General features: G+C 39.4%; 3 protein-coding genes across 5 annotated transcripts in view; 1 reads left to right on the top strand and 2 right to left on the bottom strand.

The window, feature by feature from the left end:
- Positions 1–3,994: 3,994 nt before the first annotated feature.
- On the top strand, positions 3,995–13,444 carry SFRP4 (secreted frizzled related protein 4). Its single transcript, XM_068973231.1, has 6 exons — positions 3,995–4,439; positions 5,720–5,800; positions 5,897–5,962; positions 7,980–8,178; positions 10,703–10,766; positions 13,259–13,444. Exons 1-6 carry the CDS (start codon positions 3,995–3,997, stop codon positions 13,442–13,444), a joined length of 1,041 nt encoding a protein of 346 aa, XP_068829332.1.
- Positions 13,445–23,925: 10,481 nt separating this feature from the next.
- NME8 (NME/NM23 family member 8) lies at positions 23,926–60,852 on the bottom strand. The gene is made up of 15 exons (XM_068972399.1): positions 60,820–60,852; positions 60,685–60,742; positions 60,389–60,495; positions 56,291–56,362; positions 53,237–53,353; positions 48,574–48,640; positions 47,488–47,561; positions 45,965–46,057; positions 44,665–44,849; positions 38,235–38,407; positions 30,563–30,707; positions 29,764–29,871; positions 25,617–25,768; positions 24,895–25,039; positions 23,926–24,163 (listed from the first exon to the last, which is right to left on the bottom strand). Exons 1-15 carry the CDS (start codon positions 60,850–60,852, stop codon positions 23,926–23,928), a joined length of 1,767 nt encoding a protein of 588 aa, XP_068828500.1.
- Positions 60,853–68,752: 7,900 nt separating this feature from the next.
- LOC138079947 (annexin A5-like) overlaps positions 68,753–69,132 on the bottom strand; it is a 1,541-nt gene continuing 1,161 nt past the window's right edge. For all 3 annotated transcript variants that reach the window (XM_068972749.1, XM_068972751.1, XM_068972750.1), the window contains one exon: positions 68,753–69,132. This exon is cut by the window's right edge. The gene's annotated coding sequence lies outside the window, so the exon portion shown is untranslated.

Genomic DNA, 69,132 nt, shown 5'->3' with positions numbered 1-69,132 from the left:
ATCCCCTGACAATAGCACAGACCTACACGTTGGTGTCTGGAAGTTTAGGGTCGTTAAGAACAACATTAACTGGGTTTATGGTTTATGTCTGTGCAAGGTTAGAATCTGTAGTATGGACTCAATATAAAAAGCAACTATTTAAAAAACAAAAGGTGAGGGTGGGATGATTTGAGAGAATAGCATTGAAACATGTATATTATCATATGTGAAATAGATGACCAGTCCAGGTTCGATGCATGTGACAGGATACTCAGGGCTGGTGCACGAGGATGACCCTGAAGGATGGGATGGGGAGGGAGGTGGGAGGGGCGTTCAGGATGGGGAACACATGTACACCCATGGCTGATTCATGTCAATGTATGGCAAAAAACCACTACAACATTGTAAAGTAATTAGCCTCCAATTAAAATAAGAAGTTAATTTTAAAAAAACAAAAACAAAAAAACACCTTGTTTTCAAAGTTTATATAGTCTTTTCACCTGATCTGCTTTTCAAGGATGAGGACGAGTGAGGCAGGTGAACGTGGGAGAGAGCATTCCTGGATGAGAGACAGATGCGGGGCAAGAGGAAATGAGTGTGATTTGGGGGTTCAAGTATGAGGCATCACTTGGGGCCTTGAAAATCCTTTTAAGGGTTTATTATTAATTCCAAAGTTTTGGAGCCAACCATAAATGCAAAGCTAGGGAGAGTGTCATCAGGTAGAAGTCTTAGGAAGCTCCCCCAGGTCACTGCGGAGAATGGCAGGGCAAGGCAGAGGGCAGGGGATGAGGAAGATGCCGTCACAATCTAGACAAGAGCTACTGTCTGAGTTAACACCTTGGTAGTAGCAATGCAGAGGATGGAAGAGTTGGGAACTAGAGAAAAGGACAGACTTGGAGGAAGACCCCTTCCTCTGAGTGGTTTGGATCACTGGAAGTTCAGTCCTGAGTGACAGAAGATGAATTCAGTTTAGGATTGGCTGATTTTGTGATGACTGTGGGATATACAGATAGAAATACCCAGGGGACAATTGGATAAACATTTCCAGAGACCAGCAGGCTTGCATGTGTGCCTGCTAAGTCACTTCAGGCATGTCCGACTCTATACAACCCTATGGACTATAGCCTGCCAGGCTCCTCTGTCCATGGGGTTCTCCAGGCAAGAATACTGCAGTGGGTTGCGATTTCCCACTCCAGAAGATCTTCCTGATCCAGGGATCAAACCCACGTCTCTTATGTCTCCTGCAGGCAGGCAGGTTCTTTATTACTAGGGCCATCTGGGAAGCCCAGCAGGCCTAGGGGTCTGGATTTGGAAGCCATTGGCATTTAGTTGGTCACTTAACCCAGAAAGCACAGTAGAAGAGTGGTTTTCCACTCATGGTGATTTTGTCTCCCAGGGGACAGTTGGCAATATCTAGAGACATTTTTGACTATTACAATGGGATAGAGGGCAAGCCACCCCTGGCATCTAGTGGGAGGAGACCAAAGACACTACTAAATTACCCACAATGTGCAGGACAACCCTCCCCACCCCAGCTCCCATGGCTCACTCAAAAAAGAATTATCCAGCGCTTTTAACACTAGTGCTCAGATTGAGACAACCTGGAGCAGTGGGGAGTGTAGAGAGTGAGAAGAGGGCTGAGGATGGAGCCCTAGAGAACTCCCAACATTGAAAGGATGGGCAGGGAAGCAGGCCCTGGAGGAGACTGAAGAGGAGCTACCAGAGAGAAGCCAATGACCAGGGGAACTTCCCAAGTTACTTGAGATTTTGGCAAATCAGTGTCAAGTATGGGGTAACGGATTGAGTGCTAAACGCCAGGCAAGAAGAGGGAGGCTGGTTGTCACACTCTCCAGATGAATTCCTTAATGCTGCCACCCTCTCCTAGGAACACTAAAGCCAAAGTACCAACAGACCTAATCGGGTAAGCAAGGAGCTTTATGGAGAAGGGTTCTCAGCTTTTCCCCTCCCTTTCTTAAAGGACATTCCATCTGAGAACATCAAGGAAATACCTGAAATGTCGTGACTTGGTACTTGCAGAGCTAAACTAATGCAGCAGGTCCAAACTAGCTATAGAAGTTTGAGTCCTCCCCAAGTTTGCCCTCCTCAGCTGATTCTTAGGAAAAGGGCAGGGAGCCCAGTTCATTCTCAAAACTGTATCTTCTTCCCTGGTAAGAACTTGGGCTGAAACTCATTTTCACTAAACCAGGGTTTAGACCTACTAGAATCTAACACTGAAAACAGCTTGAGATCTCATCTGGGCTATCCTGTTTGCTTGCTGTTTCACTAGCCTGCACTGGCATTTGAAGCTTGGTTTTCTACAGAAAAAAAGATACCTCTCTAGATGGGCCCTGCTGTATTTGGTTACTCTGGGCTTCCCATAAATAAAACTAGACTCCTTGAGTGAATCCTGAAATATGTTTGTCTCATTTACCTTTTCAACTAACCATGTTTGATTCATGTACCCAGAAAAAATAAATAAGGTTTATTTACACATCAAGTGCATTGTACATGCTCAGTAAACATCAGCTGTGCTTTTCCTTTATTGGGCTATTGTAATCCTCAGTCCCAATGAGAGTCAAAACTAAACTAATTCTGTTATCTAAGCTTTGGAGAGAAAATCAATGTCTGTCTTAAGTTCAGATTTCCAACTAAACCATGAAGATTACCATTCAGATAACATGCTTTCATATTCTAATGCCCTAAAAAAATATACCAAAAATCTTACTGTTTGCAAATCAGTGTATACTTGGAACAATAAAGCCTCCCTTTTCTGGGGATAGCTGAGCCAGCAGTGGATTCTACTACCTGTTCCGAATAAAAATAAGATAAAAGAGAGAACAAAACATACATCATTGATCTCCATGGTACACAGTTTCTTCATTTAAATAAGTTTCCAAGTAAATCAAGATGTTAGACAGCTGGATTGGAAATCACTTGGCATAAAGGAGGAAAAAATCTTTCAGACTGTGATATCAAAGTCTTCTTGGCTTTCTGCTTTTGTTCAAGTTGAAAAGGGGAACAAGGAGTAGGAGAAAGAGGGAGAAATATTAGACGGAAGACATTTCTCAAACTGGAAGATGCTGTGACACCGTCGGTCAGTTCTTTTCCTGGAGCAAAAACAGCTCAAAGGCCATTCTGGAAATAAAAACCTGAGCCCAAAGTAATGTCTACTGGCCACGACAGTAATCACAAAAACAAATTCTATACAACTCAGGGCCGGGAGGGGGCGGTTTTCTTATATAATGTGTCCAACCTGTTCCAACTGCACTCTCCGGGTCCCACACGTCTCACCGCTCGGCGCTTCTCATGCCCCCTACTGGAGAAAGCAAGTACGTTTAAGAGGTAAAGAGCAGCAGAAGTTCCCATTTCCCTCCAACTTCACAGTTGGGGAACCCAAAAGGCAGAGGGCGCAAAGTTCAGCTTTGATTCGAAAGACGGTCCTTCCCTCTCTTGAAATCGTATCTTGCACCTTCTTGAATCCGGTGTCCAAAACGACTGCCAGAGGCTCTTTTTCTTGGTTTGAAGAAAAAGGACTGGCCAGACTAAAAAGGAGGGACTTTGGGGGAATGCAGGATTCAAGCCCTGGGTTGCGGCCCGGAGGAGATGATGTCACCGCTTCTGCAAGAGAGGGCTGGGGGGTGGGGCGGCCGATGGGGAGCCCGCGCCGAGCCTGCAGCTGCCAAGGGAGCGTTCCGAGCCCACGTCAGGGGAAGTGTCGGGATAAATAGGTCCGGCAATGGCCGGGGTTGGCTGCGCGCGGAGCTGCCGGGCCGGGGACTGGAATTGTCAGGGCGGGTTTGCGCCGGGGAGGCTGAGGGCTGGCGCTACTCGTGCCGCGCGCGCCGGACTGCGGATACCCCCGGCCGGCCCCAGAGGCCGCGCACCGCTGCCCACGGGAGTTTGGGGAGAGCACATCCCCTGTGCCCTAAAGGACCTCTTCCTTCGGGAAGGGAGAGAGAAAGACTAGGGAGCGCCCATTCTGTCCACTGGGGTGGCGGCGCGGGAGGGCAGTACCATGCTCCTCTCCATCCTGACCGCGCTGTGCCTGTGGCTGCGCCTGGCGCTGGGCGTGCGCGGCGCGCCCTGCGAAGCGGTGCGCATCCCGATGTGCCGGCACATGCCCTGGAACATCACGCGGATGCCCAATCACCTGCACCACAGCACGCAGGAGAACGCCATCCTGGCCATCGAACAATACGAGGAGCTGGTGGACGTGAACTGCAGCGCGGTGCTGCGCTTCTTCCTCTGTGCCATGTACGCGCCCATCTGCACCCTAGAGTTCCTGCACGACCCCATTAAGCCGTGCAAGTCGGTGTGCCAGCGCGCGCGTGACGACTGCGAGCCCCTCATGAAGATGTACAACCACAGCTGGCCTGAGAGTCTGGCCTGCGATGAGCTGCCTGTCTACGACCGGGGTGTGTGCATCTCGCCTGAGGCCATCGTCACTGACCTCCCTGACGGTGAGACAGGGAAGGACCGAGGTGGAGGGTGGGGTTGAGGAGGCACTCTGGACTGTCACTGCCACGTGAGAACCCGACAGCTGCCAGTGGGTGGTCAGGCAGCCCCCCATTCTTCTTAGGCGAATTGGAGGAGGTGGGAAGGGCTGGTGACTTGACTTCTGGAAAAGTCTGCCTTCTCCATAGGAATTTCAGGAGCTAAAGAACACCATGTCCCCATAAAGAGGGATGGGCGATTTTGCTTAGACAGGTGATGCTAGATAAGTTTTTCTTTATAGTAATAAAATAGTAATAGCAGTGACAGTTGCGTCTGAACCAGCTTTCAGCACTTTTTATATATCATTTAATAAATAAAACACTCCTACCAGGATTCTCCACTTAACTTTAGCTCTTGAAAGCTCTTTCTGAAAAAGCAGTACTAGTTGTCACTTCCCACCAGGAGTACAGTTTATAAATTTAGTTGCCCTGGAAAACTGTGATGTCTGTTTCATGGTCTTTGACCCAATGCCAGCGTCTGTGGCATCTTAGTTAACTCGAACTCAACCACCACTTCCTTCTTTTCTCTTTAGTCTTTTTGCTGCTTTTCTAGGAAGAAGAGGCAGGTTTAAATCCACTTCTTGAAATAAAACCTAAGAATATTTTTGCCTCCTTTTATCCCTGACTCAAGTTGCTACACATTTAAAGAAATTATGGTGTTGCTTTAGTGTAGTTTCTGAAGTTATACCTCAGAGCCTTGCCCAAAACGTGGAGGTGGAGAAGTGAAGTGAAGGGGGAAATTTAAGCTCCTCTCTAATTCAGTTTTAGAAAAAAAACATTTATTGCTTTAATTATAGAAATGATACAGGGTTATGCTTCTTTGGAGGGTAGCTCTGGACTGTTTCTGCAAAATGTGAGATGGGAATTGGGACTATTTTGGTTATTTTGATTAGTGTAAACTGTCAACTTGGAAAATCAACATTTTAAAATAGATTTAAGAGGGAATGATGTAATTTATCCAGGTTGGATAAATGTTGGATAAATCCAGGTTGGCTGTATGTATGAACCAGTTTAAATGGATGTGCCTTCACTTCAGTTTGTTCTGGATAAGCAGTCTCAGCCATAAGTCTTCTTTCTTAAGCCCAAGGAGTCTATATGGAAGAAGTAGCTGACAATCACATATAATTTTTGCTGTTTAGGATTTGTGTGTGTTTGTGTGTGCTGCCATGTTAGTCAGTGTCTCCAGATGATTCCTTATTCCAGCTGGAATCATTGACCACACCCATGTGTCCCTGTGTGTTTTTCAGACGTTAAGTGGATAGACATCACTCCAGACATGATGGTACAGGAAAGGCCTCTTGACATTGACTGTAAACGCCTAAGCCCAGGTAAGTTCGTTAGCCTCAAGGCTCCATCTCTTTCTTCTTTCCAGAGTGACTTCTGAACCTTTTTTCAACATTCTGTCTGTTTTTTGTCTTCTTTAGACCGGTGCAAGTGCAAAAAGGTGAAGCCAACCCTGGCAACATATCTAAGCAAAAACTACAGTTACGGTAAATCATCTGCTGAATCCATTGGCTTGGGGACTTGGCACATGACACAGCCTGGTCTGCTAGTCATGAAGTGAAAAAACGGGTTGGTGATTTCTCTCAGTCATGTGGGTCCTAGATGGCACAATAACAACTGTGAATATATCTTGCTTTTCTGGGTAAATCAAGTAAAAACTAAGTAAATTATCTGGGTGAGGGCAGTGCTGTGAATCAGATTATAAGTGTGACATCCTGATCCTAACTGTCCTATTTGTCCAGAAGTTCTGTCAGCCAGGACATCACCTCACTTCTCTCATGGCTTCACCACAGGGCCTTAGGGCAGCGGTGGGAGGGGACGGAAAAAAAAGTTTCACTGCTGTGGAAAGGATGGGTAAGTGATCTGTGGATTTGACCTGAGGCCCAGAGACCAAAGAATTAAGATGTGCACACGTATCTTTTTACTTATAAAAACACTTTTTAAAAAACTGTGGGAATATGTTAATCACAAGGCCTATGGCTGTAAGTATTAGCACAGTTTAAATGCTCTCTTATTTGAAAGACCCAGTCGGCACTTTCTTCAGAGAATAAGTCAATCACACTGTCTTAAATGTTTTCAGTGAATTTAATTCTAGTATCATAATTTTAAAGTAAATTTAATTTAAAATGTGTTCCTTTAAAATATCTTTTTGGGCTATTTCATGGGTTTTTTGTGTGTTTCTTAAATTATTTCTGTTGAAATAGTGGAAACTATTTGGGTAAAAATGTTTGTTTTATTTGGTAACTTAGTTTTCCATATTTCAAACTGAAATTTTATATCATAAGAACCTTTGTATTATACAGCCCACATAAAAGCAGGAAGTTCATGGCACTATAAAAGTCTGAAAAAATAACCTCTTATTTAGGTTGTCGTATTTGAGAACCACACATAGCCAAAATGGGTAATTCAACCAAAAAAAAAAAAAAAAAGCAAAACACTGTCTTTTCTAGTAGCTTCTTGTTACTCGTTTTTAAACCTGTTATATGTAGATATCATCTTAATCTGATCCACTTAGCCGCTTGTCTGGCACCGTCCAGCCTTAGTTACTTAGTTGTCCAGTCTGAGTTTCATTGTCATACTGTTCTCTGAGGCATCATTGCTTCGTAACCACATTGATGATGAAACTATTTTCTATTTAAATTATTTAACTCCTTCATAAACCAGCTTCCTAGGATGGAACCAAGACAGATCCATCCTAGGTTGATTACACCACCATGGCAGGTGGTAATAGCAAGGGACCAAAGAGGTCAGCACTGCAAGCATGATCAGACGTAGTGACATTACCAGTCATCCATAGTAAGAGTTCCACCTCTGCCCACCACAGACCCTGCTTTGGCAGTTTGAGAAATTAAAGAATTGAGAACAGTCATCTTCCTTCTCATGTAGACTCCTTCCTACATGAGAATGTTAGGACTGTAATAACTTTCTCTGGAACAGTTCAAGCAGCAGATGGGTGATTGAACCACACAAACTTTCAGGTGCCTTCTGAATCTGAGAATATATGATTCTCACTTCAAATCATACAAGACAGAGTAGAAAGACAAAATAGTATTATTTCTACAAAATTTAGTCAAACTTCTATGTAACTAAATTTCCTGATGTTCCCTCCTGGCCCCCACCCCCACCCCCCAAAAAAAACCCTCATCATAGAATTATAGAATTTTAGGGCTGAGAAGGATCCATGGGATTCTGTATTGAAACTCTACCTGTAGCCCCATGTGGAGCAGTCACTGATCCAAAGACAGATCCCAGAGTAACCCTGCTTGTGAATTTCCTTTTCTATCTTGCAGCATGATTCAGAACTTTTAAGACACTGTTGACAATATGGGAGGCCTTACATTTAGCATATGATTGTGTGGGCTTTTTTGCCTGCATTCGGGCAGCTTGGACATGACCATAATTACAGGAGTGATTCTTTAAGAGAGGCTCAGAGTTGGCAGGAGTACACCATCCATATTTCTCTCCAAAGCTTCGGCAACACTTAAATCGATTTTTCAATTGCAGTCATTCATGCAAAAATAAAAGCCGTGCAGAGGAGTGGCTGTAATGAAGTAACGACAGTGGTGGATGTGAAAGAGATCTTCAAGTCCTCATCACCCATCCCTCGGACTCAAGTCCCTCTTATTACGAATTCTTCCTGCCAGTGTCCACACATCCTGCCTCATCAAGATGTTCTCATCATGTGTTACGAGTGGCGCTCACGGTAGGCACAGAGGGGCAGAAAAAAACTGCACACAGCTTAGGAAAACCATGAATCCCACTTAGAAGTCTTAGTTAGTTTGTTTGTTTAAAAAAAGCACTAGCTTTTTAAAAAAAATCAGTTTTAATAGATGGTTTGATTGAGATATCATATATCCTAAACATCAGTTAATTCTTCATAGAATTAAGGAAAAATAAAAATATGAGTATTTCAGTGCCTCTTTAAAAATCAATTTCAGAATTTATTACCTGATTTCGGAAACTTATAAGCAAATAAACTGAGTAAAACCAGTTCTTTTCAAATCAATCTTATTGTAGCAAATATTGAATTTTTAAGACCTTTTAAAAAAAATTATGAATCAAGAAACGATGGCCTTTTGAAACCCAGTTCCACACTTAGTTTACATTTGTTTACTAGAGTATTATATAAACACATATACACACCCACACACATGTATGCATCTCTCCAGCTGGGAGTGTGTCTCCTCACTTATCTTTCCATAACATCTTTTTATATATATCCTTACAACATAAGAAGTCCTAAAATATAAAAATCGAACCCTTCAGAACAGGTTCCAGAAAGAGCCCCATAACTTGCTTCACTTCGTTTCTCCAGCAAAACCACTCATTTTTATTTAAAAAGTCTTCCTTTTGATTCTCTGCCTTTAATAATCTTCCTATTCCTCCTGGATATACAGCTCACGATTCTATTTCTCCAAAAAACCACTTTTTGATACTGACTTCACTTGAATACTTTCTTATTCTTCAGTCTATCAGTACTTAGTACCATCTTCACACTTCTTTGTGCTCTTGGCTTTAAAGCTATTTTACTGCTTATATGTTGTCTTTCTAAAGACATTGAATGAATGAACTTTGAATGACTGTTTCTGGGCTCATCTCCTCTATGATGCTTATATATGCTCCAGTACTAGAAGCAGCTCTGAGGATGTGCCGGATTGCTGAACAGGTGAATAGGTAATACATGAGTTAAATAACAGCCTTTGTGTCATTTTCCCTGTTAGATTATAGATAGTGTAATTCTGATCAAAATCCTAGTAAACATCTTTTGGATGATTGAGATTTATGTCTTCACAAATAATGCCAATGATCATTTGGAAGAATAAAGTGGTAAGGACATCTAAAGGAGATTTTGAAAATCGAAGGATGAGAGAAAATGTGCCTTATGTCATGAGCAAAGTTAGTATAAAGCTACACTTGTTCAAGTCATGTGGTGCAACAGTAGACATGTAGGTAAATAAAGCAGAGAAGAAAATCTTGCAACAGATTATAATGCATCCAAGAACTGTTATGAAAGAGATGTGGAAAATCAATAGAAATTAAACTGCTGTTTAGTAAATGTTGCAAATAGCTTTACTTGGGAAAATAGTATGTATTTTCACTTGGTACTCAATAAATTTCAAATGGGGTAAAAAAGTAAATATTTTAAAATCTTAAAAAAGATAAAGTTCAGTAAATAAATGTGTACTACCTGAAAAATAAAGTAGTCTGTAAACATAAAAGTAATGTAAGAAATTTTGAGGAAAAATGTCAGTGCACATATCTGATGACAATATTGTCCATATTAAAATCAAAAATAAAAAGAGAAAGACATGGACTTCCCTAGAGGTCCAGTGGTTAAGACTCCAGACTTCCACTGCAGAGGCCATGGGTTCAATCCTTGGTCTGTAAATTAGGATCCTGTGTGCCAGGCAGCCAAAAACAATTTTCTTAGAAAGAGAAAGACAAAATTACTGCAATGGGTATAACAAAAGATAGTGATGTTACTCTATAAAAAGTAAGTATAAATTTACATCTAAATAAATATTTAAAACATTGACTACAATATAGAAATGCATGTACGAAGTCTATACAAAGTTCTGAAAGAAGTACAAATAGTAAATAAACATTAAAATATTTACCTCCTTAGTTTTCCAACCCAAATAAAAGCAAGATTCCAATCTTACCTAGTCTTAATGTTGGTGAATTAAATGACAGTTCAACCATTTTGAAAATAATTTAGCACTATGCATTGAAAACCTTAAGAAAAAAATACATATTCTTCAACCCCAGATTTTCACTTTCATAAATCTATCTTAAGGAAATAATTAGCCAGTGCACACTAGTGATATTCAGTGCAATGCTGATGATAATAGCTAAGCAAAAGGGAGGTTCAACTGTACAGAAATGGTTAAATATATTATGGATATCCATAGTTATAATTTATATAGTTAGGAAAGTTATATTTTTTTAATTTTTCAGGTATATAAGAAAATGCATACAATGCTGAAAGGAAATATACAGTATGATCTAAATGTATAGTGTGATCTAATAAAATATGAAATATTAGTAAAATAAATATACTGAAAGAAAGTATTAGTAAAATATAAATGGGGACTTGTGGGGCTAATGGTTATTGAAGAATTTTGGTTTTTACAATTTTTTGTATTTTATATTTTTGAACTTCTGTATTTTTGAAATTTTTACTTTCATAATTAGCATTGCTTATTAAGATAAATTACTTTTTTCAGGATGATGCTTCTCGAAAATTGTTTAGTTGAAAAATGGAGAGACCAACTCAGTAAAAGATCCGTAGTAAGTATAATTAGGAATTCATAAATATGGATTTAAATGCATGTATTTGGGAATTCTTCACATTCTTTCATCTCTAGGCTATCATGTGCTGTGCTTAGTCACTCAGTCATGTCCGACTCTTCGTGACCCTGTGGACTGTAGCCCTCCAGGCTCCTCTGTTCATGGGGATTCTCCAGGCAAGAATACTGGAGTGGGTTGCCATACCTAGCTCCAGCTAGGCTATGATAGGAGCCAGCAACAGTAATGGTATTTGTCTTTTGAATAGGTAATTAAGAGAATAACTTTTCTCATTTGGAGTTTTTATCATAAATTTCTCTTCAATTTCAAAGGTGATTTGGTTGCATTCAATACTGATCTACTGGTTTTTATCATTTCCAGATTAAATTTATTTATTGCTTTCTTTATTGTATTATATTTAATTTGTTTAGCAGACAGTCAGGTGCTTCAACAGAATTAATATCCAGTGGTATTAATACAGACATATATGGGTGTGAATATCTGCTTTTGAAATTCACACTGTCACTGTACAGAGAAGATTCTTTCCCTGTATTTAAGATAATTTCAAGACTTTTGTCAAAATAAATCATATACAAAAAGTAATACTTTCGTGGTCAAATCCATAATTTAACAGTAACATCATAGAAAAATTGGTCACTCAGTTAGAGGAGTTAGAATAATTTTCTGCCCAGAGATGTGAAATCATTCCAGAACTAAAGAAATCAGGTTATTGGTTTGGATTTTAAAAGCATCCCTTTTGCTTAAAATATGTTTAGATGTATGCAGGAGAGTTTGTGTTACCCAGTTCAGAAAAGATACTGCAACTGCCTATGTTCTCTTAGTTTGCAGGAATGAAAATTCTTGAGCAAGGGGAGAGTGTATATTAATACTGATTTATGGAGAAGGTGGGCTTTCCAGGTAGCTCAGTGGTAGAGAATCTGCCTATCAGTGCAGGAGCCACAGGAGACATGGGATCAATCCCTGGGTTGGGAAGATCCCCTGGAAGAGTAAATGGCAACCCACTCCAGTATTCTTGTCTGAAGAATCCCGTGGTCAGAGGAACCTGGTGGGCTACAGTCCATGGGGTCACAAAAGAGTTGGACGTGACTGAGCAACTGAGCGTGTTTGCATGCATGGAGAAGGTAGTTTCAACACAACCTCTTCTACTGAGTCCTTTTCTAAATAACAGGCCCAAACACTGCTGCTGCATCTAAGCTAAACACTCATGAGCTTCTCAGGAGCACACTTTGTCTTACTGAACAGAAAATTCTAGCAGAGTTGGTTGTCTGGTTTCCAAGACTACAGTAGATTAGAAGAATCAATCTAGAAGGTAAGTCCACCTTGAAAACTGAGATTGTTGAGAGGAAAGAAAGCTTTCAAGAATCATAACTCGGTCATTCACCTTGGCAGCAAATACTCCAATACAATATTAAGAATATGAAAATATCACCATGGTATAACAATACACAATAATAAGTTTATTGTTTTAGGACTAGAGTTGTGCCCTAGGAGGGTGGGGACTGTGTTTTTCATTTCATTGTATTTTTACTGCCTGACCTATGGTTGTGGTCTAATTTTTATACTCTAACATAAAGTAGGGACATGTGTGTTATAATGAAAAGCAATGTCTATTCAAGTAGACTCTTTTTCATTTTTTTCTTAGACATTTTCATATTTAAAGAGTAAATTCTTTTTCTATCATGGAATCTTGACTGTCTAGAATGGCATTTCTCATCAGCTCTGGGTAGCTAACACATGAGTGGATTACTAAATGTGGGTGGGGCTTCCATCTTCCTTCAGATGTAAGAGAGTTAGGTGAACCTATAAGTGGGGTAAGAAATCCCAGCTTCCTAGTGAGGCTGGATCCACTTCTGCTTTTAGCCTTGACAAAGCCTTTTAAGAGTGATTGGCTGTATAGGAAAGTTGCATTACAAGGGCCTATGGGAAAAATTGCATACATTAGGGCCTTCGCAGGAGGAGAAGGGGATGACAGAGGATGAGATGGTTGGATGGTAACACTAACTCAATGGGCATGAGTCTGAGAAAACTCCAGAAAACAGTGAAGGATAGAGAAACCTGGCATGCTGTAGTCCATGGAGTCACAGAGTTGGACATGAATGAGCAACTGAACAACAACAACAACAAAGGGCCTTAGGCTGTGGAGTCAGGCTGGTAAATTTCAATCCCAGCTCTGACTTTGTTGGCTCTGCAAATAACATCAGTATGCTTGTTTCCCGGTCATGACAATGGTGTCTACCTAAAAGGGCTGTTTCAATGAAGTAAATGCATGTCAAGACATGACCATATATATCAAGTGCTTTCCAAAGCACCTGTTACAGGATACGTGCTCAACATCACAGGGTAGAGTAGCTATGATAATCATGAATGTCATGATGAGTATACTACAGTGAAAACACACATTATTTTGGATATTAGTTTAATAGCATGAAGAGGTGAGACATATTTGATGGTCACATGTACACATTGCCTCCCAGCAGTGGGAAGAGAGGCTGCAGGAACAGCAGAGGACAACCCAGGACAAGAAGCGAACAGCAGGGCGCACCAGTCGCAGTAACGCCCCGAAGCCCAAGGGGAAGCCACCTGCTCCCAAACCAGCCAGCCCCAAGAAGAACATCAAAGCTAGGAGTGCTCCAAAGAGCACAAACCCCAAACGAGCGTGAGCTAACTGCTGTCTGAAATGGGGACTTCCTCTCAGAGTGAGGCCAGGCATCGCCCAGACAGCCTGTAGAAGGCCACACACCCCTCGCCTTAACAACCACAGTCCTCTTCATAGACACATCTTGCAGCATTTTTCTTAATGATATGCTTCAATTTTTCTTTTTAAGTCACTACAAACCATAGTGGTAGGTGTGCCCTTTGGTATGGAAGGTATAAGAAAGCTGGTCAAATAAGCTTATTGTATTGAGAGTAAACTGTGTGCAGACTCTGTGAGAGCTCCACTAGGGCAAAGATGCTTTTGTTCTTACAATTTGACCTGATATGTGCATTGAAAAATAAATGCCATATTACAAACAAAACATCCAATTTTTTTATTTTACAATATGTTTTATTTCATTTGGTGGTTAGGATGTGAGCAGTTTTTCAAAATGTGACTGAAAATATAATGCTTCTAAAGAGGAAAGCGAGAGGAATGAATGTTTCAAAGGTCTTTACTGTTTGCAGAAGAGTTTTTGTGATCAAAGGGGATTTTTGAACAATCTAGAAAAGTAGGATATGAAAATCAGAATCAGTCTGGTTTTATGGTTTTTGTTTTTACAAAGAAGATTTTCTGCTCTGTTTTCAGCTAGCAACCCTAAAAACTAAAACAATAGTATTGCTAAATGAATAAAAGGGAAAGGCAGACAGACAAAGTCTGGATCCTTGTTTTCTGGTTACCATGCCGTAGTGGAGATGCTCTGGTTTCATATGCACATGTTTCTTACTAGCCCCTTTAAGCAGCACTGGAAACACTTTGTTTCTTCTCTATGATTCAGGTACCAATTAGTTATCCTCAAGCATCTTATACCTGCGGGTGTGATGCTCATCTCACTTCCCAGGACATCCCAGGTATCTTGATGCCCAGCCTCTCTGCTGATTGCTGATGCCCCCAAGGGTGCCTTGGGCCTGAGGTAGGAGGGTCGGGATCCAAAACCCCTGGTCTTCAGCCTGCTGTGGCACCCTTGCCACACACCAGCTCTGTACTTGGAAAAGACAGTTGCTGTCACTTGTCCGTCCACCACTCAAGGATATAGAAGAACAAACTGCAAGCTTAAGAGTAAAATCTCCTTTAGATGTACCATTGTTGCTGCTTCTCAGAGTAGGGGTAAGTTACGTGTTGCATTCACACATGATGATTAAACATAATTTAATTTCATCTCTGTAGGCTTTGGGACACAGAGGTGAGGTGTGTGGGTAAGCCAGGGCAGAGTGAAGAAACAGTGTTAATGAGAGTGCTGGCACGGGCACCCATCTCCTCCTGAAAGTGTAACTTCATCTGCATCCTGTTACCCCATGGCAACAGAGCTGAAGGAATCCAATACAAACACCCACACAGAGGTATCAATAAAATACTCCATGTGTGTTTCTGTCTAAAAAACAAACCACTCTGGCCCTTAAGGAAAACCAGACAGGTATTTAGGATAGCATCTAAAGAAATCTAGGAAAGTCCATGAAAAGGCATTGATACCCTAGATTACCTCCTTAGCATAGCAGGAATTTGGAGGGTAGGGAGGGGAGTTAGAACTCTCAGTGGAAATGAAAAAACTCCCTGCAAAACTTTCTTAAAGTGCAAAATGATGTAACAAGAGTTTGGAAACGACTTGACAATTTTAAACACAGTTTCCTTTGAATATTTAACTGAAATCATATACTGCATATCACAACTTAATAAGGTACATTAATTACTTTGATTAATTGATAATCACTGTTTATTTGTTATAAAAAAAAAGTTGAAAATGAACATCAGCCCACACTGAGAGTAATATAACAAATGTGGAAGTGGGTTTTGTGTGAGAGCCACAAATTTTTCTCCCTTAAAATATTTTTTCCACCTAAACACTTATGAGAGGTAAATCGCTCACCTGGGGGGTTGGGGTTTGATTGTATAATGGTGCACCCTTCCTGCCATCTTGTTGAGTTTTTCTCTTTGGATGTAGAATATCATTTTGGGTAGGCTCCAGTCTTTGTTATTGACGATTATCTGGTAGGTAGTTGCAGTCTGGGTGTGCTCAGGAGAAGAGGCAAGCCCAGGGTCCCTCGATTCCACCACCTTGTCCCCTTGATGCAGCTACTTCCTTCAGAAAACTCCCAATTCCGTCAGCATCCATCAGTTTGGTTACCAAATCCTCTTCCCTAGCTTCTGCAGGTTGCCAGCAGTGCTGAGCATTCCTTGGCTTGAGGCAGGATAACTCCTATCTGTGCCTTGGTAGTCACCCAATGTTCCTATGGGTAGGTCTGTGTCCAAATTTCCACTTCCTGACAGTCACTCCCCTTGCAGTTTGCAGTCTCCCTCTGTGCATTTATATGATAAAAAACAAAACCTATAATAGGTTTTGTTATACTGTTATACGGGTTATACTGTTTCATAATCTACCTTCTTCACTCAGCCCTTTATTTGAATAGCTCTCACATCACTAAAAAACCCAGGCCAGCTTATTTATAATGGCCATGGGTATTCCATGGTGAGCATCACTTAGACCTTCATGTTATTAGAGATTTAAGTTGACTCTTAACTGTATGTACTGAATGACTCAAACAGCTTGATAGCTAATATCTGTGCTCATCCTTACTTAGTCCTGGGGGATAAGTTCATTTAAGGGACATTGCTGGGCCGAGGAGTATGCCCAGCCAGGAAAGTTCTTGATCCTATTGTCAGTCATCCTGCAGAATGTTTGGCCCATAGGTGTATTAAAGTGATTTTCCAGCTCCTCACTAAGATTGTCTTTGCCTTCTTATAAATTTGAGCTGCAAACTCGATGTCTCTTTTCATCTATGAGCCCTCAACTGACAACATTCTCCACACTCCAGGCGTCTGGGCAATGAATGACTAGTTTATTTTGTCAATAACTTGTGAGAATGGACTTCTGAATGTGGTTCCCCAGGCATGAAGGGAGGACAGATTTCCATGACGCAAATAATTTTCTACTGCTACTGAGTTCTCAGAACCAGAAAAAAAAATGTGGCACAGAAGAGTACAAGCCATAAATGCTTCCTTGTACTCTGTCTAATGAACATATGTTGCTTTTATAATTAGAAAATACTGTAAACATATTAGGCCTTCCCAGGTGGCACTAGTGATAAAGAACCTACCTGCCAGTGCAGGAGACGTACAAGATGCAGGTTTCATCCCTGGGTTGGGAAGATCCCCTGGAGGAGAGCATAGCAACCCACTCTAGTAGTCTTGCCTGGAAAATCTCATGGACAGAGGAGACTGGCAGGCTACAGTCCATAGGGTCACACAGAGTTGGACATGACTCAAGTGACTTAGCAGGCATGCACAATCATATTACCAGAGAGAGAAAGAGAAAGAGGGTGATGAAACATAGTATGGATTTAAGCCAGGTAGCAGAGAAGGCAATGGCAACCCACTCCACTACTCTTGCCTGGAAAATCCCATGGACGGAGGAGCCTAGTAGGCTGCAGTCCATGGGATCACGAAGAGTCGGACACGACTGAGCGACTTCCCTTTCACTTTTCACTTTCATGCATTGGAGAAGGAAATGGCAAGCCACTCCAGTGTTCTTGCCTGGAGAACCCCAGGGACGGGGGAGCCTGGTGGGCTGCCGTCTATGGAGTCTCACAGAGTCGGACACGACTGAAGCGACTTAGCAGCAGCAGCAGCAGCAGCAAGCCAGGTAGACATGAAAACTTTTATTGATTACAAGTGTGTTAGTCTGGGTACTCAGAGAAGCAGGCACCAAAATGGAATTCAGTCAAATATGGATCCTATTAGAGGAAACACCTGTGGAAAAGACTGAGGCGGGAGTTGAATAGGGCTGGGAGAGCTGAGACAGAAGGAAGATGGACAGAAAGCTGGGGAAGAAACTCTCCAGGCTGCTTCACTGTCTAAGGAAGGCTTGTCAAGACTACTGGGAACCTTGACCTAAGCCAGCCATCAGGGACTCCCTTGTCTCCCAGGGACAGTTCTGCCTTCATATCCTACATATCTTACATTATTTACTCTTCTATCTAAGAGAGGTCTATTTCTACTAGCGTGTAAGGAAACCTTTTTTGAAAGGAAGTCAATGACAGTAAGAATCTCTATGGTGTGTAACTTTGCCTTTACAACTTCAGGCAGTATAGGCATAAGTCTAATATATCTAGTTGCAATATTTGTATGAGAGTAGTTTTATAACTAGATAGTTCTAACATGCAGCTGTAATATCTAGATTAGAACCATTTTGTAATGGCAAATTTAAATCACATAAGTGATACATTTTAGACAAAAAAGGAGCATACTTGATCAGCAACTACATTTAGATAAGAGAGAAGACTCATAGCCAGAGGGCTGATCCCAAATCTCACAAAATTGTAATAACATGAATAACAGTATGAGGTTCAGAACACTGAGGTTAAGCAAAACACGGTATTATGAATAAAGTTTCATAATGGTATCAAGGGATCTCTCAAATGCTGTTGTTGAATCAAACAGATGGATTTTTAAAATTCATCAACCATTTAGTCATCTAATAATTTCAAGTATTTATTATGTCACTGAAATATTTTAGCAGCTGAAAATCACATAAACCATTGCTTAGTAAACTTTCTTCTTTCTTAAAAGCATTGAAAAAAGAACTGGCTTTGGAGGTCTCCCAGAGTAACTTCCAAGGGGTGAGCAAGTTCGAACACTGTACAGGCAAGCATCATTGGCAGCAGATCAACTCTTGGTGTCTCAGGGCCAAGAGACTCCAGGGAGAGGGCCACAGAATAGAGCAGAGCACATTTTAGAGAACTGGTCCATTTTCTGCAAAGCATCTGCTTACAAGAAACAGGATCCAGGGAGAGGATCCTGGAAGGTATTAGCCTCTAATCAGCCATGCTTCAGGTTGGAAGTGGGCTACAAGGGCTAAGTAGGGCAATGAAGGAAACTCTGGGTTCAGGGTCAAGGTGCATGACTGATCCAGTGCCAGAGGCTGGAGTTTATTCTGTACTGTATAGTTCATGAAGACGAGACTCTTCCCCAGCTCTGTCTGGCTGTTGGGTTAGAGGTGCTTCCTTCCCTCACAGACACACCATTGCCTGCCTTCTGAGCTAGTCCCTGTATTTGGACCCATGGCCCCACCATCATGCGCTTCTCATTTTGTTTACATATCTCAGCCAACTGCTTCAAGTTTATGCACCGATTACCTCAGCCACAATGGCCAATGACATGCATCTGCTGCCTAAAGTCCAGCTAAGATTCAAGATCCAGTGAGCTGGATCCCTGACAATGTTCTGGTCTTTTCTAACCTTTCTTTCTCTGGGGAAGAATATATTCCCAGATACCACCAACCCCAGCCCCCGGATGCCTGCCTCATGCTGCTGCATACCACTTTACTAAGTTCAAACCCCTCAAGACCAACACCAACATAAACTAAAGTTTAACTGAATATATCTCTTTGGACATTGATTATTAGACTTCTGACTACTTAAACCTAATTCTGCTGCTGCTGCTGCTGCTGCTGCTAAGTCGCTTCAGTCGTGTCCGACTCTGTGCAACCCCATAGACGGCAGCCCACTAGCCTACCCCGTCCCTGAGATTCTCCAGGCAAGAACACTGGAGTGGGTTGCCATTTCCTTCTCCAATGCGTGAAAGTGAAGTCACTCAGTCGTGTCTGACTCTTAGCGACCCCATGGACTGCAGCCCACCAGGCTCCTCCTGCATGGGATTTTCCAGGCAGGAGTACTGGAGTGGGGTGCCATTGCCTTCTCCTACAACCTGAAAAAAATAGCCTGTCCCTATGTCTTGCTTTTAAAATCTTTGAACAACTATGTACAACTGAGTGAAGCATGCCATCTGCTGGTTATTAAGAGTTTTGGCTTCAATGCTACTGAAGTCTTGGACCACTCCTGAGGCAGTAACAGTGTGTCATTTAGGTCTAATTGGACTATAGTATTGCTGAAGTCCTCCATTTTCTTGCTGATTTTCTGTCTTGTTCTATCCATTATTATTATGAAAGCATTCCATTGAAGTCTCCAACTATTATTGTGGAACTTATTTCTCTCTTCAATTCTGTCAAAGTTTGCTTCATATATTTTGGAATTCTTTTGTTATTGTGCATATGTTTATAATGGTAATTTATTGATAAATTGGATCTTTTTCAATATCTAATGTCCTTTACTGTATTTTGCATAAACTTCTTTGATGTCAAATATAATTTTCTGATTATAATATAGGCACCGTAGCTTTATTTTAGTTACTATTAGCATGGAATATTCTATTCCATCTTTTTAATTTCAAGCTTTTTGTGTTTTCGGATTGAAAGTGAATCTCTTGAAGATAACATATTAATGGATCACATGCTTTAATCCATTCTGTTATTCTCCACCTTCAAATTGGAGAACTTACTCCATGTGCATTTAAATTGGGAGAACTTACTCCATGCTTCCCTAGTGGCTCAGCTGGTAAAGAATCTGCCTGCACACTGTTTATAATAGCCAGGACATGAAAACAACCTAGATGTCCATCAGCAGATGAATGGATAAGAAAGCTGTGGTACATATACACAATGGAGTATTACTCAGCCATTAAAAAGAATACATTTGAATCAGTTCTAATGAGATGGATGAAACTGGAGCCGATTATACAGAGTGAAGTAAGCCAGAAAGAAAAACACCAATACAGTATACTAACACATATATATGGAATTTAGAAAGATGGCAATGATGACCCTGTATGCGACACAGCAAAGGAGACACAGATGTGTAGAGCGGACTTTTGGACTCTGAGGGAGAGGGAGAGGGTGGGATGATTTGGGAGAATGGCATTGAAACATATATAATGTCATGCACATGTATACTATCATGAAACAAATCGCCAGTCTATGTTCAATGCAGGATACAGGATGCTTGAGGCTGGTGCACGAGGATGACCCAGAGAGATGATGTGGGGTGGGAGGTGGGAGGGGGGTTCATGTTTGGGAACTCATGTACACCCGTGGTGGATTTATGTCAATGTATAGCAAAACCAATACAGTATTGTAAAGTAAAATAAAGTAAACATAAAAAATAATAAAATAAACAAGTTCATTAAAAAAAAAAAAAATCTGCCTGCAATGCAGGAAACCTGGATTTGATTCCTGCGTTGGGAAGATCCCCTGGAGAAGGGAAAGGCTACCCACTCCAGTATTCTGGACTGGGTAATTCCATGGACTGTATAGTCCATGGGGTCACAAAGAGTCAGACGTGACTGAGTGACTCACTTTCATTTTACTTCCCTAGTGGCTCAAATGGTAAAGAATCTGCTTGCAGTGCAGGAGACCCGTGTTCGATCCCCCTGAAGAAGGGGGATGGCAACCCAATCCAGTATTCTTACTTGGAGAATCCCATGGACAGAGGAGCCTGGCAGGCTACAGTCCATGGGGTCACAAAAAGTCGGACGTGACAAGCAAGTAATACTTTCACTTTCGCTCATGTGCATTTAAGGTAGTTACTGATTAGGAAGGACTTTTGTCTGCCATTTAATTATCTGTTTTCTATATGTCCTGTGTGCTTTTCTTCCTCAGTTCTTCCATTACTGTCTTTTAATTGGTTGACTTTTTATGTTTAGCACACCATTTTGCTTCCCTCTTTTTCCTAATAGTTTATTAAACTTCTCAGTGGTTCCTCAGAAATTGCAATTAACATTCTAAAACTCATAACAAAAGCAAAACAAAACAAAAAACAACTTATAACAACCTACTGTGAAGAATACCAATTTCAATAGTCTATAATGTAATATACCACTAGTATTTATTTTAATAGTATACACTTTTCTCCTAAACTTTTCTGTCTCTTCCCTTTTATATTACTGTTGGCACATACTGCATATTTGTACACTGTGTGCCCATTAATATATATTTATAATCATTATTTTATCATCTTTTTAATATGTTGATACCATAGGGGGGCAAAAAGTGTTAGAAACCAAAAGTACAGTAATACTGGCTTTTACATTTTTATCAGTGTTCTTTATTTCTTCATGTGGCTTTGAGTTACTGTCTAGTGACCTTTCATTTCAGTTTGAAGTACCCTCTCTAGCATTTCTTGTGGAGCAGATTTAGTAGTAATAAATTCCTTTAGTTTTTTTTTTTTTGTTTTTGTTTTTGTTTTTTTTTAACTAGGAATGTCTTAGAAGGATAGTTTTGCTAGGTATAGGCTTCTTGGTTGATTTTTTTTTCTTTCAGTACTTTAAATGTGTTATCCTATTGCCTTCTGGCCTCCATGATTTCTGATGAGAATCAGCTATTATTGTGGATTCTATGTACATAACAAGTGCTTTTCTCTTATTCCTCTTTCAGTCTTTATTTTTGGCTTTTGACAATTCAACTGTAATGTGGTAGAATTATAGCCAATTATCAAGTCTTGTGGGTGCAATGCAGCTTTCTAAAAATTCTCTGATTATTTCACTTATCACTAACTCACATTTCCACATTATTTTGTGTTGCTGTCAATTTTCACTTTGATCATTGCAGTGCCTTCTCTCTGGATAACTTCAGTGTCTTTTTCCCTCTCTGTCACACATATGCATCTGCTCACTCTGTGCTTACCTCTAAGAATCCTAGAACACATATTCATTTTCTATCTCCAGCCTTTAGAGTCTTAAGCTCCTTTAGGACAAGCACTGTGTATATGCAGCCCTGCAACAGTGTCCAACAAGAGCCAAACAAATGATTCTTGAATGTCTGAAACATACCCACAATACTACCCCCCTGAGAGTTATGATATAGTGACAGCATAAGAAAGAAACCAGCAAAATGTGAATATATGTGTGTAGTGGTGATGGTGCTTTAGTCACTAAGCCACATCCAACACTTGTGAGTCCATGGACTGCAGCCTACCAGGCTCCTCTGTCCATGGGATTTCCCAGGCAAGAATACCAGAGTGGGTTGCCATTTCCTTCTCCAGGGTATCTTCCCAACCCAGGGATTAAACCCAGGTCTCCTGCATTGCAGGTGGATTCTTTACCAATTGAGCCACCAAGGAAGCCCGTGTGTGTGTGTGTGTGTGTGTGTGTGTGTGTATAAAACACCTTTCTTGCTTCTTTACCTTTGATTTTGGAAACCCTACCCATTTTTCAAGATCTGTTTGATCCATTACCTTCTCCAGTTCCTACCCATCAAACACACACCTATCAATTCAGCACTGAAATATACACTAATTAAAAATCCCCTATATTATTCATAATGTTTCCCTCATCACAAAAGGGGGGGGGAGGTATGTTGACATTAGATCTACACTATATTTCTAATAGACACTATGAACAGAATGCAATTCTACTCACCACCTGCTTCACAGGCACTCATCACTGACATGCTTAATAATGTACAGATGGCAGTTACAATCAGACATTGTTTCTGTGATTTTGTCTCCTCATCATATTTGTATTTCCCTGAGGGTAACCTTAATTATTAGTTATTAACCAAGAACCCATAGTTTTGTATTAACTAAGAACCCAGAGTTCAAGCAGATATAGAATACATATTTTCCCAACATAAGTGGTCAAGGGTTGTACCATCATGCTTTGGTCTATAACTGAGCTGGACTAATGGAATGAGCTGCACTATGCCAGAATTTACCTTTATTTCTATGCATAATATATTAATACAACATTCTTATATCTAGAGAAATCATAGCTTATCAATAATATTAGGAATCAATGTGCTTGCTCATCTCTCCCTGAGGAACCGGTTGGGTGTGAAGGGATTGCTCCATTTCACATTGCTTCTTCATTATGCTCTGGAGGCTGATTCTCAGTTTGGCTTGTCCAGGTGGGGACTGTACTCCACATTCAAGTCAGCAACCAGAGCCACATGGGTGTACATTAGTGAGCCTGCTCTTTGAAACTAAAGAAAGAAAGTAGATTTTATGGGGGGAAATTATCTGTCTTACACTCTTATCTCCCATATTGTCCAAGATGGAAAAGCTTTCAATCAACAACTAAGCAAGACTCAATTCACATACATTTTATGTAGCTGCCTCTTCCCAATAAGCACCTCTTTGCCAAAGAATAGAACTGGTTGCCTTTTATTCTATACTTTCTAACATTCTATTTTATTCCATGGTCACATAGTACCCACAGGTATTTAATCGGCTCCAAGTTTCCAGACGCTTAAAGGATAGAGTTGAGGCTTCTGAATGAGACTTTGACCACTCAGAGTGAAGAAGTGGAAGGGAAGAAAGGAGAGAGACTGATGAGACTGAGTCATAGCAGATGGCACAGACACAGCTGGAGACCAGGGCTTGCAAACCCAGAGGTTTAAAACCAAACCTGGCGAATCTGCAGAGGTCTCTCTTGCCCTACTGTCTCTCAGGTGCCTGGCATCTACACAGCTCCCAGGCTGCTACAGATCTGCAGAGTGTGTCTGGCAGGAAATAAAGTTGATTCAGGTATACGGGGAGAACTCTGGTCTTTATGGACCAGCCTTGTCCTAGGTCCAGCCACTGTAATAAGGAGATATAATAATAATTCAAGAGGTACTGTACTTTAGTTTTCCTCAAAGTTCTCAGGAACAAAGTCTTCAAACATGCTACTAATTGTCTCCATTGCCTCCTCCATATTAGATGCTCCATGGACAGCATTTTTCAAAATATTTTCTCCAAATTGGGCTCGAATAGAATCTGGGGACAGTAGTCTTGCTTCCTCTGGGTCTGTGGGACCCATCAATCGTCTCCAGTCTGAAACAGCATTCCACTTGGTCAGAATCATGACCAGAGATGTACCCCTGCAAACAAGAATGCTTTCAGAAGACTTGGACTATTGGTAACCATAGAGGCTGAATACACAGCTAAAGACAGAATGCCACAGCTTCATCCAGAGAGCTCATCTTTATTCTTTGTCCTCATCAGTGTGATTTTTCTACTTTTTTAAAAAAATTTTAATTTCTCCCTTACCAAATAGGTTTATTGGGATTTGTTTTTCTGGGTTTTTTGGCCATACTACATGGCTTGCTAGGTCTTTGTTACCTGACCAGGGATTGAACCCATGCCCTCTGCAGTGGAAGTACAGAGTCCTAATCATTGGACCACCAGGGAATTCCCTTTCAACAGGTTTTTTGTTCTAGAAGAATGTTGTTTTTTAATTCTAGGGATACATTCCAGTTACTTTCAATGTATCAATTATTTAGCCTTCACAACAGTACCAGTGAAGTAGGTCCTATTAACATCCCCATTTTACGGATAAGGAAACTAAGGCAAAGATTAAATATGTTGGCAAAGCAGACGTTTAAAAGCAGATAGCCTCTATATCTATGTGAAGACCTAAAGAAACAAAGAAAAACAGAGAAGGAAAAAAGGGAATTAGAATAAACATGAACTCCAAATATTACCAGGGTGCTTTTCTCATGAATTAGATTAGATAGAATGTTTTAATGAATTTTTTGTAGTTTTCAAAGTTTCTATAACGAACAGTTATTATGTGAAAAATGCAAAGAACTTTTTTATATCTGAAACTTACTCAGCTAAAACACCCAAGACATCCTTATAAAACGCTTTTCTTTTTATTTTAAAATAAATTTTCTCTGCGTCCTCTTCAGTTAGGAGTATTTCTTTCATCTGTGTTATATCAAATCCAGTGTCTTTAATAACTTTCATGATATCCTCTAGGGAAAACAGATATTTGATAGTCTTGCAGATTGCCTCCATTTCTGTTCTGTTTTTAAGCAGATTGAAATAACTAAGGAAGGTCATAGTATCACTTGCATACAGTGGTTTTAAAAAACCAAAACTGTGCTAAACTAAACTGAAAAGGCACCAGAGGGACATTCAGAAGAACTTCAATATGTTAATGTAGATGTTCAGTTTCTGGGATCCATCTTTCCAGAAACAACCTGAAATGTCTAGTGGTCTATAAATGAGGAAACCTGTTTTTATGCCAAAAGTGAAGACATGTTTTCATCTCCACACTGCAAATGCCAAGGAACTTCTTGGATATAGAACTTCTAGATATAGATTGGAAGAGACAGCCAACCTGAACTCTTCTCACTGAACTAACAGGGCACCATTAAGGTGACTAAATGAAGGAAATCTGGTCAAAATCTCTCACACCCTAAACTTGGAGCACTACCGCCTGATAATGGAGGTGCTCATTGCTTTATTCTTTCAACTTTTCTTTACTTTGCAAAATTTCACAGGACTTGAAGAAAAACATATACATTGGTTCTATCTTTATATACTTACCTCTTTGTTCTTGTGTTACATGAGGTTTAATCAGTGCCACAGTGTGTTGAGGAGGAAAGAAATATTGTATTTCCCTTTCAGCAGCTTCTAGTGAATCACTTCCATACAACTGGTTGATAGGCAAACCTTCTATTGCAAATTGTGCGCATAAGCTTTGAAAAAGAAGTCAAGTCAAAAATTGATATAACGTATAAAATAACATAACACAATGTAAAACTTCATATTTGCATTCTACAAAAGGAAGTAATTTCAGAATGGCTTGGGGCATGCTATTACCTTTAAGCAGGTAGCAGTCATTAGGAAGAAAGGAGTTGAACATTTCAGTAATCATGATAATGGATACTGACAAATGTCAAAGATGCAATGAACACCCTTCAGTTCTGTTCAGTCGCTCAGTCATGTCTGACTCTCTGCGACCCCATGAATCACAGCACGCCAGGCCTCCCTGTCCATCACCAACTCCCAGAGTTCACTCAGACTCACATCCATTGAGTCAGTAATGCCATCCGGCCATCTCATCCTCGGTCGTCCCCTTCTCCTCCTGCCCTCAATCCCTCCCAGCATCAGAGTCTTTTCCAGTGAGTCAACTCTTCGCATGAGGTGGCCAAAGTACTGGAGTTTCAGCTTTAGCATCATTCCTTCCAAAGAAATCCCAGGGCTGATCTCCTTCAGAATGGACTGGTTGGATCTCCTTGCAGTCCAAGGGACTCTCAAGTGTCTTCTGCAACACCACAGTTCAAAAGCATCAATTCTTTGGCGCTCAGCCTTCTTCACAGTCCAACTCTCACATCCATACATGACCACTGGAAAAACCATAGCCTTTACTAGACGGACCTTAGTCAGCAAGGTAATGTCTCTGCTTTTGAATATGCTGTCTTGGTTGCTCACAACTTTTCTTCCAAGGAGTAAGTGTCTTTTAATTTCATGGCTACAATCACCATCTGCAGTGATTTTGGAGCCCCCCAAAATAAAGTCTGACACTGTTTCCACAGTTTCTCCATCTATTTCCCATGGAGTGATGGGACCAGATGCCATGATCTTCATTTTCTGAATGTTGAGGTTTAAGCCAACTTTTTCACTCTCCTCTTTTACTTTCATCAAGAGGCTTTTTAGTTCCTCGTCACTTTCTGCCATAAGGGTGGTGTCATCTGCATATCTGAGGTTATTGATATTTCTCCTGGCAATCTTGATTCCAGCTTGTGTTTCTTCCAGTCCAGCGTTTCTCATGAGGTACTCTGCATAGAAGTTCAATGAACACGCTGGTGCAGTGGAAAAGAACAGAATATAGAGTTCTGGTGGTACCACTTGCTAGCCACATGATACTGATCAACTATTTTCCTTGTCTACACTTCAGTTGTCTCAAATATGAATACGATAATAAACCCAGTTTCAGAAGGAGTCTTTGAAGATGTAATCTGATGATGTGTTTGAAATATATGGTGCATATTAAGCTGTCAATAAATTCCTTCTCCTTCTTTAATCACTAAATAATATCAAGCACTAGAGATGGCATTTGACCTATTCCAAAGATACTAAATTATAAACACTGAATCCAGGACACATGGCAGCGGAACCCTCCAGGTAAGGAAAGCAGCAGTAAAAGAGAAGCATACCAAATGGCTTCGTGGAACAAGGCAGGAGTGACATTGATGGTAATGGGCAAGCCCTGCTGGGGTAGTTTATTCCAGTTCTGTTTTTGTATGATAGATGAATACGTATCTCCAAAGTCAACCATTATTCCTCAGTGTTTTCCAGTTGCACCTTTTTCTTTCTGTCCCTCTGCCTATCTGTTTTGCCTATCTATCTATTTTGCCAATGAAGTGATATTCATTGCTCATTAATTTTCTGCCCTTTAAACATAGCCCTGAGCAAGCAACCCACAAAATCCAGCCACAGCAAATAATCTCCCTTCCTGTTAACAGACTGACATCACTGGAAACTTGGCTTTCTGTCCTAAATTTTAAGACCCCTTTCTTATCTCTGAGTTTCCCTTGTGGCTCAGCTGGTAAAATCTCTCTAATTTTTTCAGTGACCATTTCAGATTTCCTTATCTAACATGACCTTCCCATTCAGCCCTTGGCTGCTCTTACATCCTGATTTGAAGATATTTGTAGACTAAGAGCCTGTGATTGTCAAGGAGATTTGTACAATGAATGATATATCACCAGAACTGACTCCATTCAATGCAGAGAACTACAAGCAGGCCCTCTATTAGGCTGTTAGACATGGTATTTGGGAAAAGTGTCTCTGTGTGTGTGTGTGTGTGTGTGTGTGTGTGTGTGTGTGCATGTAAGGATAGGAGAGAAGGATTGCTGTGTTTCTCTTGTATGCAAGTGACCATATTCCAGATTAAGCAATGGAGAGTAAAGAGTCTGATGCCCAAGTGCAGGAGTTATTTCTAAGGCAACTTAAAAAAGGAGGCAATCAAAAATAATGGCTAAGTGTCATTGTGAACTTGTGGCAACATTTGGGATCATAAGGGCTTACGATTTAAATTCTCACTATAATAGTGGGGAGAAGAGGGGCAGTTACTGAGTGCCTTCACCTGGAGAAAATGTCTCTGTGCTGGTATGTAGCCTCCACACTTGGAGCCGGAATTTCTAGAAGACTGTGCCTACATGTATAGGCCAGGTATTGATAAGGATTCTTCTCTCTGATGCCATGTATTGCATTCTCTGCTACATTTCATTAAGAGGTTCTATGGCACCCTGCTCATACCACATAAAGAGTGTCCAAGCCATATTATCCTTTACAGTAATTTCCTGGCACAGGAACAAAGGCATAAGAGAGGAGGGTCAAAAGAGTGCAAAATGCTTCCTTCGGGACAAGTCCAACTCAAGATCTTATACCCCGAAGAAAACACTTCAACTTTATATACATGATGTTTCATAAGTCCTGTTATTTGTTGTGGTAGCATGGATGCAAACGTTTCCTGTGTTTGATAAAGCATCTTTATTCTTGCTCACTTGAAGGAGGGCTTTTCTTCCCCTGAATTCAATCCTGCTCTGAAATTAGCACAAAGAATTTAGGTGAATTGCAAGTCAGTTTGTTTCCATCAGCTACATGCCAAGAACAGAGATGAATGAGATGTTATCTCCTTCCCTCAGCTGAGACCAAGCCCAGCAGCTAAGATCAAAATATATTTTTTAAAGTGCCTAGATAACGGGTATTAGACAGCATGTTAAAAAACAGAGACATTACTTTGCCAACAAAGGCCCATCTAGTCAAGGCTATGGTTTTTCCAGTAGTCATGTATGGATGTGAGAGTTGGACTATAAAGAAAGCTGAGCACAGAAGAATTGATGCTTTTGAACTGTGGTGTTGGAGAAGACTCTTGAGAGTCCCTTGAACTGCAAGGAGATCCAACCAGTCCATCCTAAAGGAGATCAGTCCTGGATGTTCATTGGAAGGAGTGATGTTGAAGCTGAAACTCCAATACTTGGCCACCTGATGCGAAGAACTGACTCACTGGAAAAGACCCTGATACTGGGAACGATTGAGGGCAGGAGAAGGGGACGACAGAGGATAAGATGGTTAGATGGCATCACCGACTCAATGGACATGAGTTTGGGTGAACTCCGGGAGTTGGTGATGGACAGGGAGGCCTGGCATGCTGCGGTTCATGGGGTCACAGAGTCAGACAAGACTGAGCGACTGAACTGAACTAGGTAACAGGTAACATGCTAGGTTTTGAGCTGATTACAAAATTCTAAGACTCATCAGTAAATTACTTTGTAAATGTTCCCACCAAATTGTAGACTACATACTAAGTTAGTCATCATTGTCCTAAAACTCCTATATCAATTAAACAACCTACAGGACTATCATGCCCTTCTCAAAAGAATTTCTCCTAAACAGTGCATGGGGGAGGTATTTCTGCCAAGATACAGACTTCTGGCTGGGTAGCTACCACTTATTTTCAGCCCCAAACAAAGCAGCTTACAACATTCTCTTGCAAAGCCTTGGCCATATTCAGGTTGGCACTGGGCTGGGCTTTCAGTCATAAATAGCCCATTCCTTACCCAGCAAAAGGAGCATTCCTGAGCACCTACTTTGGACGAGAGCTGTAGTTCCTGTACCCTATATCCAAAAGGAAATCAAAATGGCTCCCATGAAAAAATCTGGGGACCCATGACATGAATCGTACCTCTCTGGAATATATTCTTTGGCTTCTTCAACACTGCTTGGTCCAATTAACTGTTTCCAGTATGCTAAACCGTTTTCTCTTACTAAAACAAGGGCTAGAGATGGACCACTGTTAGAAAAGAAAAAGTTAATGAAACTATGGCTTGTAGCTAATTATAGATAAATAATGCAAGTGTATTTGTTAGATGAAAATAGTAAAATAGCCCTTTTTACTAAGAGTATGAAATTAATTTCTGCTGATGTACTCTCAAGAGTATATTCTTCAAAGAAAGGAAGCAGAGAAAGGAAGGGAAAAGAAGGGCCTTGGTTCTGATCGAGTGGTCTAGGGACAATTACAGGTATTGTCCCCATGCCCCAGCTGATTTATATTATACACGCTTGCTGGCTTTCTGGTCTGGCTGCTGTTTCATTTATTCTGATAGAAACCTGACAGGTTTCTAGCATCCCATTCATCTCCTTGGACTAGTGATCTTTAGGGTTACCAAAACCCTTGAGAGTCAGTCATAGCTGACTACTTGGACTTGATGATGCTGCACAAACTGGCTATGCAATTCAACTCAGCTAGACTCCAGAGGCTTCACTGGGAACTTGCATTGCTCTAACAACATTCCAGGGGGATCACAGAAGACACGTGGTTCAGCAGGGAATCAAAATGGAAGTAACATTGGCAAAGAGTCGGCTCAGCGCATCTTTACAGAATTGAGAGGTTTGGCAACTTGAACAGAAAGCAGGGTTAAAAGAAGGCTAAATGGTTCAAACATAAATCAACCTGTGCTTTCTCAACCTGAATTCTATTTTACCTGGTCATGTTTTCTATAACGTTTCCAAAATAATCTTTATTTTCATATTCTTTGCACAGTGTTTTTGCTTCTTCTTCTGATAATACTATCTGTCTTTGCAGCAGTATTTTAAAGCCTTCATCTTGAATTTTATTCAAAACATCCTCTAAATAAAAAGTCACATAAGTTTTAAAGTGCTAGGTTATTGATTATACACACAATACAGACTATATTATCATAAGGACATAGAATGTATTTCATTCTCATATGAAATTTAAGTTTACAAAAATAGATTATTCGATTTTTAATTTAAGGTGAACAGTATTCTTAACATGTCAAATTTATGATGCCATTTCCAGTTCTTCAGTGAACCAAACTCTATAGATCTGGGAATGGGGGATTTATTTTTTAAAATGTGTACGGGCAGATAAGTTTTATTTCATACATACAGGTGATACACTGACATTCTCAGATATGGTAGGGCTCTAGGGCTGAGCTTCCCTGATAGCTCAGTTGGTCAAGAATCCGCCTGCAGAGCAGGAGACCCCAGCTCGATTCCTGAGTTGGGAAGATCCGCTAGAGAAGGGATATGCTACCCACTCCAGTATTCTTGGGTTTCCCTTGTGGCTCAGCTGGTAAAGAATCTGCCTGCAATGCAGGAGACCTGGGTTTGATCCCTGGGTTGGGAAGATCTCCTGGAGAAGAGAAAGGCTCCCCACTCCAGTATTCTGGCCTGGAGAATTCCAAGGACTGTAAAGTCCACGGGGTCACAGAGAGTCAGACATGACTGAGCGACTGTCACTTTCAGAAAACAAAATAACTAAGTACATATCTTTTTTTAATGTGCTTAAATATAGGCTCTAGATAACTGAAAGATGAAATATAGTTGAGTAAAAAGTGGGAAATTAATGGACCTAAGGACTGTGAAAAGCATGAAAACTGGTTTGTATAAGAACAATTCTAAATACATCCACTGTACACCTGTTTATAAAAAAATTATAAATTTCAAAATATGCCATCAAAAGACACGTCATTGGATTACATTCAAAATCTTTTTGTACCATGTGGCAGATAGAAATATTTTAGAGTATAGAGATTTTTGCCTAAAATATAAAGCAAACATCATAGTCAAAATCACTGGAGGCATTAAAAGCAGTCAGGGGTAGAAGAAAGGCAAAATGTTATCATACCGGCCTTTAATTATTTAATAGTTATTCTGGAAGTACTAAGCCATACATAAAAATAACAAAATTGAACAAAATGGATAACAGCGTTTGCACATTTGCTGCTTGGAAAATTTAGGAGTATTTTTAAAAGGTTAATAGTATTAAATACATAATTCAGTAAGGGAGTCAGTAAGTAAAAAATTACAGAAGCCACTATCTTTCTTACATAGAAAATAAGTTTGGGGGGGAAGTGTCGTTCACTATGGGGTTAAAAACTAGGAATAATGCTGAAAAGAAATAGCCGGCACTAAAACAACAACTGTGAACAGCTTACCTTTCGTTGAGTGAATACCTTAGAGCAAAGAACATTACATATATTCCCATATTTAGTTGAAAAATAAGGTAACAACAACTATAATGAAGAAAACTATTATATCTGAATAAAAGATGTAATAGATGAGTTGAATAGAGGTACATTATATTTCTTGAAAATACATGAGAATATGGTGAAGATGTCTGTTTTCTTCAAGTTTAATAATCCACATAGACTTTGCTGTAGAATTTCTTGAGGTGACCCAGAATAATTAAATATCAATAAAGGTCAATATTTATTTAAAGAGTGATGAATTACCATTTACTACCAAATGGCAAACATTGTAAACATGAAATAATCAAAAACTGAGGTGAGAGTCGAGCAAGAGGGAGAGGGATAGTGATAAGAGACTAACCAACTTCAAATTTTGTTTTTCCCCCTTTTTAATTAACACCTTTATGCTATCCTTAAATGTCAGTATGGTTTGCATATCACAATAGCAATATGTTATGACACTAACAGCTGTCACCAAAATTCTTTGTAGGAGAAAACTGTATTTGTTTGGGAAAAATTATTTAAACAAATTATTGAGTAGAAGGTGAGATCTTTGCAACTTGGTTGGAGGTAGATTTGCTTTGCTCAGAAAAACTGAAAAAACTGTATGTGTTTCCCAGGAACACGAGTCAGGATTTCAGGAGCAATCCAAACCAGGTGACCAGTGTGGAAGCAGAAACTGCTAAATACTACTAAGAGCTATGAAGAGAACACAGGCCTTTTGAAAGTGAGAGCTGGCAATTTGGAGGTCGCTGGTGAACTTGACCAGGGTAGTTCTGACAGAAGCTCAGTTGGAGGGGGTTCAGGAGTGGGTGAGGGTCAAGAAGGCGATTCACAGCACAGACAACTCCTTCAGAGTGTCCATTGCAGACAAGTAGAGAAATGGGGTGTCAGCTGAGGGGGAGGATCCGAGGCAGTTTTTCAGATTTTGTTTTTATTTCATTGAATTGTGTTTATTATTATGTCGGACCATGTTTTTGTGCTAACAGGGAAAACTCAGTAGCAAGGGAGAAAGTGATGTTGCCAGAAAATAAGGGACATTTCGAGTGTGAAACACTCAGGAAAGCACGTAGAAATGGCATATATAGACCAAGAAAAGGGCTGGCCTTTGATGGATCATGTCCACAGCAGGGTTGCCTCTTCTCCTCTCAGCCAATAACACTGCTTCTTATTTACAGAGAAACCAAGTAACAGAAGACAAACCCCTCAACTTCCTGCCACAAACCTATAAACTGGATCTGTGTCTATCCAGCCTCTTTCTCTCTTGTTACATAGAATAAAAATCTCTTCTCAGCCTACTACAGAAATTATTTCCTCCTGACTCTCAGTGACCTTGGCCTGTCCTAATCTTTTCTGTCTTTCTTATAACTTCAACTGCTTGGTTCCTTCCCATGAGCATACAGTCAGATTTTTCCAATCTCAAAATAACATTTACAAATCTGTCAAATATTACTTCTTTAATGCTGAATTGTTCTGACTTCTTAGTATATAATCTCTCACCCCAGTTTTGAGACTGACTTTGGTGGCAAGTACTACACTCAAACTATTCAAGATTCTCCTTTTCCTGGCTAATTCAAACTTGACTTTTTAGTCTCTGCATAAACAGTGCTTTTTCCATGAAGTATTATGCAACTGTCCCTGGTTAATTAAGCCATACTTATCTTTCCACTCAATAATGGGCTGCATATCCTATTTGATATCCAGTGAGGCATCTCTTATCATAGCGCTTTCCACACTCAGCTGTTATTATCAATTAGATGTATTCTGCTTCAGCTAGATGTTCAAGATGGATTTAGAAAGGGCAGAGGAACCAGAGATCAAGTTGCCAACATCTGCTGGATCATAGAAAAAGCAAGAGAATTCCAGAAAAACCTCTACTTCTGCTTTATTAATTATGCCAAAGCCTTTGACTGCGTAGATCACAGGAAACTGTGGAAAATTCTTCAAGAGATGGGGATAACAGACCACCTTACCTGCCTCCTGAGAAACCTGTTTGCAGGTCAAGAAGCAACAATTAGAACCAGACATGGAACAATGAACTAGTTCCAAATTGGGAAAAGAGTGCGTCAAGGCTGTATATTGTCACCTTGCTTATTCAACTTATATGCAGAGTACATCATGCAAAATGCCGGGCTGGATGAAACACAATCTGGAATCAAGATTCCCAGGAGAAACATCAATAACCTCAGATATGCAGATGATACCATGCTTATGGCAGAAAGTGAAGAGGAACTAAAGAGCCTCTTGATGAAAGTGAAAGAGGAGAGTGAAAAAGTTGGCTTAAAACTCAACATTCAGAAAACTAAGATCATGGCATCTGATCCCATCTCTTCATGGCAAATAGATGGGGACACAGTGGAAACAGTGAGAGAGTTTATTTTCTTGGCCTCCAAAATCACTGCAAATGGTGACTGCAGCCATGAAATTAAAAGATGCTTGCTCCTTGGAAGAAAAGCTATGACCAACCTAGACAGCATATTAAAAAGCAGAGACATTACTTTGCCAAAAAAGTCCAAAAAAGCTATGGTTTTTCCAGTAGTCATGTATGGATATGAGAGTTGGACTATAAAGAAAGCTGAGTGCTGAAGAATTGATGCTTTTGAACTGTAGTGTTGGAGAAGACTTTTAAGGGTCCCTTGGACTAAAAAGCCTCTTGATGAAAGTGAAAATGGAGAGTGAAAAAGTTGGCTTAAAGCTCAACATTCAGAAAACGAAGATCATGGCATCCGGTCCCATCACTTCATGGGAAATAGATGGGGAAACAGTGGAAACAGTGTCAGACTTTATTTTTGGGGCTCCAAAATCACTGCAGATGGTGACTGCAGCCATGAAATTAAAAGACACTTACTCCTTGGAAGAAAAGTTTTGACCAACCTAGATAGCATATTCAAAAGCAGAGACATTACTTTGCCAACAAAGGTCCGTCTAGTCAAGGCTATGGTTTTTCCTGTGGTCACATACGGATGTGAGAGTTGGACTGTGAAGAAAGCTGAGCACTGAAGAATTGATGCTTTTGAACTGTGGTGTTGGAGAAGACTCTTGAGAGTCCCTTGGACTGCTAGTAGATCCAACCAGTCCATTCTGAAGGAGATCAGCCCTGGAATTTCTTTGGAAGGAATGATGCTAAAGCTGAAGCTCCAGTACTTTGGCCGCCTCATGTGAAGAGTTGACTCATTGGAAATGATTCTAATGCTGGGAGAGATTGGGGGCAGGAGGAGAAGGGGACGACAGAGGATGAGATGGCTGGATAGACAGGGAGGCCTAGCGTGCTGCAATTCATGGGGTCACAAAGAGTCAGACACGACTGAGCAACTGAACTGACTGACTGATTGGACTTGCAAGGAGATGAAACCAGTCAATCCTAAAGGAAACCAATCCTGAATATTCATTGGAAAGACTGATGCTGAAGCTGAAACTCAAATACTTTGACCACCTGATGCGAAGAACTGACTCACTGGAGAAGACCCTGATGCTGGGAAAGATTGAAGGCAGAAGGAGAAAAGGACAACAGAGGATGAGATGGCTGGATGGCATCACCGACTCAATGGACATGAGTTTGAGCAAGCTTCAGGAGTTGGTGATGGACAGGGAAGCCTTGCGTGCTGCAGTCGAGATCGCAAAGCGTCAGACATGACTGAATGACTGAACTGAACTGAGATGTATTTTGCAGCAGGTTGTTGTGCTGGTAGGATAAAGATTATATTGTGTCAAAAATTAAAGCTAAAACCCTAGTGACTCAATACATCAGAGATATCCTTATCACCAATGTTACATGCTCCTAATAAAGCTGCCTATAGCAGCTTTACTCATAATAGCCAAAAACTGGACACAACGAAGATGTCCTCTAGTAAGTAACTATACATATGCTGGTATATTCATACAATATAATGTTATTCAGCTATAAAGAAGTAAGCTATTTATACCACAAAAAGACACAAAGGAAACTTAAGTGTATATAGTTATATAAGAGAAATTTATCACTATATGATTTCAACTCTATGACATTCTGGAACATGAAAAACTACAGACAGTAAAAAGGTCAGATTACAACAGGGGTTGGGAGAGGGAGATGGATAAATAGAAGAACAGGGATTTTTAGGGCAGTGGTTCTACCAGCTATGATACTGTAAAAGGGTCACATGACACTGAATTTATCAAAACCCACAGAACATGCAATGCAAAGAGCAAACCTTAACATCAGCTATGAAGTTTAGTTAATAACAGTGTGTTGACATTGGCTCGCTAGTTATAAGAATGTATCACAATAAAATATTATTCTAAGAAACTATTATGGGGGTAAGCTTATGGGAACACTGTACTATCTTTCTTAATTTTTCTGTAAGTCAACAACTATTCTAAAGTATAAAGTCTATTCACCTAAAAAACATATACATTTTGTTCAAGGTTTAAAAAGGCAAATGAAACTTTCCAAAGACGAGAACTCTAGGCCCAGGGAGCTTCACTGGTAAATTCCAGTAAAGATTTTAAAAAGATGCAATATCAATTCTACACCATCTCTTCCAGAAAACAGTGACTACCTTTCATCTCATTTTATGAAATCTGCATTTACCCATTACCCTAATACCAAACCAGATAAAGAAATTACAAGAAAGTCCCCAACAAAATATCAAAAATTCAAACCCAGCAATATGTTAAAAAGGACAGTAAAAGACAATAAACAACAACCAAGTATAGTTTATCTGGAGAATGCAAGGCTGGTTAAATATTTAAAAATCAAAATAATTGCCATATTATTAAACTCAAGGGAAAAATATCAGTAGATACAGGAAAATCTTTTTGAGAAACTATAACATCCATTCATGATTTTTTTTAAAAAATACCTCCCCAAACTAGGAGTAGGTCAGAATTTCCTTAATCTAAATAAAGGGCATATAAATCTAACATGACACTTGATGGTAAAAGACTTAATGCTTTCACTGTAAGATCAGGAGCAAGGTAACTTGTGTACTCTCATCTCTCTTATTATTCAACATCATGCAGGAAGTTCCACCAGTACAATAAGGCAAGCAAAAGAAATAAAACGTGCACATATTAAAAAGAAAGAGGCAAAACTGTCTCAATTTTTAGATATCATTGTCTACATCAGTGGTTCTCAGTCCTTCAAAGTGCACTTAACAATGTTTGGAGATGTGTTTTGATTTTCACAACTAGGAGTTGAGGGGTTGCTACTGACATGAAGTGAGTAGAGGCCAAAGATGTCGCTGAACATTTTCCAATGCTCGTGATGCAGCACCCTCAACAGTTACCTAGCCCAAAAGGTACGTAGCTCTGATGTTCAGAAATCCTGTGCTGTGCTGTGCTAAGTCACTTCAGTCATGTCCTACTCTTTGTGACCTTATGAACTGTAGCCTGCCAGGCTCCTCTGTCCATGGGATTCTGCAGGCAAGAAGACTGGAGTGGGTTGCCTTGCCCTACCCCATGGGATCTTCCCGACCCTCCTCTCTTATGTGTCTTGCACTGGCAGGCAGGTTCTTAACCACTCATGCCACCTGAAAAGCCCTCAGAAACCCTAGTAGCAGAAATTCTCAAGGAAATGATGTCCTAGAACTAAGTAGTTTAGCAAGGCAGAGAATATGAGGTCAACATACAAGTATCAATTTATTTCCATACACTGGATATAAAAAAGAATTAATAGTGTTACTTTATAGTTTCTGTTCTTGCTCTGCCAATATTCACTCTATTCTGTGAGGTTAAAAATAGCTAGCACCTTTTAAGAGTTAGGTACTTTATGTTTTCTCATTTTAACCTTCTGAATTTAAACATGAAAAAAGATTCGGTAAAGTATATTTTTTCAAATCACACTATTAATAAGAGGTTTACCTATGTGTTGAACTTAGGCATTTCAGACATGAATACTTCTAATCTTTATTATAATAACTATAATAATAATTATATATAATAATAATTATTGTATGTTAAATCTACCCTAACAAATTCCTAGGTTAGAAAGCACTTTCTGAACTTTTTAACTATAAAATTGTTTTATTCTATTTATTGAGAAATTAGTAAATTAGTGTCAATTAAATTTCTTACTTCAAGTGCTTTTTCTTGAATGTTCAATTTTAAACTAATATATTTTAATATTATTATTCAAATCATATGCACAATGTAGTTAAACAATTTATACTTTATTTCTTACCTGTTCTTTCATTAAAGAGGGCTGGTCGAAGTAATACCAGTATCTTTTCAAATTTTATGCCTCTAATTTTTTTAAAATCAGGGATTAAGATATCGATAAACTTAGTATTAGTTATATTCTCTTCAACATCACAAAACTGAGATATTTGTTGTATTTCCAGATATTGTTGTAAACTGTTGAAATCCAAAACATAATTATAAACTGAAGCTTAATAATTATGCCAGAAAATTAAAACTGATAATATATCCTCACAAATAATTTAATTTTAATAAAACAAATGAATATTGAACTTCACATAAAGATGTTACATCTCTATTACATCAAAGAATATGTATTTAATTCCATTTTTATTGAACCAACACAAAAATCAATTACATGAAATCACATATGTTTGATTTCATGAGAGGATACTAAAGACACCAAAATAAAGTATGTTTAAAAAATTTTTTTCTTTCTTCTATGTTAACCAATCCAGATAGTTTCTAATTTTCCTTATAGTCTTGTCTTTGAATCTAGGCTAATTTAGGAGCACATTTCATGTTTTCAAATAGGTAAGATGTTTTCTATTTGAAATTTATTATTTATTTATTTCCAACTTTATTGGATTATAATCAGGAAATGTATGTAGTAAGATTTTAATTTTTAAAAATTTGTTTAGGTTTTCTTTGCGAACAAAGCAAATTTACTTGTGGGATTTAAGGTTATACATATTCATATTTCATATATTTTAGATCATTTATTATACACAATTATGGAATACATATTTGCCATTCATATATATCCTTGCTTTTTTCTCTGCTTTGTATTGAGATCTATGAGCATAATGTTACTTTTACCATTTCTCCTTATTATCTTTCTAATACTTATATTTTTATTATGTCATCTGTGTGGTTTCAGGAATAAAGTTTTTGACCACTATATCTTCTTCACAAATGTTTTCTTTTACATCATGTCCTTCTTTATCAAGTTTAACACTTCTAATATTCAATTCTAATTCTTTATTTTTTCTGGCTATTTTGTTGCCATCTCTTAATTTTTTTATTTTTCTTTGTCTCTTCTAAGCAGAATATAGATTTAGATTACTGTGATACTGAATGGTGTGCCTTAGAAATGAACAGAGATCATCCTGTCGTTTTTGAGATTGCACCCAACTACTGCATTTCAGGTTCTTTTGCTGACTATGAGGGCTACTCCATTTCTTCTAAGGGATTCTTGCCCACAGTTGTAGATATAACGGTCATCTGAATTAAATTCACCCATTCTGGTCCATTTTAGTTCACTGATCCCTAAACTGTCAGTGTTTACTCTTGCTATCTCCCATTTGACCACTTCCAATTTACCTTGATTCATGGAGCTAACATTCCAAGTTCTTATGCAGTATTGTTCTTTACAGCATCAGATTTTACTTTTATCACCAGACATATCCACGACTGGGTGTTGTTTCCACTTTGGCTCAGCCTCTTCAGTCCTTCTGAAGCTATTTCTTCTCCCTTCTCCAGTAGAATATTGGGTGCCTAACAACCTGGGGAGTTCATCTTTCAGAGTCATATCTTTCCGCCTTTTCATACTATTCATACAGTTCTCAGGCAAGAATGCTGAAGTGGTTTGCCATTCTGTTCTCCAGTGGACCACATTTTGTCAGAACTCTCCACCATGACCCATCCGTCTTGGGTGGCTCTACACGGCATGGCTCATAGTTTCATCGAGTTAGACAAGGCTGTGACCCATGTGATCAGAAAAACCCTATACAGTCAGCAAAAACAAGACCAGGAGTTGACTGTGGCTCAGATCATGAACTCCTTATTGAAAAATTCAGACTTAAATTGAAGAAAGTAGGGAAAACCACTAGGCCATTCAAGTATGACCTAATCAAATCCTTTATGATTATACAGTAGAAGTGACAAAGATTCAGGGGATTAGGTCTGATAGACGGAATACCTGAGGAACTATGGGCAGAGGTTCATAACATTGTAATGAGGTAGTGATCAAACCCATCCCCAAGAACAAGAAATGTAAAAAGGCAAAATGGTTGTCTGGGGTGGCCTTACAAATAGCTGAGAAAAAGAGAAGTGAAAGGGAAAGGAGAAAAAGAAAGATATACCCATCTGACTGCAGAGTTCCAAAGAATAGCAAGGAGAGATAAGAAAGCCTTCTTCAGTGATCAATGCAAAGAAATAGAGGAAAACAATAGAATGGGAAAGACTAGAGATCTCATGAAGAAAATTAGATACCAAGGGAACATTTTCATGCAAAGATGGGCACAATAAAGGACAGAAACAGTGTGGACCTAACAGAAGCAGAAGATATTAATAAGAGATGGCAAGAATACACAGAAGAACTATAGAGAAAAGTTCTTAATGATGCAGATAACCGCAATGGTGTGATCACTCACCTAGAGCCAAACATCCTGGAGTATGAAGTCAAGTGGGCCTTTGGAAGCAACACTACAAACAAAGCTAGTGGAGGTGATGGAATTCCAGCTGAGCAATTTCAAATCCTAAAAGAGGATGCTGTGAAAGTGCTGCACTCAATATACCAGCACATTTGGAAAACTCAGCAGTGGCCACAAGACTGGAAAAGGTGTTTTCATTTCAATCCCAAAGAAAGGCAATGCCAAAGGACACTCAAACTACCACACAATTGCACTCATCTCACATGCCAGCAAAGCAATGCTCAAAATTCTCCAAGTCTTCATCAGTACGTGAACTGAGAACTTCCAGATGTTCAAGTGGATTTAGAAAAGGCAGAGGAACCAGAGATCAAATTGCCAGCATCTGTTGGATCATAGAAAAAGCAAGAGAATTCCAGAAGAACATCTACTTCTGCTTCATTGATTACATTAAAGCCTTTGGCTGTGTGGATCACCACAAACTGGAAAATTCTTAAAGAGATGGGAATACCAGATCACTGTACCTGCCTCCCGAAAAACCTGTACGCAGGTCAAGAAGCAACAATTAGAATTTGCTGTGGAACAACAGACTGGTTCAAAATTGGGGAAGGAGTGCATGTAGGCTATATACTGTCACCCTGCTTATTCAACTTATATACAGAGTACATCATGCATAATGCTAGGCTGGATGAAGCACAAGCTGGAATAGAGATTCCCAGGAGAAACTTCAATAACTTCAGATATGCAGATACCACCACCCTTATGGCAGAAAGCAAAGAGGAACTAAAGAGCCTCTTGATGAAAGTGAAAGAGAAGAGTGAAAATGTTGGCTTAAAACTCAACGTTTAAAAAACTGACATCATGACATCTGGTCCCATCACTTCATGGCAAATAGGTGGGGACACAATGGAAACAGTGAGAGAGTTTATTTTGGGCGGCTCCAAAATCACTGCAGATGGTAACTGCAGCCATGAAATTAAAAGATGCTTGCTCCTTGGAAGAAAAGCTGTGACCAAGCTAGACAGCATATTAAAAAGCAGAGACATTACTTTGCTGACAAAGCTAACCATAGTCAAAGCTATGGTTTTTCCAGTAGTCATGTATGAATGTGAGAGTTGGACCATAAAGAAGGCTGAGTGCCAAAGATCTGATGCTTTTGAACTGTGGTGTTGGAGAAGACTCTTGAGAGTCCCTTGGACAGCAAGATCAAACCAGTCAATCCTAAGGGAAATCAATCCTGAACACACATTGGAAGGACTGATGCTGAAGGTGAAGCTCCAATACTTTGGCCACCTGATGCAAAGAGCTGACTCATTAGAAAAGACCCTGATGCTGGGAAAGATTGAAGGAAGAAGGAGAAGGGAACGACATAGGACAAGATGGTTGGATGGCATCACCTACTCGATGGACATGAGTTTGAGCAAGCTCCTGGAGATGGTGAAGGACACACCCGAGTGACTGAACAACAACAAAGAAGCAGAATATAGATGAGTACAGTTTTTTAAAACTTTTTATTTTGAAAAATGTAAATTGACAGAAAAGTTTTAAGGCCAAGATACTGAACTTCAGATTCATCAACTGTCAGCATTTTGTCACATTTGTTCTCTCTCTCTTATCCCTCCACCCCCATTCAAGAGTGGTGTGTGTGTGTGTGTGTGTGTGTGTGTATTTTGACTTAATCGTTTAAGAATTGGCTGCAGATATTTTCACCATTCACCCTCCTAAATACCTGAGGGAAGTTTACACTGTTATAAGAGTATTATCTTATGAACAATCCATATTCAAATTTCAGCAGTTTTATAATACTGTCCTGTCTATAGTGCATACATGCATGCTAAGTTGCTTTAGTCATGTCTGACTCTTTGCAATGCCATGGACTATAGCCAGAGAGGCTCCTCTGTCCATGGCATCCTCCAAGCAAGAATGCTGGCTTGGGTTGCCTTGCCTTCCTCCAAGGGATCTTCCCAACCCAGGGATAGTACATACAGCTCCTGCATTGCAGGCAGATTCTTTGAGCTCAGATTCGCTGAGCCACTGGGGAAACCACCTATCTATAGTAATTTTTCCTAATTTTGGATCATATATTGCATGCAGTCGCCCTAAGCCCTAGTCTCCTTCAACCTCTAACAAATGCCTCAGCCCTTCTTGTCTTTCATGATACTGATATTTTGAAGACTCCAGGCCAATCCTCATTTTGGAAGGTTTCAAACTATGGAATGGCCCCATAGTTTCCTATTACATTCTGGGTATGATACTTTATAGGAATATCACATCAGTGGTGCTGTATCCTTCTTGAAACATCACAATAGGAGGTACACAGTGTCAGTTTTTCCCATCACTGGGAAATTATAATAACATAGTTGAAGTGGAACCCCCAGTTTTCACCACTGAAAAGCAACAATTTTCACTTTATAAATAATAGCCTTATTATTTATTTATCCTTATTATTTGAAAGGGCACTATTGGAAAATCTATATATTATTCATACAATGGATTTAGCACTCATTGATGATTCCTGTCTGCATTAATTATCATTAGGTAGTTTTTAATTTTTTTGTCTTAATCTGGTAATCTCTGTATTTGATGGGATAGCTAACCTTTTCATATTTAGTATAGCAGTCATATATCTGGCTATAAAAATTTATATATACTTTTTATTCTACATAAGAATTTCTGTCCTTGATCCCTTAGGTTTTGAATCTATTTTAAAAATGGCAGGTGGAAGTTCACAGCACCTGTTAGGCCATGTCTGCAGAATAAGATCTGTGAAAACTGATTCCCAGGAAAATATGCTCCCTAACCCACAACTTCATGCTGCCTGCTTAGGCTGATGCTTAGTATAAACACAGGCCAATATTAAAAAGAAAATGCTGCAAACTTTGTAAAACAACATTGACACATCTCACTCCACCTCTATCATGCCAAGTGCTTAAATTATCTTATTATGTATGTATTGAACAACTGCTTCTGAAAGCTGGATGCAATAGACCCCGACCTGTACAACAGCACCAACAAACACTGACTCCTCCTCTGCCAGCTATGTTAATAGTGTTTCACAGAACACTTTAAAAAATGTCTCAAAAATTCTGGTATGAAACCTGGTATCTGGAGCCCAACATTTCCCACCCAAGCCTGCTCCCCAACCGCTAAGTATCATTTTCCCTTAAAACTAAAACAGTAACTCCTACTGTATACAAAGTCCTTTGTCAGCTCTTGATTTATCGTACCAGCCCCTCTATCTCACTTAAAACAGGGAATTAATGGTATTAGGGTCTCCCTGTTACATAAAAATTATGATATGGCTAGGAACCAGTGGATGGACCAACTAAAAAAAAATGCTATAATTTATTAATAAGATAACAAGGAGAGTTCTGGAGATGCTCAACCAGAACACGCAGTGGAAATGGGCTGCCCAGCAGGAGGAGACACCCATTAGGAAGCCTCAGGACTCAGCTACTCGGAAGCTGCTCCTGCTCACCCACCTTTCTTTCAGACATGACTCTGACAACTCATGGGCTGAATGCTGGATTTTCTGAGTCTTCAGAGGACTAAAAGGCATAGATGGCAAGTGCGTAAACCCAACGTTCTGTAAGTGACTTACGTTCACTTTTGAATATTTACAAATTGTCAACAAAAACTGTACAACTATTTAATTCTTAGCAATTTACCACCACTAACTGCCTTGAGTAAAAGAACAGAGGACATTTGCTGTCTCTAGGACCAGAGAAGGCAGAAGTGGAATGTGGAGAGACAGGAAAGGGGTCTGGTTTGGGAGGGACCAGCCTTGGTCCCATTCTAACCCTGGAGTCCAGGGCCATGATGCTAGATTGGTGCAGCCAGTGTTAAGAGAGACAAACAGGAATTTCTTCCCTTTCAAAACTGCTTGACATAAACTTTCAGGGCAACTCTGGCTTTGTTGATCATATAAAATTTTGGACTGAAAAGAATACCTGTAGCTTCAACATAAAGATGTTTGTCTTTAGATTTGAGATATCTGTATGTTATACTATGTTACCTGCTAAAACATTGTAAACAAGCTACCTTTTCCTTTCCTTCATCCTCGAAGCCTTGGCCATCTCCTGTTGGTCATCCCATGGTTCTTTAGATTCCGTCTCAGAATTAACTTCACTTTCATCCCAGGAAGGCTGTTTTTCCTTTCCTTGTGAAACAACTAGAATATAGCTTAGGTTCCTTGTCATAAAAGAAACAAAATCCTCAAAGTCAGGCTACAAAATAAAATAAAAATAATATTACTGGGCTCATGAAATGGATAGACTACAATGGTGACCCCTACCCAAGTCTAGGACCTCTTCCCCTTCGTGATTATTGGTCAAGAGAAAGTTACTCACAAGCCTCCTGTTAACTAACACATCTCTGAGGGACAGAAGTTCACAGTTGGCAGGGACTGATCATCAAGGCAGTCTAATAACAACTGTTAAACTATAAGATACTTCCAAATCAAGTGGAGGGCTTGTTGAACACAGTTTTCTGGAGTCCAGTTCCAGACTTTATGATTCAGTAGGTTTAGGGTGGGGCCCTGGAACTGGATTTTCTCACAAGTTTTTAGGTGATGCTGATGTTGCTGGTCCAACCATTTTCCAGGGCCAAGAAAGATGGTCTGAGGGGTGCAGCTGGTTTACAAAGTGCTTTTCAGTAGAACTTTCTCTGATGACCAATATGCTCTGTGCTCTTCAGCATATGTAACCACAGGCAGCTGCTGAGCACCTGAAATATGGCTAGTGCCACTGAGACTCTGAATTTTTAACTTTGTTTAACTGTAATGAATTTAAGTTCAAATGGCCACATGTATCTAATGGCTACCATATTGGACAGTGAATTTCTAGAACCTACATCTCCTGACACCCAAGCCATTGCACTTGCTAACACAAAGGCTTTACTGTATTACCCCAGACAAAAGAGAATTTTAAAAATAGCTTGATGAAAAGGATTTACATGTAGGTAAAGAAAGGATGAAAGCTTTCCTATGAAGTTTATGACAAGGAGCCTTCAAACTGGGATCAGAATCTATAGGAAAGGTCTGGATACTCACTTCTTGGGGGCTAATGCACAGAGTCTTAGAGGACACTTATCATAAAGAGATCTTTGCTCCAATAAAACACAGTCAGAGCATCCAGTTTTGCTTGGCTGCCTCTATGTCTGCTGGAGCTTTCTCCAGTGTCATTCTCTTTGGATCAACCATGATAAGGACACTGCCAAGGAAATCTGGAGCTTAGTGGGTTGGTCAGACTTATTCATTTGTTTTTTTCTATAATGAGAATACTAAACTTAGAGGAATCCACTGTATTTGACACACAATGGATTTTTTAAAAAACTTTCTTACCTGGTCTACTATTTGACTATAGAAGTGCTTTACTTGTTCTTCAGTAAGCGGTTTCTTATCCTCTGCTTCTATGACAAATCCTGCCTTGATAATCTTCAATTAGAGAGCAAGGTCAGATTCAAATGGGTAGTGGGACCACAGGTAAAAGAAGTCAAGGACATTTGTTTCCTAGGCTTAACAAATCATCCAGATTTGAATGCATTATATGATGATGCCTCAGCACAATCCATAAGGCACTAAGTTGCAAGAGGCCCAAAAATATGTAAACACAGAAGGTTCTTTTCATGCCCCCCCCCACCTCAGTGTTTAAATTTTCATGGCTTGAAGGAGAGACTCCACACTACTTCTATTATTTAAGTGAATTGTTTTCAGATTAAAAAAAAAAAAGAACTAACTGAATTCCAAGGAAAGATATCACAGCTTTCTAAATCATTCAAAAAGAAACACATTTATAAGCACTTTGAACCATTTATTTTCAAAATTATTGTAACTTTCTTAACTTTTCTTCAAGGATTACCTTTGTTAAATCTGTAACTCATAATCTAGTATATCTTACTGTGACAGCAACAAAAATATCCAAATTACAGGGAAGAATAGAATTTAAAATTCAGCCATGCTTTGTCTTCAAATTTTTTAATTTAATGACAAATTGTGTGTATGTCACTCAAGCATAACAATGTATAAAATGGACCGTCTACTTTATTGTAGTTTAATCGATGCTGCTTTGGCTGAAGAAAGAATGCATGATGGGAAATTCATAATGAGATATCCAATCCCTCCTGACATAGCTTCTCATGTGACCTCCTCTATTGCACATGCAGCATTCTTACAAATTTTAATGTAATTTTGTTGTTTCAACACAAAATCTCTATTCAGGGGTCAGTAAACCATAGACCCTTCCACCACACATGTTTAGAAACAAAGTTTACTAGAACCACGCCCCTTTGTTTATTTTCTATCTTGTTGCCTTCTCCAGATGATGGCAGAGTTAAACTTCTGTGACAGAGATCATATACCCTATAAGCCTGAAAATAGTTACTATCTGGCTCTTTATAGGAGAAGTATGCTGACCTTTGGATTAGAATGCAATTTTCCTCCAAAAATTTTTTCTTTGGGCTCTAAATGCAAAACTTTAAATGCTTCTTTAAGTTATCATGTATCTAAAAGGACAATATATTTGTGACAACATCAGGAAATAATGCAAGCTAATGTGAGCTTATAGCAGGTTTGCACTGATGACAACTAAATACAAAGAATTTGTTATCATCCAACATAAGGATGGCAATTTTTATCTTTTATATTGGATACTAGGAGAACAGAGTTATTTAAATAAGGATGTTGAGTAGGTTGAGCCTTTGTAAGACAAAACATCCAAAGCCTTTAGAGGTACCTAGTACCAGATGCTTTTATGTTCTAGTTTTATATTCTAGTTCTTATCTAAATGATAAGCTTGCCTCTACATTGAAAATTAAGGGATTTTTTTTTACAATTAATTTAAACTATTGTTGGGAAATATTACTTACTTTTTCTTTAATTTCTTTAACTTTTCTAGCAGCCACAGCATCAGGCTTCATAATAACAATAGTGTATATTTGATCTAGGAAAAAACAATGGATGGATTTCATTTTCTTGGCACAAAGTCTAGATAATGAAGGATTTGACAATTGCAAGCGTAAACTACTAATGTCCATTGAATTTTGTCCATCAACAGCTTTGTCCTTATGGCGTTGAAACTACCAAAGAGTTTCTACTTAGAATCAAAGCATATTTCCTGTATTTGCATGCAGGAGAAACATTCACAGGAGTTTACAGTCAGAGGGCCAAAAAAAAAGTGTAGGTGGGCACTAGTTATTTTTTTGGCCACATCTCATGGCTTGTGCGATCTTAGCTCCCCAACTAGGGGTTGAATCCAGGCTCTCGGCAGTGACGATGTGAAGTCCTAACCAGCGGACCACCAGGGAATTCCCAGCACTAGTTATTTTAATACAATTCACGTGCATTAGAATCACACCAATGATCCATCTAGCTCAGTATCACTAGTGGCTAGAGTTTCAGTGCAAGCAAACATTATAAACCAATGGCTTAACTGTCTATGAATTTGTCCACATTTATCTACACATTCTTATAACCAGTTTTTAGTTCACCAGAAGAGCTCACCTAGCATGCTGTTTGCCTCTGATCCCTCCAGGGTATGAACACACATTCACACACTCACTCAAGACAATCCAATGAAGGCAGGAAGTTGTTGATCCATAAAGTAAACTAGAAGTGCAGGTCATCAGGGAAGAAATTCTTACAAGTTTTGGAAAGATGATGAAGGATAAAGTAGGAGGAAACTACTGTCCAGATTACTCACAGGGGACAGAAGGCCCTGGTCAGATGTAATCTCTGGAAGACTCCAGGCATAGAGACTGAAGGCAAGGCAAGGGGAGCAAAAGAGATTGCTTTTTAAGAGCTGAGTCTGGTATTGCACAAATCATCATTAATCCTACCAGTCTTTATCAATTAACATTGATGTCATTACAAGGTTTTTGCTGCAAGTGATGCTGTAATGAACATTATTCATGTGCACAAATCCTTCGCTATTACTTTAAAGTAAATTTACTTGCCAACGGTTTCATGGCTTAGTTCCCCAGCATCCTCTGAATCTGAGTCTACAAACACAATTTCATGATACTGTGAAAAAGGAAAGCAAATAAAACAGTTATATTTTAATATGATAGTGAGAGAGTTTTTAGAAATTTTGTTTCTAGTAAATATGTATAATCAAAGGGATAGAAATTAAAGTGGAAATGTGGCTGCATTTATCTAACACTACTTTTCCCCAACTTTTCCACTAAAATAAAATAAAGAATATTTAAATAGTTGGGATGTGGAGACTATCAGGAATAATGCATATATGCTATATGGAAAATGCTTTAAAACAAAACCTTTAAAACATAAGAGCACAAGGAATAAAATAAGAAAGAAAAAAAGATTAACAAGTAAGAAAGCAATAAGCACACAATCATTATGTTAAAAACTGAAAGAACATTAAGCTTCAGGATCCATTCTTGACCATTGCTCCGAGTAAATTAGGAGCAGAAAGATACGTCCTTAACTTATAAAAATAAATGTCTTTCTCAAAACAATAGCCAATATCCTCCTATAGAGTAAAACCCTAGGAAGGATAAGGGATTCTTAGTTTCTGGAGAAGCCCTGAAAATGCTTCTGTTATTCTGTAAACTACCTGAAGAGTTTATATATTTACATATATACATTTTGAGGGCAAGAAGTTTGTATAATTATAGATTCTCAATGGACTACAGAATCAAAAACGTTTGGAAATAACTATACTGAAAGCATTCACTTCTGTTATAATCAGAAATAAGATAATTATGCCAGCTATAACTTCATAGTGACCTGTCTTGCATTTGTTGGATCTACCCTGACAAACAGGGCAGCCACTAACCACATAAGGCTCTATCTGAGAGCTTGAAAGGAGGTTAGTCCAAATTAAGATGTGCTATGAGTAGAAAATACACAGCACATTCCAAAGACTTAGTTTGAAAACATGAATGTGGAATACTTTATTTCTTATATTGACTACATCTTTTTTCTTATTTTATTGAAGTGTCGTTGATTTACAATGCTGCGTTTAATTGCTGCTATACAGAAAAGTGGCTTAGTTATATATATATATACTTTTTCATAGTCCTTTCCATTATGGTTTATCAGAGGATATTGAATATAGTTCCCTGTGCTATACAGTTTATACATCTAATAAATAATAGCTTGCATCTGCTAATCCCAAACTCCCAATCCTCCCCTCCTTGGCCCCCTCTCTCCCTTGGAAGCCGCAAGTCTGTTCTCTATATTTGTGAGCCTGTTTTCGGTTCATAGATATGTTCATTTGTGTCATATTTTAGATTCCAAATATAAGTGATATCATATGCTATTTATCGTTCTCTCTCTGACTGACCTCACTTAGTATGATACTCTCTAGATGCATCCATGTTGCTGCAATGATTTTGTTCTTTTTAATGGCTGAGTAATATTTCATTGTGTGTGTATGTATGTGTGTCTATATAAATTATATATATATATATACACCACATCTTCCTTATCCATTCATCTAGGGGTGCATGTCTTGTTTTGAATTATAGTTTTGTCTGGGTATATGCCCAGGAGTGGGATTGCTGGGTCATATGGCAACTCTATTTTTAGTTTGTTGAGGAACTACCATACTGTTCTCCATAGTGGCTGCACCAGTTTACATTCCTACCAACAGTGTAAGAAGGTTCCCTTTCCTCCACACCCTCTCCAGCATTTATTATTTGTAGACTTTTTAATGATGGCCATTCTGACAGGTGTAAAGTGGTACCCCATTTTAGTTTTGATTTTCATTTCTCTAATAACTACTAATGAAGATCTTTTCATGTTCCTATTAGATCTCTGTATGTCTTCTTTGGAGAAATGTCTATTTAGGTTTCTGTCCATTTTTCAATTAGGTTGTTTTTTGTTGTTGTTGTTATTGAATTTTAAGAGCTTTTTGTATATTTTGGAAATTAAGCCCTTGTTGGTCACATCATTTGCAGATATTTTCTCCAAGTTCATAGAGTGTCTTCTCATTTTGTCTATGGGTTACCTCATTGTGCAAAATCATATAAGTTATATTGAATACATCTTTAAATGAGCATGTTTTTAATATGTCAGATGTAAGAAAAGATGTTTGAAAATTAATTTCACCTTTTTTATTATTTTTAATTGACTAGTAGAATATTAAAATTATGTAAGTGGCTCACATTATGGCTTGTATTTTATTACTGTTATTCCACTAGACAAGGAAATTGATGAGAAACCTAAATAATAGAAGTGTCCAACAAAATGGAATAAGATAAAATAAATATCAGATATTAATAAACTTCTTACATATCAACTATTATTAATTAAAATAAGATGTCATTCTGCAAGAATAATGAGAATAACAACAATAAAACCATAGTACAGAGCACACATAGCGAAAGCCAGATGCAGTATAGTAATTAGGAGAAATGTTTAAAAGTCATGCTGCCTGACTTCAAATTCTGCTTTTACAGCCTACTAGCTACCTGTTTCTAAGGAAAGGACATAATGTTTCTAAGCCTGTCCTATTGAGCACAAATACTTCATAAGGCTCCCCTAGGTTCAGATTCAAGATGCAACATAGGAGGCTCCTGAACTCACCTCCTCCCTCAGACACACCAGACCTACAGTTATTTGTGGAACAGTTCCCTCTGAGCGAAATCCAGAAAATAATTGGGCAATTTCTATGCATCAGACATATGAGGAAAGAAACACATGCAAACTGGGTAGGAGAGGCAGAGTCACAACCTCACCATAAACTCCCTCCCCGACAGAGGTATAAAATCAAGAGGGGACTCACAACTCCCAGCATCTCCCAAAGGAGTGAAAGGCTTGACACCAACATCGAGTACCCCCAACTTTAAGACTTCCAACAGAAAGACGGGGCCCCAACTAATAAAATGTTAATTGTCAATTATATCTAAATAAAAGTGAGGAGTAAAATGGTTTCTGTAAGGATTAAATGAGGATATCTTTTTTAAAATCTTAGCAAACAGTAAATCCTCAAAAATTCCTAGTTACTCTAACTTTAAAAAGAAGTAGAGGGGATGGAAAGAGGGAGGGAGGGAGATACAGAGAGAAAGGAAGGGCAAAGTTTCCCTGAAAAACAAGAAACCTGAAAATGTAAAGGAAAATGCCTTTGGATGAGAAAAATCACTATTTTAAATGTAAATCCCCTATGTTTGTCATTTGTCAGTTTACCATCAAAATATTCATTTTTTTCCTTAATGCTTATCCTTGGTACACACTAAGGATATTGACACATCGAGACACAGTACAAACATTTCTCCAAGTTTGCTGCTTTACTTTTATATTCCATTCAAACTTTTAAATAATCAAATCTATCAATTTTTTCTTCTTTGATATCTGTTTTATATTATACTTTCAAGGCCTTTCTCAACCTATGACAAAATAAATGCTTTCCAATATTTTCTTCTAATACTTTAATGCTTTGTTTCTTCATAGCTCTTTCATTCATCTGAAATTTGTTTGTGTCCATGAGGAAATGATATAACTTTCTTATACAAACAGTTAACCCCGTATTACTGTTTTATGAATTTTTAATCCTTTCCAGATTTAAGCTGATAGTTTTTATAGCAGATACGTATACAGCCTTGAGCCTACACCATCTCATAATTTTTATTTTTCGTTATTTCTCAGCTAGTCTTTACTTTTTGTTTCTTAAATTCACACTTCTTGTTTTTGTTGTTGTGTGTGTATATGCATGTGTATATGTGTGTATATGTGTGTGTACATGCATGGGCATGTTTCAATATGCCACTCCTATTTATCTGCCTATATTTGTAATCACTTTCCTCTCTGGCTTTCTTTCTTATGGTATTTTATGTTCATAGCTCTACATGCTTTATGATTCACTTCAAAATATTTTATTTCTTACCAGGTAGTACACTTTACTCCAGTACTCTTGCCTGGAAAATCTCATGGACGGAGGAGCCTGATGGGCTGCAGTCCATGAGGTCGCTAAGAGTCGGACATGACTGAGCGACTTCACTTTCACTTTTCACTTTCATGCATTGGAGCAGGAAATGGCAACCCACTGCAGTGTTCTTGCCTGGAGAATCCCAGGGACAGGGGAACCTGGTGGGCTGACGTCTATGGGGTCGCACAGAGTTGGACACGACTGAAGCGACTTAGCAGCAGCAGCAGTACACTTTACACACATAGGATCTTATTCTAAGCATCATATTAAAGTATAATACTCTATTGTTCATTTGTCAGTTTATCTTGGCCCTCTTTTCATATCAATAAATAGAGCTAGAATGTACTAACTAATATTCTACTGTATGAATTTGTATAATTTACAGTACATTACAACATTTATGGCATCTATTCACTATCGCTAGGTATTTAGATTGGTTCCAAAATTTTAGTAACATACAAAACACTGAAATAAATAGCCTTTTCTTTCTTTGTCTCGTGAGCTTAAGGAAACTTAATGGAGTGTAATTGTCAGTCAAGAGATACATGTTTTATTTTAAGCCTTTGATTCATATTATCAAAATACTTCCCAACAAGGTTGCACCATTTAGATACCTAGATAGTTATAAAACTAGAGGAAACTCTTCAGGAAAACAACAAAAAAGATGAAATACATCATTTTGAAAACAAATTTTTAAAAATAAAATTGTTAGTAATTCGAAGTATTACCTGAGGGCGAACCATTTCACCTGCTGCAATTTTCCTCTCCTCATTGACTAAGGTAATAATTTTTTGATTCACAAGTGGTGCATTTGCACCCTGGATTTTTGCAACAATTGCTCCATTCTATAAGGGGAAATAAAAGCAGGAAGGAAATTCATTTTCAGGATAAGTCAAGAATACTTCAACTGAAAAAAAAAAAGAATACTTCAACTGGACTAAGTCACCCCACTCTGACCCATACCCTCACCAATCCTTTTTTAGCTACTGTAATTAGCCATTTAAAAATAAATATTAGTGGTATGAAAGTATGTCCATTTGGTAAACCCATCTCTTTGAGTTCTACCTCTAATTCATCTATTAGATGATTAGTTCTACCACTAATTCTCCTACAACCAAACACAGGCCATCCATATGTTAAATTTTACTGGCTCTGTTCAGGTCTCTCAACATTACTCTTCCTCATTAATTTTGATATTATTTCCCTTTTGTCTGTCTTTCAACACATATTTACTGAACACTGTGTACTATCATTTTTTGGCATTGCCTTTCTTTGGGATCACAATAAACTGTGGAAAATTCTGAAAGAGATGGGAATACCAGATCACCTGACCTGCCTCTTTAGAAATGTGTATGCAGGTCAGGAAGCAACAGTTAGAACTGTACATGGAACAACAGACTGGTTCCAAATAGGAAAAGGAGTACATCAAGGCTGTATATTGTCACCCTGCTTATTTAACTTCTATGCAGAGTACATCATGAGAAACGCTGGGCTAGAAGAAGCACACGCTGGAATCAAGATTGCCAGGAGAAATATCAATAAGCTCAGATATGCAGATGACACCACCCTTATGGCAGAAAGTGAAGAGGAACTCAAAAGCCTCTTGATGAAAGTGAAAATGGAGAGTGAAAAACTTGGCCTAAAGTTCAACATTCAGAAAACGAAGATCATGGCATCCGGTCCCATCACTTCATAGGAAATAGATGGGGAAACAGTGGAAACAGTGTCAGACTTTATCTTGGGGGGCTCCAAAATCACTGGAGATTGTAACCATGAAATTAAAAGACGCTTACTCCTTGGAAGAAAAGTTATGACCAACCTAGATAGTATATTCAAAAGCAGAGACATTACTTTGCCAACTAAGGTCCGTCTAGTCAAGGCTATGGTTTTTCCAGTGGTCATGTATGGATGTGAGAGTTGGACTGTGAAGAAGGCTGAGCACCGAAGGATTGATGCTTTTGAACTGTGGTGTTGGAGAAGACTCTTGAGAGTCCCTTGGACTGCAAGGAGATCCAACCAGTCCATCCTAAAGGAGATCAGCCCTGGGATTTCTTTGGAGGGAATGATGCTGAAGCTGAAACTCCAGTACTTTGGGCACCTCATGCAAAGAGTTGACTCATTGGAAAAGACTCTGATGCTGGGAGGGATTGGGGGCAGGAGGAGAACAGGACGACAGAGAATGAGATTGCTGGATGGCATCATGGACTCGATGGATGAGAGTCTGAGTGAACTCCAGGAGTTGGTGATGGACAGGGAGGCCTGGCGTGCTGCGATTCATGGGGTCTCAAAGAGTCGGACACGACTGAGTGACCGAACTGAACTGAAGAACACTGCCCAAAACAAAGGTGGTTTTATAGTCATGGATTGAGATTCTTTTCTTTTTTTTTTGTTTTCATTTTTATACAATTTTTAAAGGTTGCTTTCTATTTGCAGTTATTACAAAATATTGGCTATATTCCTCATGGAGATTCTTGAATTAGGACTTTGAATATGGGAGCAATGGGTGATAACAAAGTGAGGCGTGACTGCAGGAAGTGAGCTGGAAGAAAAGTTCATTGGTAGTTAGGAGAGGCCAGCATCCCTCAGTCCCAGGATGATGACAACATGTGAGCATGAAAGGAAGATTTTGAGCCCCATCTTCAGGTAGACATGGGTCTGCTGCTCAGAGCTGACTCACTTGGCAGGTGATGGCTACCCCAAAGCTGCAGACTCTTTGTAGGCCCCCTCCCCAGCCTCTCCTCCTGAGTCCCAGGCTCCCAACTACTGCTGCTACTAAAGCCACCTCATGAGCACATTAACCTCAAGCCCATTCCTGCCTCTGGTTGTTATTCATTCTGGTTCCCTGAATTATATCTAGGCCAAGGGTCTGCAAACTATGACCTATACAGAGATGATACTTCTGCAAAACTGAAAATACTTACTGTCTGACCCCATATAAACAACAGTTTGCTACCCCTCAGATAAATCATCAAATCTTTCCTATCCAGTCGACAGCAAGATCTATAGAGCAATTTTTAAAATTCAGTTAACCGTATTGTTCACTTCCATAAAATAGCTGCAAGATTATTGTTTAACAGAAGCAAAAAGTTATATTTGAGATGTGTTTTTAAAATAATTATTTATAATATCAAAAACGGTCTGTTCAACAGCAAAGAAACAGTCCAAACTCTCTCAGGGAAGAATTTCCTTTTTGCTTTGTATCACACAAGCAAGCAGTTACTTGACTCTTCTTTTAGAAACCAGCACTTATATTTTTTGATTATTAAAGTTGCTTATCTTGGAATATTTGGAAAATATAGAAAAGTATAAGACAAAAATTTAAATTATATATACTTCCCCCATACACAGAAAGCTTCTATTAGCATTCTGGTGCTACCTACCTTCTTTCTCTGCATTTATAAATAGAGAGAGAAAAACAAACTATATTACAAAATAGTGACCATATAAATATTTCTTTGTATTGATATAAATGAATATTTACAACCAGTTCTCTTCTACTGGGTACCTAAGAAATTTCCAATTTTTCACTCCTATAATAATTCATCCTATAATTATTTTCTTTTCCCTGATCAACTCAGTGTATGGTAGTCTAATCTTCACAATGCATTATGAGCTCCTACAGGTCAAGTTATAAAATATGTTAATAGACAAGCAAATGTAAGGCAAAAAAAAGTCTACAATTACTATCATCAGAGAAGAGTTCCAGTCATTGTGCAATGTTATTTGCTCTTTAGCTGTGAACTGGAGTCTGATGATATATTTGAGATGATAAATATACTTACAACACTGAAGAGAAAAACAGGTTCACATTTATCTCTAAATGGCTGGAGAGTCACAATACTGTCAGCTTCTGCCTAAAAAAAAATTATTTCATATAATGATAAAGGACACTATGTTCAAGTCATTTGATGTTTTTGATATTCAAAAAATGCAGAGATACATAAAAGTTTTTATGTTTACTACATTTCTTGAGTGTGTTATAGTTGTATTTAGAATCAAGTTACACATTCTGGCAATTCAGACCCTATCTCATTTGGCTCCAACCTTCCTTCCCACTCTTCATCCTTATAGTTCCCAGCCTGCAGCTAAACTCATCTCCTCATAGACTGCTGGGCTTTTCATATACCTGGGCTTTTCCCCTTGTTACCTGCTCCTTCCTTCCCTTCCTTTTCCAACCCAGTTCGAGTGTCCTTCCTCCAAGAACTCTGCTTTGCTCCCCCTTCTGTTGCAAATCATCTTCCCTCCACATAACACTTCATTGCCCTTCTCTCAGGGCACCAATAGTCCCTTTCAATACTGTACTACTGTTGTACGAACCTAGTTCATGTCCTCTGTTAGAAAGCGAACTACATGCACAGAGAATCATACACACCCTTGCATGTCACTCCCCACCTTATCAGTCAGAGCTGCCTAAATGCTTTTTGAATAAACTGGCTGTCAGATTTAAAAGCTTTTGATTTTAAAGTTTTCTCACAAATTTCAAGTTGTCTTAAATTGATTATCAACAACTATGTATTAAATAATAGTGTTCCTGCAAATTAATGTAACATGCCTTGGGCCAGCTATCAGGATGTGTATTGTAGGATCTTCTATATAAGAGTTGCATTTTGGAACATAGAGTGATTGTTTCCAAACCGGGTTTCTAGAGGTTCCTCAACCATGGCCAAGGATAGTGAGGTGCGAGCCAAGGCAGGGTCCCTCAGCCCTGTGTCAGCCAGAGCGGCTATGTTGTAATCATTTTTTTTTTTTTTAACACATTGGATTCTACATCACTTTCTTTCTTTCCTTCCTTCTTTCTCTATTTTTCTCTTTTCAAAAAAGTAGGCTTCACTGCTTTCAATCAATGGACAAGAGTTTGGGTGAACTCCGGGAGTTGGTGATGGACAGGGAGACCTGGAGTGCTGCAATTCATGGAGTCGCAAAGAGTTGGACATGACTGAACGACTGAACTGAACTGAACTGAATACATAATATTAAAGGACAGTAAAGATTACATTTAAAAGTAGTCTAGCCATCATTGTTGCAATTTAATATTATAGTTAAGTACTAGCAAATAAAGCATATAATTAAAAACTATAATACATAAAAACTAAAAACTATAATACATGACATTTACTGAATTTTTATATGTATAGGCACAATGTTAGTACAAGTCTTCAAGTCTTTTAAAAGACCCCATAATAGAAAAAATTTTATACTGACCATGCAATTTAGGGTGATTTCAATAGGTAATTAACCCGTAGGTTTTAGTTTTGGATTCAAGTTTACAAGTTCAAAAAGAGTCCAGCAGAGGTCGCCCCTCCATTGCTCCCAGTGGAGGTTCGGAAGCTGTTATATATAATTTTTTTTTAAGGAGGTCATAGAAGAAAAATAGCGTCAGTCTAAGTGAATGTACTACTGTTGGTTGTGCTCAAACAGAAGAGAAGCCATTTAGAGACAATGCACACATTCTTGTGGTTGTTAAATTAAACAGAAGAACAATATGAACATATTCGGGATATATTTTAGAAAGTTTACTAGCACTCCCTGGTGGAATAGATATAGTGGTGAAACTGATTCGTGTGAGGCAGGTTGAGGAAGTCTGGCTGGCTGGGGACTGCTGGGAGGACACAGTCAGAAGGCTCTGGGTGGGAGGAGGCACCATAAAGACCGGCGTCCTCATATAGCCCCGTGCTGTGCTGAAACGGTAGCCCAAAAAACCACATGAGCCAACGCTCCTGGACCCACCCCTCAGCCTCCACCACACTGCCCAACCCACACACATACCCCAGGTCTGCTCCTACTCAGGCCCTGTGAACAAGGAGGGATTTAATGACTCCAGACCACCTGGGAACACAGCACCAAATTACACTTTCCTCTCGCCTTGCTTTCTATGCACCAGTTCCCTTCCAGGTAGCCAGACAAGCGAGCAGGGGTTCTGCCTTGCTGTCTCTCCCCATTGGCCCCAGTTTCCTTTTTGACCTGGAGTTTCTTCATAATCTCTAGACCATGAACTTGCACTCCTATCACTTCCAGACAGATTGCCATGAGTCACGAGAATTTTCTGACCCTTGATTCTCCAAGATCCATTTCCCAGCTATTAGCTCCTTCTGTTATTGTCTTATAACTCCTTATACCAGCCCACCGTCTATTGCATATGGCAGTTCCCTTTAGGCCTCATTCTCTGTCCTCTGAAATTAGTTTTCCTCCCTGTTGTTGTTGTTTAGTTGCTAAGCCGTGTCTCACTCTTTGCAACATCATGATTTCCCCGTCCTTCACTGTCTCCTGGAGTTTGCTCAAACTCATGTCCATTGCGTCAGTGATGCCATCCAACCATCTCATCCTCTGCTGCCCCCTGCTCTTTTTGCCTTCCATCTTTCCCAGCATTAGGGTCTTTTCCAATGAGTCGGGTCTTCACATCAGATGGCCAAAGTAAAGTCAAATCTAGAATCAGAATTCAGTTCTACTCAGGTGGCCTGACTCTTCAGAGTTAAGGCTGTAATATAATGCTGCCCTTTAAAAACTTATATGACCTTTATTTTAAGAGATAAAGTCAATCTCTTGACAAAAATGAGTTAATGATTGTATATAACCACCTACTGTCTCTTTTTTTAAAACTTTTCTTTCTGTTTTCTCTTTGTTGGGTCTTCAGGCTTTTTTTTTTTCCCCCTTCTTTGCAGCCCACCTTCTTTAAGAGGAAAAAAATAATAAAAGATGAGTTTCTAAGCTTTAGACTGTTTATTTGTAACCTTGAACTAAGAAAAAGAAGTCCTATAAACAATGTGTCTGCAGAAGAGGATGGACAAACATAAGTTAAGGTCAGTAAGCAAATTCATCATAAGCTTGGGGTTGGGAGGAGTCAGGAAGGCCTGTATGCATGAGAACATGCAGTAGATTGAGGCTTCATATTTGTATCAGGGATTATGAGTTTTAGGGTTAAGAAGTAAAAATACATGAGTTATCAACGGCACCCCACTCCAGTACTCTTGCCTGGAAAATCCCATGGACAGAGGAGCCTGGTAGGCTGCAGTCCATGGGGTCGCTAGGAGTCGGACACGACTGAGCGACTTCACTTTCACTTTTCACTTTCATGCATTGGAGAAGGCAATGGCAACCCACTCCAGTGTTCTTGCCTGGAGAATCCCAGGGACGGGGGAGCCTGGTGGGCTGCCGTCTGTGGGGTCGCACAGAGTCGGACACGACTGAAGCGATTTAGCAGCAGCAGCAGCATCTGCTTTTGCATTTTAGGACTAGCTGGTCTGGACATATTTCTGTCCAATAGAAATAGAAAATGAGTCACATACATACTTTCAAATTCTCCAGTGGCCACATTTAAAAACTAAAAAGAAATGATACATTTCACTTTGTCCAATATATCCCCAAATGATGATTCTAACATGTAATGGATGCAAAAAATTATTAATGAAGTATTTCACATTCTTTTTTTCATTCTTGTATTTTATACTTAGGATGCATCTCAATTTGTGGGCTAAATTTTAATCATAAATAATTGACTTCTAATTAGATTTAATACATTCAAAGAGGTAGAGTCACATATCTAACATTAACTGGGTAAATGACCAGAGTCCTACCCTAAGCTTTCTTGTAAATGCCATTTGCAATCCTTATTCTGAACACATACCATATGCTCTGGTGAAAATAAATATGGCAATAAACAGATACCCATTTTAATGTTTTCCTAACATTCAAAACCATGGTAAATGACCTTAGCTTTATAGGAATGGGACAAAAATCACATTGGTTCTCAGACCTAGTGGAATTAAATATACAGTAAATTACCAAGTAAACACTGTCCATTTTGAAAAGTTGACAGATTGCTTAAATTAAGACAATCCTCAACATTTAAAGTAATAAAATAATAGGTTAGTGGAAATCCTTACTACAGCAAAATGCAGAAGTTCATCCTCGTTCAGCTCATTTTTCAGTTTTCTGAATAAGGTTTGCATTGCTTTGCAAGGTCCACACCAGGCTTGGTAAACATCAATCACTAGAAGACGATAATATTTGTGAACGAACAGAGGCAAAGAGTCTCAAATAGCAGCTTCTCCGAATTCTTAGGGCAGAGAAAAGAGCAGGTTTTTACTCTGGGAAGTGGAGAGTGGTACTCAGTGTTGGGGGGGCCCACAAGATGCCCGGAGCCTAACTCCGGATGGTAAACACCTAGGAAGCCTAGTACCTGTTAGGCCTTTGTTCTGCATCATCTCATCCCACAGGCTTTGATTATTGATGACCGCCTGCAAAAAGGAAGGGGCTGTCAAAAGTCTTCAAGGGCCAATGCTCTAAGTAAAGAATTGCTGATTGTCATGCCTACCTGTAACTGGATTTCTCGCTTTTTGCTTGCCATTTATCCACTGTCACTCGAAAGAGGGAAGAAAAATAGAAAACATGTGAAAGGAAATTTAAATAATATTGTTTATCCATTCAAGCAGCATCTTAAGTTCTGCAGAAATTTCCCCTCAGCAATATTGGCTTGTGTTCTTTCCCCTCCTCTGGAGAGAGAGGAGTCGTGGTCTCTGAAGAGCTCTTCAGGCTGGGCTAGGTGCTAAATGCTTGTAGCAGCCATACTATCTTACCCTCCCAATAATTCTGAAGCAAAGTAAGTCATAAAAGAAGCAGACTCACAGATATAGAGATCAAACTACTGGTTACCAGTGGGGAGAGAGAGATGGAGGCACAAGATATGGATAAGGAGTAAGAGGTACAAACTACTGGGTTTAAGGTAGGTTCAAGGACTTACTGTACAACACAGGAAATACAGCCAATACTTTGTAATCACTGTAAATAGTAACCTTTAAAAATTGTATAAAAATTTGAACATTTTTCTAAAGGTGCTCTATAAGGTGGGCAATCAGTTGTATGTTTTGCAAAACTATGGCCAGCTCGATAATGAACTCTCTGTCCTTCATTCTATATTTCCTGGCACTGAATTCCCATAAAGCAGTAGCTTCTAAGAAAAAGAAGTCAGAACTGTTAGGAGATACAAGTTCTTACACAGAGTTTTGTTTGTTTTTCCTGGAGGATTATAGAGTGCCTGCCTGTCTGTGTGCCACATGTTAATTGTCCATGAACATGAACATGAATCTTCCTTGGGTTCCTTTCCAAGGAGATTTAATTTTTAGAGCAAGGCCACCAGTGTGTTCTGGGGCACAGCATAAACTTTGTGCAGATGTTAAATCAGTGAGGCCTAAACATCCTGCTTCCTGGTGTCAAGGTTGTTTACACAGGGGTCCAACTGCGTGTGTCACTGGCCACTAGTGTGAACAAAGGAGTGACCACAAACAAGACTGCATCCGGCAAAGGGAATTCTCTCACGAGCGTTGCGCAAAACAGACCCTTGTCCAGCTGCTAGATTCTGACGTTTCAAGAACAGGAGCTCAAAATCCCCTAGGGCATCAATCCCTTACCGAGGCCTGCGTTTTCGCGGGGTAAGTTCAGCCAAGCGCAAGTCCCTGGGGTGCGCAGCAGGCCTGGGTGGTGGCCGGACTTCCGTGGAGCCGATGCTGATGCTGGTGCTGGTCCCGAGGATGAGGATGAATGCCAGGATGGTTCGGGCAGCGGAAGAACACCAACGTTTCCCTCCACCCGTCCCCCTGCCCGCGAGCCCCGTCCCAGCCACCCACGGACCGAAATCCCAGCACGCAGACCTGGGCGGCAGTTACAGAACAGTTGGCTCCCAAGTTCGTCCACTTGGTGCTGCCTTCTTGCGTCTGGGTACTTTCAGCGTCTCCTTTCCTCCTCCAAAATGCGTTGCTCAGTGCAGATTCCATCATCTCGTGCACTTGACGCCGGCCACGGCTGCTCACCAAGGGCAGTGTGAACCCTACGCGCCTCTGGTTGGAAAGACGGGCTCCCCAAAGTCCAGACCAGCCAATCCTCCAGATTTCCTTGTGCCTACCTCCCTTCTTCATCTTTAAAAAGTCATTTAGAAAGCACGTTAGACTTACAAGAAAATTGCAAAATGAATACCCAGAGCTTCTATACCTTCTCCCCTTACCTTATCTTTCACAATCATAGTATGATTATTGAAGCCAGGAGGCTAAAGGTTGATACAATATTAGCTACACTACAGGCCTCATCAGGTCCTTTCCATTTCCCAAGAATGTCCTTTTCCTGGCCTGGGATTCAGTCCTGAGCCCCACATTTCATTTACCTCTCCTTGCTCTTCTCTCATCTAGAACCATTCTTCTAGACTCTATCTTGTAAAGCCTTGGTGTGGGTGTGAGTATGTGTGTGTTATTTCATTATGTCATTTGCAGAATTTATATCAGGAAATTTTTAAAGTAACAAAAAAATTATACTCTCCTTTCATGCCATATGAATTTGATCACTAAAGTTACTTTAACTGCCTTTTCAGCTTGCTCTTTTTTCTCTTATTCTTAGGATTCAAATACACCAAATACATTGGGTCAGCTCACTATTTTTCATGATGATTTTTTGCTGTTGTTGTTTTTTTGGTGTCTATGACTTTTTCTGTGAGTTAGTTTTTAACAAGGATTGCCTTTTAAAAACTATTATTTTATTCAAGTATAGTTGATTTACAATGTTGTGTTAATTTCTGCTGCACAGCTAAGTGACTTGGTTATACATATGCTTGTATTCTTTTTCATGATGGTTTATCCCAGGATATTGAATATAGTTCACTGTACTATACAGTAGTACCTTTCTGTTTATCTATTCTGTATAAAATACCGTGCATCTTGCAGGGATTACTTTTAGTCTGAGCGTCTGTGACATGGTTTCCCTGGTGGCTCAGATGGTAAAGAATCTCTTGCAATGCAGGAGACCTGGGTTTGATCCCTGGGTTGTGAAGATCCTTTGGAGAAGGGAGTGACTACCCACTCCAGTATTCTTGCCTGGAGAATTCCATGACCCTGGAGGGCTACACAGTCCATGGGGTTACAGAGTCAGATACCACTGAGCGACTGACTCTTTCACTTTTTTTCACTTTCTGTGACAGGACTGCAGAAGCATGGATACACAATGTCCCATGCACCTTTGCATGGTCCATCATTATTTACAGCACCAGACAGGTTGTATGTTAATTTCTCAAATTAGATTTCATACTTCCCTCAGCAGAAAACCCGAATCTATATCTATGATTAGCATAATTCTGGGACCTGAACTTCTCATCAGTGAGTTTTTAATCCACATAGAATTCCAATGGATGGCAGGCACCTCCTGCCACTAATCCAGTTGGAGGAGAAATGTTTATAGTCCCACTTCAGAAATGGGATAGCCCATCTTTATTTCTAGCAGTATACAAGTAGTTTCAGCCAACTGTGAATCATAGCCTCTCAGCCCCAGAGTGTGTGGACTGGCAGGGATGTAGAGGTCAGAATCCCAGCCCCATCTGTGAAAGTTGGTTCTCCATTCTAATACTCCTATGAATCCTTTCTGGTCCAGTAATGCTCACCCCATGATTTCAATTTCCTGTGGTGCTTCTCTCTCCTAGATATTTCTTTCTCTTAGTTTCCAGCTGCATTTAAAATTGTTGTACTAAAAATTCGAGTTATTTTATTCAGTATTTCCACATATTTAGACCTAAACTGGGCATCTTTGTGCAGCAGTCAACCACATTGACTGGATCTTAGCCTGCTGATTTTTCATCACGAATTCCTCTGTGATTATTGCTTCCCTTATCACTTTATGATTCTTCACTTGGCTTAAAAATCCATACAATATTGTAAAATAATTAGCCTCCAATTAATATGAATAAATTTATATTTTTAAAAAATCCAACCTTCCTCAAGTTTTCTTTAGTGTCCTACAGTAGGTAATTCTTAGAGCTGGTGCTTCTGAGGCTTCCTTAGCTCCTGCCTCTCCAGGGGTCTAACTTCCTTTTCCCATTGCCCCATGATGTGTTCTTTCTCATCACCCCTCCTCAGTGTGAGACTTGTTCTATTTTGATATGGTGAGTGGCTGCTTGGCTTGGGAAGTAGTCTGTACCCACTTTTATGGGGGGTGGGGGCTGAATTCTCTGGTAATATCTATACTTAGCGTACAAGTCACGTGCGTAACTTCCAGTTTATTCCCTGTTTTTAGCAAGTTTCACATGGGTCACTCCATTCCTTTGAGGTGGCATCTCTCTCACTAGCTTTTCAGTTGTCTGATTTTCTGGAGAAGGACAAATACAACTCTGACTGCCAACATTCCCTACATGGGTCCATCCTGATTCAGATGGTGCAACCTGGGAACACACCTTCCACCATGAATTGCTCCATTCACAGTGTGCTTGGGTTCGGGGTTTGGGTTTTTTTTGTTTGTTTTTGTTCTGTGTGTGTGTTGGGGGCAGAGCGGGGTTGGCAGTGCCATGGCAGCATGTAGAATTTCTCAGACCAGGGATCAGACCCGTCCCTGCTTCAGGCAAGCACAGAGTCTTAACCACCGGACCACTAGGGAACTTCCTGTAGTTTGTTTTTATAACATATGTCACTATTTCTTGATTTTAGGCCAGCAGTCAACCTAATTTCTGGAGTCCATTTCACAAGCTTTAGTGTTTTTATCCCAGTTCTTCTCATAAGTTACCCCCAGGAAGCCATCTGGTATACCTCTGAGGAACCCAAGTTTTCCTCTGGACTCACGTTGACAACAACATAGGTACCAGAACTTTCCTCTTTAGGAACCTCTTCCTCTGTTGACAGCTGTTGAGATGGATCCGAGTCAATTTACTGACAATCTAACCCTGGTGAAGCAGCAGTGATTGAAAATATAGAATACTCCTTCTAAAACACCAGACGGTGAAGCGCAGGGACAATACATACTCTTGATATATATCCTTGATAGGGTAAGATCATATCAGAAATTCTCTTGCAGGTAATTCTGCTCATCTACTTGGTCCACTGTGGGAATAAGGAGCCTGTCTACAAAGGTTGATTGCATCTCTTAACCCTATAGTTGCTTCCTGTACTCCAACCCATATGCAGAATATGAGGATCTTTTTTTTTTCTTAATGAAATTTGTGTTGTTAACCTGAAAAGATGTTAATGTGCAGCACCCACAGGAAGCATTTAGCAAGTGCCACAAATGTTCATGCACATGTTTCAATATCTTCACATATGCGTTTACTATTTAAGGGAAAACATCACTACTACAAAAAAAGTTTCAATCTATTCTCAAATGATCACATTTACCAGAGTTCAAGACATGCAGGGCAATAGGTGAAATTGAGTTTTTAAATATCATTCCTACTAATTGCACAAAGCTTGAATGTTGAGGTTTGGAAACATAAACTTGAAAAGCTTTTGATTTGGGTCTTTCTAGTAGAGACTGCAAGGACAAAGTGCACTCTGAAACCGTTATTTAAAAGAAAATATATTTATATTTGATTAAAGGAGAGTGTAAGTTAGAAATGCCAAAAAGTCTCTGAGAGGTTTTACTCCTGAAGGATCTAGTACTTTGTTTTTCTTCTAGAGTGTATTTGACATTATCTTTCAAGTTTCATTCAATTTTCATTTCAATTCAATTGAAAGACAAAATCTTTGAAGTTTCATTCGAAACGCTTTTTCCTACACTAACCTGCCACTTTGTTTGTTTGATTTGGTCCTCACACAGCACTATCTGTAGCATTCCATTCTTTTCTTGGCTCATAGGTTTATTAGTATCTTACTGATTCACTTCTAGTTTCTCTGTATCTCTGAGTATATATGAAGGCCCATAGGAGAGGAACTGGGTTGTAAAACTGCCAAATTGTTTTCATTTTGCTCTCTTCTTGTGGTTATCTCTGGCACCTGGCAACATCACTTGCACAAAAACACTCAAAAATTAGTTGGCAAATTAGTGCATTTGGAAATAGCAGACTTTCTTGACACATTTGCAAACTGCTTGGTGAGGATTCCTATTTTTGAATTTTAAGCAAAATTCCTATTTTTAAATTTAAGCACTCTGGTCCAGGTCATTAGATGATAAAATAAATACTGTAGGGATTTACTTTAAGTTCATCACTTGAGCTAGAAATAGAAATAAACTAGTCTATCTAGGAGAAATTTATGTACATTTTTGTTAATTTTCCCTATCTCCTTCAGATCAAACATTTTAGATTCTGAATGCCAATTTAAATGTCATTCAAATAATAATACTCTCTTTTCACACTAAATAAAAAATTAAGGTTCTGAGAATAATTAAAACATGTAGTATGATAAACCCTAAAGATAAAGAAATAAATATCGTTTAGTGTCTTCTCTGCTCTCACTATCTGACACTGAGGCTTATCATGCTAGAGGAAAGGTGTTGTGATAGAGATCTATGTAAGATGACAGGGGGGTTGCTTAAATAGGAGTTCATAACTCAGTCTGGAAATAGGGAAGGGTCACCACGAGATCTGGTCCATGCCTTTGGAAAAGATAAGTAAGAATACAGTAAGTCCCCTACAAGTTCTGTTCCAAGACCATGTTCTTAAGTCTAATTTGTTCAGAAATCCAACAAAATTAGCCAACTAATACCATCAGCTATATAGTACTGTACTGTAATGAGTTTACAATGCTTTCACACAAATAATACATCAGAAACAAACACAAAAAATTAAAACAATTTTTTCATCTTATATTCAGTACCTTGAAAAGTACAGTTGTGCAGGACAGCAGTTGGCATAAAGGGGCTGGCACCAAGTGAGCAGGCAAGAGTTACTGACTGGAGCGGGGAGAGGAGGTGGAAGAAGTAGAACCGAAGGATCATCAGCAATAGGAGATGGAGGGTAAGTTGCAACATGTGAACACACGTTCGCATCTTTGAAAGTTCTCAACAGGAAGGTTCATATGTAGGGGACTTACCGTAGTTAATTACTCCCTCCACTCACCGTGAAGGACTGGAGGCAAGAGCAGAAGGTATGGCAAAGCTAAGCATGGACCACAGAGTGAGGCCATTGGGATGAAGGGGGTACGAGGAAGGAAGGTGACTACAAGGTGGAGAAAACAGGATGTGCCAAGTCATAGAGGATGAAAGAGTCAGACACGGAGAGTTCAGAAAAGCCATCTGTGGCTGGAGCACAGAGGTCCCATACGAACAAGATTAAGTGTGGGCTTCATATGAAAACAGCGTCAATGTTCTCAAGGCTTAAAGTGGGAGGATTTAAAATTGACAGTTGACATAAAAAGATTTCAATTCTAGGAAAACCACCGTGACATCAGCCTGGTAATAGAAGCAAATATCATTGGTGGGGGGGCGATGAAACAGGAGGTAATAGATAGAAGACTATTTTAGCCACCCAGGAGAGCTGGGCTAAAGACCTCAGTGAAGGCAGAGACTAGAGGTACAGGGTAAAAGAGACAGGTTTGTGGAATACTTGGGGGCTGTTATCAGTGAGACTTGGAGACCGACTCTTTGTCAAGGTGAGCAAGTGGGAGAAAATATAGAAATACGTTTCAGGTTTGAGTGAGTGAATGATGTTTTTCACATGAATGAGAGATACAAAAGGAGGATCAGACCTGGAGGGAAAAATGTGAGTTCAGGTTTTAGGATGACAAGGTGGAAAGAAAAGACTCATTACCACTACTGACAGTCAAATCCCCAGAAAACAAGTAATTCTGCGAAAGCCCTTGTGCATGATCACGTTAGGTTTGAGTAATCGCACCTTCTGACTCAACCTTGCTCTGTGTGACTGGTAGTTTGTGACTAAATAAACGCTAAGGCTTTTTATTAGAGCCTTTCCTGGTGGTTTAGTGGTTGAGACTTTGCCTTCCAATGCAGAGGGCACAGGGTTTGATCCCTGGTTGGAAAGTGAAGATCCCATATGCCTCAGGGCCAAAAAACAAAAGCAGAAAACAGAAACAAATATTGTAACAAATTCAATAAAGACTTTTTTAAATGGTCCACATCAAAAAAAACTTAAAAAAAAAAAAGCCTTTTTCTAGCTAATTTGTGCTCTTCCTTCCACCCAACACACACATTTTCTATGAAATCCCCATGAAGCAATATTAGATATGGTAGTTTTTGTGATCTTAGGCAAGTTTCTTAACCTCTCTGTAGTCTTTGTTGTTGTTTAGTTGCTAAGCCACATCCAACTCTCTGCAACCCAGTGGACTGTTGCCCACCAGGCTCCTCTGTCCATAGGATGTTCCAGGCAAGAATACTGGGGTGGGTTGCCATTTCCTTCTCCAGGGGACCTTCCTGACCCAGGGATCAAAACCGAGCCTCCTTCTTTGGCAGGTGGATACTTTACTGCAGAGCCACCCAGGGAAGCCACTCTGTAGTCTTTTTTTTTTTTTTTTTTCAGGAAGATGGAAATGTTTATTATTCACTAATCTTTTGATTGCAACCACTACAATTTTTTTGGTTTAACTTGGTAGCAAACTTGATTAATAACACTTCCAGGAGTTCACAATTTCAAGGCTAAGGCTCTGACTAAGGTAATATGGTTATCAATTTAATATAAATGAAGCTTTTAAAAAAGGGTGAAAGCAGTCTGCCTCTTACAGGAAAATATAAATGATCCAGACTTTAGTCCTAGTAACATAAGTACACTTTAGTGCTACAACAGTTAAAGAGAAAGATCTTAACTAAAGATCAGAAAGGAGGACCGCTACATTCTTTTACATTTATGTTTTGGCCACAGCATGCTAGCGTGAGTAAGGCAGTGTGTTCAGCACTGGCGTGTAGAGTGTGGTGAGCTGTGCTGCAGGAAGGCAGTGGT

The sequence above is a fragment of the Capricornis sumatraensis genome, chromosome 5, assembly GCF_032405125.1.
Source record: "Capricornis sumatraensis isolate serow.1 chromosome 5, serow.2, whole genome shotgun sequence".
Lineage (NCBI taxonomy): Eukaryota > Metazoa > Chordata > Mammalia > Artiodactyla > Bovidae > Capricornis > Capricornis sumatraensis.
Note: the sequence above shows the minus strand (reverse complement) of the source record. Positions and strands in the feature narration are given on the sequence as shown.

Coding starts and splice junctions, on each gene's coding strand:
- SFRP4 (XM_068973231.1), top strand. CDS start 3,995: ATGCTCCTCTCCATCCTGACCGCGCTGTGCCTGTGGCTGCGCCTGGCG. Junction 4,440..5,719: donor CGTCACTGACCTCCCTGACG/GTGAGACAGGGA, acceptor TGTGTTTTTCAG/ACGTTAAGTGGATAGACATC. Junction 10,767..13,258: donor AACTCAGTAAAAGATCCGTA/GTAAGTATAATT, acceptor ATTGCCTCCCAG/CAGTGGGAAGAGAGGCTGCA.
- NME8 (XM_068972399.1), bottom strand. CDS start 60,852: ATGGCAAGCAAAAAGCGAGAAATCCAGTTACAG. Junction 53,354..56,290: donor CTGTTTTTCTCTTCAGTGTT/GTAAGTATATTT, acceptor TTCCCCTTATAG/AATGGAGCAATTGTTGCAAA. Junction 24,164..24,894: donor GTCTTGGGTGTTTTAGCTGA/GTAAGTTTCAGA, acceptor TCTTGTTTGCAG/GGGTACATCTCTGGTCATGA.